Here is a 72,089-nt window from a genome sequence, read left to right on the forward strand (position 1 = left end):
TATGCATGTTAGTAGATTAACCCAAACAAAATTCAAGGTATAGTGAATTTCGTTGTGCAACTGTTTCATTAAGTGATTGCCATAGTTCTTTTAAACGAAATAAATTAAATAGATAGATCGACAAAATGAGGATAATAAGAGGTGCTTTTCAGCCATACTTCCACAATGTACCTGCGAACAACAAGTACTCGATATTACGGACAAAATTTTGAAAGACAAATGCTTACTAAGTGAAAATGTACCTCCAGGATAACCCGGTATTCTAAAATAGATCACCATCCAGTATTAACAGCATGAGATGTATGTTTCTTTTATACGAAATAAATTAAATAGATAGATAGACAAAATGAGGATAATAAGAGGGGCTTTTCAGCCATACTTCCACAAAGTACCTGCGAGCAACAACTACTCGATATTACTGACAAAATTTTGAAAGATCAATGCTTACTAAGTGAAAATGTACCTCCAGGATAACCCGGTATTCTAAAATAGATCACCATCCAGTATTAACAGCATGAGATGTATGTAGTAAATCATCTCAGAGGAACCTCGGATCTATGATAAACGAGAAGTCATTGTTCAAAATTTTAGGTGTGTAAATATGTATTCCTAACATCAACACTCGCACAGATACGTGTACTAGCATGACCTATTTTATTTTCTGTATATTTTTTTGGTGAATTTCGCAAGAACGTTTAGAGAGAAGTTCGTAAAATGAACGAACACCAGGGACACCTCTTACAATAGAACGTTGTCCTATTCAGTAGCGAAGGGAAAAGTTGCCAGGATTGACTCAAATTTGCCCAAACAATACCCGTGTATTCCTAACATCAACACTCGCACAGATAGTGTACTAGCATGACCTATTTTATTTTCAGTATATTTTTTTGGTGAATTTCGCAAGAACGTTTAGAGAGAAGTTCGTAAAATGAACGAACACCAGGGACACCTCTTACAATAGAACGTTGTCCTATTCAGTAGCGAAGGGAAAAGTTGCCAGGATTGACTCAAATTTGCCCAAACAATACCCACTCAGTATCTACCTACCTACCTACTGTCAGGAAGGAGGGGATTCCCTTCAAAAACACTAGTCAAAAATCCTGACGGGCAGGGAAAAACGTAACTCCGGAGGAAATTTTAAACACTTTTGGAGGAAATTTGAGGGAATGGTCAATGGTTTTGGAGGGAAATTTCAATAGTTTTGGACTTTTTGGAAGGGATTTGACGGACTGTCCTACCTACTGTCAGGAAGGAGGGGATTCCCTTCAAAAAACACTAGTCAAAAATCCTGACGGGCAGGGAAAAACGTAACTCCGGAGGAAATTTTAAATACTTTTGGAGGAAATTTGAGGGATTGTTCAATAGTTTTGGAGGAAATTTGAGGGATTGTTCAATAGTTTTGGAGGAAATTTGAGGGAATGGTCAATGGTTTTGGAGGCAAATTTCAATAGTTTTGGACTTTTTGGAAGGGATTTGACGGACTGTCCAATAGTCTTGGAGGGAATTTTGATTTTAGTTTCTTACATCACTGTCGCCACTAGATTCTCACCTTAACAAATGGACTATAAAGTTCCCGCGTTAAGACATATGCACTGGCTATTTTGCCATTAGCATATTCCCATTATGTTCATACGTTACACAGGTGCCAATATATGCAGATTATTGCTAGGTTGCTACTGTTTTATGTTAATTCAGTCAGTTGCGATAATGAGACACTTTCACGAGTGTTTTCAACTGATTCACAATTTCACACCGACTTGATAATTTGTTTCACAGGGGTTTTACGTCACTGTAGGTGTAACTGCCTTTTTGGTGATCATGGGTTGTAGCGGTGTAGCTGCACCGAAAGGGGTTGATGGTCTCTAGCCAAGATTACTTGGCTCGTCCCGAACCACAGTCAACCATCATGAAGACCTGTGCTTTTCCTTTGAAGCATAATAAACCGTTTAAAACCTCTATCTAGACACTGGTCTATTCCCTGTTGAAGGTCCCCCAGCCAGACCTGGGAATCGACTTTGAACTGTTTTACCTAACGCCAACATAACTCCTCTATTAAGATATTCAACACAACCAAAATTGGGCAAAAACGTGAGGTCATACGAATGCGACCTCAGTAGTTGAAAGGACTGACTCTAGATCTGAAACAGATACAGATTGATAGAAGGTTCCACCTTTCCGATAGAAGATCCCACCTTTCTGATGGAAGGTCTCACCTACAAGAAAATGCAAAACAATAGAGGAGACGGGGAACGCCCAAACCCTGTCCCGAGACTGCACACCATCACCTTCAAATCGGACAATAACCCTAACAACAAGGTATGTAGGTAATCATATTTCTGACAAGACAAGTTGAAAATATGAGATCTCGTAATGTCAGAGAATACACGGCAAAAGAGAATTATTGTTACAATATAGGTCGACTAGGTTTGGATAAGTCCTTCTATGGGCACAGACCGACCGACCGACCGACCGACAGACGACACCGAAGCGAATACAATAGTCCGTCCCTTATACCTTTTTTTATTACTATCGTAATAATAAAGGAAGGACGGACTAAAAATCAATTGTTCATGTTTGGAAAGAAACTTGGTCTTGATCTTGTGCCCTCTTTGAGCCAGCGGTCATAGCATTTTGAATGCACCAGTTATTAATGGATCAGTTAAGTTAAGCAATCTTACACGTGGTTGACATCCGGATGGGTGACCATCTGGGCAATCACGTGCTGCTGGCTTTTTCCGGCCCCACTCAGACTGGGTGAGGTTAATGTGAGGAGGCAGGTGACTTGTCACCGAATCAAGAGTAAAACCCCCGTCACTAAAAACCTTAAGGGTAGTTTTCACCGACTTTCTTTTTAGCCCTTAACAGCCAGTTAGCTTATTAGCTCTTTTAAGCCTATACAAAACAAATTAAACTTTACAGACTGTGAAGTTAACGAGTCTTCTAATGGCTGAAGAAGTACCTACTGGTGAAATCAAACCTTAACATTGTATTCCTCGCTCTGAAAACAATGTATTTTTCGATACGAGACTGATATTTCCATAAGACTCATAAACTCATAAGTAATAGGGTAACAAAACAAACACATTGGATACCATTGCCAGACCTGCTAGTGATATTATAGACCTAGCCTAGTGTAATGGATTTTTCTGTTTTGAAGAGGATAAATCATATCTCTGCACACGTTCGGTACGAGACTGATATTCCCATAAGACTCATAAACTCATAAGTAATAGGGTAACAAAACAAACACATTGGATACCATTGCCAGACCTGCTAGTAATATTATAGACCTAGCCTAGTGTAATGGATTTTTCTGTTTTGAAGAGGATAAATCATATCTCTGCACACCCTTGACTTCATCAGTAAGCACGTAAAGGGTGTAGCTAGGGACAGAAAACTGTACGTACATAGTTCAAATATCTATGAGCATAAATTTCCAAAGGTCATTTAATTATAAATTTCGGGTCTAAAGCCGTTTAAGGAGTACATTTCACTGCAATACCTTCTATCCAACCAACCACTATTAACTCTATTATTTCATCAAAAAAGCAATTCGTGTTGATTTATTATTGGATCTGATTGAGCCTTTCGACGGCCCTTTCTCCGAATGAGGTCTGTACCTTCTATTTTAAACACATGTCTTTGTAAACAAGTGATCTTTGCATTGCATTTAATGTGAAGAAAAGCAAGGTACGGGAAGCCCAACTGAGTGACTGGGTTGCTAAGATTAAATAAGCTTTATTGAATGAAATTGAAACTAGATAAATATTATAAATGAACTCCCCATCCGTGGCACAAGCTCTGCTATCTAATATGAGCATAAATTTCCAAAGGTCATTTAATTATAAATTTCGGGTCTAAAGCCGTTTAAGGAGTACATTTCACTGCAATACCTTCTATTTTAAACACATGTCTTTGTAAACAAGTGATCTTTGCATTGCATTTAATGTGAAGAAAAACAAGGTACGGGAAGCCCAACTGAGTGACTGGGTTCCGGAACTATGTACCTAATCAGGAAGCTAGGCAATTTAATATAGCATTCCAACACTTTACATCAGTTGCAGCGACCCAATAATAAAGTTCTTCCACCCCAAGTCACTTTACATCAGTTGCAGCAACCCAATAATAAAGTTCTTCCACCCCAAGTCTCCTAAAACTTGTGGCACCCTGTCACTCACTTTTCTCTCTGTTTAGAATTCACCCTGTACAATTATTTCCCATTCATTGGCACAATCATGTCAGATATGTTTCCATTGCGTAAAACCCCCCTATTTATTCTCTTTTCAATAAGAAATAAAGCTCGAGCAAGAGGAGATTACAAAAGTAACGCTCCAAACAAGCTAAACAACAAGGTAGGTAATCATATTTCTGACAAGACAAGTTGAAAATATGAGATCTCGTAATATCAGAGAATACACGGCAAAAGAGAATTATTATTACAAAAGAACTGTGGACACATACTGAGGTAAGAGTACCCAACGAAACTTGTTACCTTGTTGCTACATCATGGATAGGTCGGTGACCTGCAGAACTGACAGACATCTCGTCACTGAGGTAAGAGTACCCAACGAAACTTGTTACCTTGTTGCTACATCATGGATAGGTCGGTGACCTGCAGAACTGACAGACATCTCGTGAAAATTATAAAAACTTCAAGGACACTCCTTAAAAAAAAAAAAAAGCTTTGACGAAACTGTTAAAACCAAGCTCCGAGGTCTTATCGTCCTAAAATCGAAAAGAAGAAAACAGGATAGAAGAAAGCTAGTTATAGTTCCGAGAACGAACCTTATCTGTTTGGTTCGGCCCGGGCGGGAATCAAACCCTCGGCCTACGACTAACAAGCCAGAATCACTACCTTTTGGAAGGTGTCAAGTAATGTGCTTTTCGCTAGACACAAATCCAAGACATTAAAACTAGTCACGAGTCACAGTGACGTTAATCATGTACGTACGAATGATGGGCTATTAGGGCTAAGCAGTGTCAGGCAAACAAGAGACTGATGTGACTTCTTGCAGGAAGAATTAGCATGACTGTGCCACTGAAACCTGCCATACAGCTCCTTGCAGTCCTCTTGTTTGCGAATCTAGAAAACAATCCAGGATTCCGCCCTGTCTGATTTTTTTATAGCTTTGGCATTATAATGCGCGACTCAAGTCTGATCCGCGACTGCGCGAGTGTAATCTGATATGTAATGAGTGATGGGCTAAGGAGCGTATAACCATTGTGCTTGGGGGCGTCTCGTGCACCTATGAGTCTAGTTACTACTGTATAGTTACTTATCTAAAGTTGCGCGAAATATGCGTCTAGCGGCTTGTGCCCTAGAATTTTCAGTCCCTTGAGGCGAATGAGAAAGCGATCTACGTCTCCAACTTCTGGAGACGGAAGATGTGATGAGAGGGACGAGGACACGGAAAGTAAAGTAAGTCTCATTATAGCAGACATTCAGTTTGAAGTCCAGTGGATTGGAACACATCACATGCCTTCAGACACAGACAAATCAAGAGACAAACATACAGACAGACAAGAGCCAGCCTAGTTAGCTTGTTCCCTGATGAGCAGTTTGTGTGGTTCTTGCGACCAGGTTACCAAAACTCATCAGCTGGTTCTCAATGTCCAAAAGTTAAGCGACTATGAGCTCGGTTTACTAATGATAAATGAAGTTCTATCATATTATGACCTCATGATTTGCATATTCAAGTTGATGGTCAAGATTGAATAACGGTGTGTCCTAGGTTCGAGGCGCGGCGATGAGAAATTAAATTCTAATTTGTTAGAATGCCCGGAGTTTGCCAAGGTGATTCATAAACATTAGGCCTTACGCTTGGTAGAATCCGAAGCAATATCTAGGGTTTTAAAGGCACTTTGTTAGCTTGCTGCAACGTCCTAGGCTTGAAGAAGTCTTTGACAGCTTTGTACATGGTCTTCTGCGAGTTCTTCAATGTTAGTCATGTCTTGTTTACCAGGTACAAAATTGTAATTTGTTTTCAACCAGACTTTTTTTTTTACTTTTGAATGAAATTGTAGAATCTGAATTTTTCTCAGGGAAGTTGGAGTTGTGCATTCAATTACGCAGAGTTCTTTACCAGTTCAGTGAACCACATTGTTAATTAACGTCCTGGTCTAATCCGACTAGACGTAGGAGTACAAATATCACCGTAACATGCAGCACGCATAATTAGCAATTTGGGAGAGTTGGCAATTTGCACACACGGTCAACATTCTACTTTTGAATGAAATTGTAGAATCTGAATTTTTCTCAGGGAAGTTGGAGTTGTGCATTCAATTACGCAGAGTTCTTTACTTTCACCTTTTTCGAATAATTGGACAGGTCTCTCTCAGTTGCAAAGGTTTTTGAACTTTCATCTTCTTTTGAATTGTTTCGTTCCCAATATAGGAGTCGCTGGCTGCATTGTGTTGATTGTGAAACGAGTAAGTGTCGACTGTCGATCATTTGTTGGTAAGCCTAAGCTGTCGACTGAGACTGAGCTCTTGCTTCCTTGTAAGTTGTGAGGAGAAATCCAAATCTGATCCCTGAAATCAAGCTGCTTGTTGTAAATTCTGCTCAAGCTGTCTTCAGTTTGATTGTTATCTGGTTCAATATCTATCAACGTGATGTATGCACTTCGCCTCCTCTTGCAACTTTCAGTAGCTTGTTCCTTGTTCCCATTTTGAGTAAATTTATGTTAGGGCGTCGCCACACATTTCCTTCTTTTACCTAGAAATGGCTCATTTACACTTGTTTCTGATAAACCTAATCTCCCAGAATGGACTCTTAATAAAGTACCTATCTAATAAATCTGCAGGTATTGTGATTGGATTTTGCTGTTCAAAATAATTACCAGACCAAACATACACATACATACACTAAATAAGGCAGTGCAAGCATATTATGCTTGGCAGGCTTGTAACTTCAATTTACTCATATGGATCTAAAACCTAATACGGTTCGAAGGTGTTCTAACCGTAATGTGAAAGGTGACACAAGTGTATAATTGAAAACCCCAGCTGATCTGTTGTCCGAGCTCCAGTTAATTGCCCAGAAATGTCGGACTTTGATGAATTGGACTTGTACTCGCCCGACAGATACTCTTTGTTTAATGGTAAGTTGATAAGTTGCGCGATTAAAAGTACGTTGAAGTTCAGAACTATCTTTTCTATTTCTAGACTGATTTCAACATAAGTCCGAGCCAGTATCGGAGCATTATGGGAAATCAATCTTGTTCTAAACCGAGTCTAAAAAATGTTTCAATCCCCTGAAACTTTTTAGGTTTCAAAGAGGGGAGTGTAAAGTTGTTTCCACACATAGTCGATGGCCGTCGATGGATCATCGATCGACGGCCGTCGACTGTGTGGACACAGCTTGAGTCTTATTGTCTCGAACCGCGATCTAGCGCTTTCAAGGCAGGCGCGCTTCTCTCCAAACCTCCCCAGCTGATTTGCTGCCCGAGCTCCAGTTAATTGCCCAGAAATGTCGGATTTTGATGAACTGGACTTGTACTCGCCTGACAGATACTCTTTGTTTAATGGTAAGTTGATAAGTTGCGCGATTAAAAGTACGTTGTTCAGAACTATCTTTCCTATTTCTAGACTGATTTCAACATAAGACCGAGCCAGTATCGGAGCATTATGGGAAATCAATCTTGTTCCAAACCGAGTCTAAAAAATGTTTCATTCCCCTGAAACTTTTTAGGTTTCATAGAGGGGAGTGTAAAGCTGTGTCCACATAGTCGATGGCCGTCGACTGTGTGGACACAGCTTGAGTCTTATTGTCTCGAACCGCGATCTAGCGCTTTCAAGGCAGGCGCGCTTCTCTCCAAACCAACTTGAACCAGGCTGGCTTTACTTGAATTAATTCGTGTGCTAGCCAGGATGAGTATACGAGTACCTACCATATTGGATAACGGATATCCACGGCTAAATCTAGACAACTTCCTAGGTTTGGTAAGAACTTCCTCATTGTAATCCTGAAAAACAGGATCTGAGCCATCAAGATTCGAACCTAGTGGACGGTAAATTTTCTCAGCTCTATGTAAATCGAATCAGTTCTTGTACCGTGTTGGACCTAATAAGACGTTAATTAAAATCACGGTAATAACACTGTTGGCATATACTCTAGGTCTGGAAGACATACGTCACCATTTCCTTCATTAGAAATGGGTATATGAACCTGTTTTACAGATTACGTGAGTGGAAAGGGTCCTTGAATGATTTTTCTCGATATACAGTTTCATTTTTTGTGCCATTTCCGGATTTCCCTCTTCAACATTCGTTTTGACCATTTCAAAATTCAAAAACCATAGCATTTGGTTGACAGATAGAATATCCTGCCCGAATATAGGGACTGAAAAGGCCCTCTACAATATTTTCAGTATTTGGATATGTTTTTATCATAACGGTTCTGAACCTAAATGTTCCTTCACAGCGGATTATTTTGAATTGGGTCGTGCGAGCCGTATCTACTGCCTCACGTAAAATACATTATGGATTATTGTAGAATGTAGATATTTCATAGATCGAGACACTATGATTGTGTCACATAAAAAGAATGTGTCAGTCACATCTAGAAATTTGAAAGTTGTCACACAAGAGAATTTTTGAAAGTTAAAAACTCAATGATCATAGAGCCTGCGTCTGTACGACCAATTGAGCATGAAAGCCTATAATGATTTTTTGTGCACAATTATAATGTCTTGTTTACCAGGTACAAAATTGTAATTTGTTTTCAACCAGACTTTTTTTTTACTTTTGAATGAAATTGTAGAATCTGAATTTTTCTCAGGGAAGTTGGAGTTGTGCATTCAATTACGCAGAGTTCTTTACTTTCACCTTTTTCGAATAATTGGACAGGTCTCTCTCAGTTGCAAAGGTTTTTGAACTTTCATCTTCTTTTGAATTGTTTCGTTCCCAATATAGGAGTCGCTGGCTGCATTGTGTTGATTGTGAAACGAGTAAGTGTCGACTGTCGATCATTTGTTGGTAAGCCTAAGCTGTCGACTGAGACTGAGCTCTTGCTTCCTTGTAAGTTGTGAGGAGAAATCCAAATCTGATCCTTTAAATCAAGCTGCTTGTTGTAAATTCTGCTCAAGCTGTCTTCAGTTTGATTGTTATCTGGTTCAATATCTATCAACGTGATGTATGCACTTCGCCTCCTCTTGCAACTTTCAGTAGCTTGTTCCTTGTTCCCATTTTGAGTAAATTTATGTTAGGGCGTCGCCACACATTTCCTTCTTTTACCTAGAAATGGCTCATTTACACTTGTTTCTGATAAACCTAATCTTCCAGAATGGACTCTTAATGAAGTACCTATCTAATAAATCTGCAGGTATTGTGATTGGATTTTGCTGCTCAAAATAATTACCAGACCAAACATACACTAAATAAGGCAGTGCAAGCATATTATGCTTGGCAGGCTTGTAACTTCAATTTACTCATATGGATCTAAAACCTAATACGGTTCGAAGGTGTTCTAACCGTAATGTGAAAGGTGACACAAGTGTATAATTGAAATCCCCAGCTGATTTGCTGCCCGAGCTCCAGTTAATTGCCCAGAAATGTCGGACTTTGATGAACTGGACTTGTACTCGCCTGACAGATACTCTTTGTTTAATGGTAAGTTGATAAGTTGCGCGATTAAAAGTACGTTGTTCAGAACTATCTTTCCTATTTCTAGACTGATTTCAACATAAGACCGAGCCAGTATCGGAGCATTATGGGAAATCAATCTTGTTCCAAACCGAGTCTAAAAAATGTTTCATTCCCCTGAAACTTTTTAGGTTTCATAGAGGGGAGTGTAAAGCTGTGTCCACATAGTCGATGGCCGTCGACTGTGTGGACACAGCTTGAGTCTTATTGTCTCGAACCGCGATCTAGCGCTTTCAAGGCAGGCGCGCTTCTCTCCAAACCAACTTGAACCAGGCTGGCTTTACTTGAATTAATTCGTGTGCTAGCCAGGATGAGTATACGAGTACCTACCATATTGGATAACGGATATCCACGGCTAAATCTAGACAACTTCCTAGGTTTGGTAAGAACTTCCTCATTGTAATCCTGAAAAACAGGATCTGAGCCATCAAGATTCGAACCTAGTGGACGGTAAATTTTCTCAGCTCTATGTAAATCGAATCAGTTCTTGTACCGTGTTGGACCTAATAAGACGTTAATTAAAATCACGGTAATAACACTGTTGGCATATACTCTAGGTCTGGAAGACATACGTCACCATTTCCTTCATTAGAAATGGGTATATGAACCTGTTTTACAGATTACGTGAGTGGAAAGGGTCCTTGAATGATTTTTCTCGATATACAGTTTCATTTTTTGTGCCATTTCCGGATTTCCCTCTTCAAAATTCGTTTTGACCATTTCAAAATTCAAAAACCATAGCATTTGGTTGACAGATAGAATATCCTGCCCGAATATAGGGACTGAAAAGGCCCTCTACAATATTTTCAGTATTTGGATATGTTTTTATCATAACGGTTCTGAACCTAAATGTTCCTTCACAGCGGATTATTTTGAATTGGGTCGTGCTAAAAAGGCCCTCTACAATGTTTGGTTTTATATTTTCAGTATTTGGATATGTTTTTATCATAACGGTTCTGAACCTAAATGTTCCTTGACAGCGGATTATTTTGAATTGGGTCGTGCGAGCCGTATCTACTGCCTCACGTAAAATACATTATGGATTATTGTAGAATGTAGATATTTCATAGATCGAGACACTATGATTGTGTCACATAAAAAGAATGTGTCAGTCACATCTAGAAATTTGAAAGTTGTCACACAAGAGAATTTTTGAAAGTTAAAAACTCAATGATCATAGAGCCTGCGTCTGTACGACCAATTGAGCATGAAAGCCTATAATGATTTTTTGTGCACAATTATAGTAAAGTCTAATACAAACATCATACAATCGTTAATCAATCATGCTAAGGTGCTTGAACATGAACACCCTTTATCCATCACAAAATTGATGAAGTTTCTTTTATTGTTCAAAATTTAAAACCGATAAACCGCGAAATAACGGCTCAATTTGGAAGAATGGCTTCCTCTTTAAAATTAGATAAGGTTTCCCAATGGGTTGTGTTCTTTTTAGTACACCAATATGTTTAAGGCTATCAAGTTTACTAAAATTTGTACGTGATAACAGAATCCTTGCAAATTTTATGTTTATTCCATGCAAATTTATTTTTTTCCGTCTTGAACGCTTCATCTGACACGAATAAAGTTAAATCTAATCTAGCAAAGTTCATCGCGGATGTTCTTCTTGGAATATTTTTGATGCGTGTGTGCTTGATATTAAACTGAGATAATGGATTATCCTTTGTGTGTTGTGGTTTTTTGAATTTGTAAAGTATGTTAGTGTTTTATGATGATTGTTGTGCTAGTTGGGAATTGGGAAGGTTCCTATGGGACAAATAGTAACCGGTTTGGCGCAGTAAATGCAGGGAGATCTAGGAACAGTAGTCCTAAAAGCGAAGAACGAAGGTTCCACACTTTTGGTAGTCAAAGTTACGCGTTTGAAAATCACATTTCTTTACTGCACCTCAGCGGATGTCATGGGAGTTTTAGACTTATAAATAATAATGACGAATAAGACAGTCTGAACATTGCGCAATTCCTTCACAAATTACTCACTCGGTTAGAGACAAATCTAAAGCAGCTAAAGCTGTCTCTGACGTGACATTACGCCATGGTAGGTCCCGAGAAATAGATCGTACGTGAATGTGCAGAATGTTGACCGTGTGTGCAAATTGCCAACTCTCCCAAATTGCTAATTATGCGTGCTGCATGTTACGGTGATATTTGTACTCCTACGACTAGTCCGGATTAGACCAGGACGTTAATTAACAATGTGGTTCACTGAACTACAGACCTCATTCGGAGAAAGGGCCGTCGAAAGGCTCAATCAGATCCAATAATAAATCAACACGAATTGCTTTTTTGATGAAATAATAGCGTTATTAGTGGTTGGTTAAAAGAGCTCCTTCGGGAAAACCCTGCCCTTTTAAGCCAGAAAAATACCCACAGACTAGGTTTCACCAGTGTGCACTGCTCTGTGGCAAATTCATGTACGGGTTTCGTGAAACACGTTTCACGAAATCACAAAACGCGTTTCACTAGTATGCAGTGTGTCTTGGGGTCTAGGAAGTACAGTGCCAACTTCAAGTCCCCTTCTACGGTAAGTGTTGATTGTTGGCACATCAAAAATGTCATTAATCCTGTCCAAGATGTTACTTATTTGTCTGAGTGGGTGACCTATCTAGAATACCATGTAATATGTGATCTATAAGACATAGTTTGTTAGGTACTTTATTCTCAAATAAATTTTCATTTGGATGTAGGATTCGTAGAGTACTCGTAATGTATGATTTCTGGCTCTTTGTGTTTGGTTCGCCTGCTTGGGGGTCGTGACTAGTCTCGGTAACATGTTGTGTTCTTTACCTACATCTGGGTTCTTGTTCTCCATTTTATTGGTATTTATGTTTGCATTAAGTTCACGAGCTAGTTTTTGCTCGGAATTCCTCGGATTACAAGAGTTTTCATTGTGGCTTTTGACTCCATTGACAGTGTGTACATTGTTAAGTCTTGGGTCGTGGTTAGAGTGTGTGACATTGATAATGGAACTGGTGAACTATTTTCTCTATCACGTTTTTCAGTTGCTGTCCTTCTTGCTTCTTGTCTAGTGTTGTTATCAATAGAACAAACAACTGAAATGCAAGTAAACATGGGACTCTTTCGAAACGAATATTACTTCTTGTCAATATAACGAGGGACTCTTTTAAAACAAATAGTAAAGGAATAGAATTTTGTCAATCTGGCTGGGGGACTTTAAACAGGGAGTAGACCAGCTTAACCTGGCTGGGGACCTTTAGAGGTTACTTCTTGTCAATATAACGAGGGACTCTTTTAAAACGAATAGTAAAGGAATAGAATTTTGTAAATCTGGCTGGGGGACTTTAAACAGGGAGTAGACCAGCTTAACCTGGCTGGGGACCTTTAGAGGATATCAGCCTGAAATTTCTCTTGCAAAAGAAACTGATAGAGAGGCTGAAAAACGCCGACCCGTCTGAAAACGGAAAAAGGCGAGGAAGAAGAAGTATACATTTGTCAATGTAATATTATTAATTGGAACATCAATTAGTGAGTTTCTTATGTTGTTATTATGTAAACCTGATGACAGTCTTTGAGGAGGTCAGCTGGAGCTTTCTCAACTTTTACCTCGTGGTTCGAAATATGACGGAATCTCGTATATCAAGCCCGAGGGGCAATCTTAAGGAATAACTTAATGACAAGACATTAGTAAAACGTCATAAGAAGATGCAACGGAGCAAATTACCTACATAATGGCATTAGGTTTGCTCGTAAGTCATAGCATTTGTCTGGTTGGTTCCTTGATGATTGTCAGTTTAGATTGCAGATTGGAATCAATCAGCGGAGTTCCAGATGCTCCACAGGCCTACAGGCTACAGGGCATTATTCGTGGGGAACTTATTTAACCTCATAGTGATGAATTATCCCAGGAATCTTCGGAGTGTCTGAGATTCTAGGATAAGTTGTCCCATAAAGGCGGCATGGTTATCTCAGATGGAATGATGATATCCTCCTTGATGATTGTCAGTTTAGATTGCAGATTGCAATCAATCAGCGGAGTTCCAGATGCTCCACAGGCCTACAGGGCATTATTCGTGGGGAACTTATTTAAGCTCACAGTGATGAATTGTCCCAGGAATCTTCGGACTGTCTGGGATTCTAGGATAAGTTGTCCCATAAAGGCGGCATGGTTATCTCAGATGGAATGATGATATCCTTTCTTTTCGATGTGTCAATTCTTTTGTAGATGTTGCTTCGGATTCTACCAAGCGTAAGGCCTGCCGCAGTGCCGCATATTGGAAGCGTAGTCGCGAGACTTTCCAGTAGAGCGTAGTCTCCGGAAAACCCAAACCTATGGAAATCTATCAATCATTTTTATAGATTTGGTTTTTCAGGTGACTACGCACTACTGTAAGTCCCACGACTAATCTCCCTATGTGTGACGGAAGCATTATTTTTTGGAAGGATTTCACAAGATATTTCTTGTAAAACAATATGTTGAACGTTAAACCCGATGGCTGATGCAGACAGAGATTAGACGTAGGTGTTAAATAACAGCGATAATGGTCCATATGTAGGGAATAGGGATGTTTAAAAGACTCAAGAATATGAACGCCAGTGCACTAGACCTAGTTCCAGCTAGAATTAAGATACATAGTTACATAGTACCATATTTATGTATACTATTGAAAAATCTAGGGATAGGTACAATGTAAAAAGAATTGACACATCGAAAAGAAAGGATATCATCATTCCATCTGAGATAACCATGCCGCCTTTATGGGACAACTTATCCTAGAATCTCAGACACTCATTTTTTTGGAAGGTGTCAAGTAATGTGCTTTTCGCTAGACACAAATCCAAGACATTAAAACTAGTCACGAGTCACAGTGACGTTAATCACGCCAATTTGACGGATCTGATCCATTAGTCAATGTTTAATCATATAGTCATATCCGAAATATTTGTACATAGACAGTTAACATTACATCCTTCGACATATTATCTATACTGTCAAATACTTCCCTCTTTCGGGAGGTAATGAATTCACTCCCGTTGACCTTTTTCTACCCGAGTTTACTCCTCGGGAGTGAGGTCGGTGACGGCCCCCTCTTTCATATCTCCATTTTCATCTACATACTTCGATGCAATCTCAAAATTTGTGTAAACACATCTCCATTTTCTGAAAAGGAGTGTGAAACCCATCACTCAACTGGATTTCACTTCGCGATCAGACGGCGAAACCCTTAAACATTTCCCGACCAGAAAAATCGGAGATCTGAGCTTCTAGAAACAAAGAATCAAACACTCGGGTATTGAAGAATCCACTCAAGACACTTTAAGCTTCGCGATCAGACGGCGAAACCCTTAAACATTTCCCGACCAGAAAAATCGGAGGTCTGAGCTTCTAGAAACAAAGAATCAAACATTCGGGTATTGAAGAATCCTCTCAAAACACTTCCAACTCATGACACTTTAAAGCTTTAAAACTTGAAACCCTTTAACATTTCGCGATCAGAAAAAACATGTCTGAACGTCCTATACAAATAATCAAACACTCGGGCATTGAAGAATCCACTCAAAAGACAAGAGTCTCCAGACAGAACATCGCAACACTTCCAACTCAAGACACTTTAAAGCGTTAAAACTTGAAACCCTTCAACATTTCGCAATCAGAAAAGACATGTCTGAACGTCCTATACAAATAATCAAACACTCGGGCATTGAAGAATCCACTCAAAAGACAAGAGTCTCCAGACAGAACATCGCGACACTTTAAAGCTTTAAAACTTAAAACCCTTCAACATTTCACGATCAGAAAAGTCATGTCTGAACGTCCTGTACAAATAATCAAACACTCGGGCATTGAAGAATCCACTCAAAAGACAAGAGTCTCCAGACAGAACATCGCCATGTAAACAAAAGTGACACAGAGGTGAACGCTGGTGACTCTCCAAGTAGCCGATGATGACCATCCAATCACCTTCCGAGTGTCAAAACGTGCTTTACCACCGAGGTGCATAATGAAGTGAGAATTCTAACAAATCAGCAATCAAATGCACAAGTTACGAAGATGACTTGACCACGATCAAGCTGGTCATGAGGATCATAGACACTCTGAGATTATTCTAAGAATTCTAAGATTATGATCAAAAGTGACACAGAGGTGAACGCTGGTGACTCTCCAAGTAGCCGATGATGACCATCCAATCACCTTCCGAGTGTCAAAACGTGCTTTACCACCGAGGTGCATAATGAAGTGAGAATTCTAACAAATCAGCAATCAAATGCATAAATTACGAAGATGACTTGACCACGATCAAGCTGGTCATGAGGATCATAGACACTCTGAGATTATTCTAAGAATTCTAAGATTATGATGATGATGACTTGACTAGAATGGTCGACAGTGAAGACAAGATTCTGATAACAATGAAGGTGCCAGTACACTGAAGGCTTTTTCGCTAGACTTGATCTCGCGAGAACACTCTTACGAAGCCTACCAAGTTTGTAGAGTAGTGTACACAGACACAGGTGATAGAGCGCTCTACCGAGAGTATAGAGCAGGGGTTTCCAACTTCCATTATGAAGGTGCCAGTACACTGAAGGCTTTTTCGCTAGACTTGATCTCGCGAGAACACTCTTACGGAGCCTACCAAGTTTGTAGAGTAGTGTACACAGACACAGGTGATAGAGCGCTCTACCGAGAGTATAGAGCAGGGGTTTCCAACTTCCATGTGCATGCGGGCCACATACACAGGGGAGAAGGCCAGGGAGTGTGTGGAATTGTGGATGCTCCACATTTTCGGTGTCCACCCTCATAGTAAAAGAGCGAACATAAAGCCCGATGGGACCCACGCAAAAAGCTTCGCAGGCCACAAAAATGGTCTGGCGGGCCGCATGTGGCCCGCGGCCCGCTAGTTGAAAATCCCTGGTATAGAGCGCTCTATGAACAGTGTACACTACTCTAGGAACTTGGTAGACTCGTGAAAAAGCCTACAGTGTATTGGCACTTTGGCAGACTGGCACCTTAAGAATACTATAAGGATTGTAGACAAATTATTACGATGCGCCTATAAACCCAACAGGTTTCTAGCCAGGTACAAAATTCCGTGGAGTCTTGTCACAGCAACATGGACAGTTTCTGCCTCCCGGCACACTTGATCCAGCATAAGGTTCGCTACACAGAGGAGTCAGGCATCCAGAGCTCTCGTACATCTGTCTGAGCAGCGTGCCCAAGATATGATCTACATGGTAGAGATTAGCGAGACATGTTCTAACTCAGTACACTTCTAACGCCGCTGGTCATGTGATGTACTAGTACTAGCAGAAATAGCTTTAGGACCATGATGAGTTTTGCAAAACAATGCGTTCCAAAACAAAGAAACCGGAGATGCTGCAGTAATGACAATGTAGAAACGAGTGAAATTTTGCCATTGGGAAAACTATTTTCAACAATACTAGGACCATGATGAGTTTTGCAAAACAATGCGCTCCAAAACAAAGAAACCGGAGATGCTGCAGTAATGACAATGTAGAAACGCCTCTATTTCTTCCTTAATTTTCTCCTCCTCTTCGGATTTAATCATTCAGTAAATGAGTAAATAATATGCGTGCAGCGCTCATCATCTAGTTCAGCTGATTAGCTCACTGATATACTGATCAGTGGTGAAATGGTCTGATCAATGGTCTGAAATCTGAATGTCTGATTTTAATTGGACTTCCTCAGGAGGAGATTGATTGGTGACTTGAATCTCGTGATCTGACTGTCTCGTGCTGTCTCTCCCGTGTGCTTGATGTCTAACATGATGGATTTATCAACTTAAGAGCTACTTAGCAGATTTGTCGTTATGGGAAGAAAAGTGCCTATCAACCAATTATAATAAATAAATACGATTTATCAACTTAAGAGCTACTTAGCAGATTTGTCGTTATGGGAAGAAAAGTGCCTATCAACCAATTATAATAAATAAATACTTAGACAGATAGGTATTGCAACTCAAGAAACGATAGACAGCCTGTAGAGAAGTAAATTAATTGGAAAAAATGGACGGAATCCAAAATGGACAAAAAGCAAACAGGAACCAAAAAATTGGCTAATTCCCAAATGCATGGAAAAGGTTTTGAACAGATTTTTTCCTTGTCTAAATTTGGCTTATCTGAGAAATAGCCGGGCCCACAATCAGAATTTAATTAATTAATTAAAGAGGTAAAAATAAACTCGATTTAAAGTTCTCTTGATGGCTTATATTATGGCAGATTGGCAGGTACAACAAACACTAACACCAACAGGCAGGTACATCTTATAATTATTAGGTAAGGGAATACTTAGACAGATAGGTATTGCAACTCAGGAAACGATAGACAGCCTGTAGAGAAGTAAATTAATTGGAAAAAATGGACGGAATCCAAAATGGACAAAAAGCAAACAGGAACCAAAAAGGTAAACAAATAGAGTTAAACGCGAGAAGATACAGATTTAAAAGGTAATTATGTTTAATCTAATTATAGTTAAGACAAGAAAGGTTTTATTGAACTGTCGGAAATTCAATTGGGATACTGGGCATCTGAAAATGCAGTAGATTTAATCTAATTATAGTTAAGACAAGAAAGGTTTTATTGAACTGTCGGAAATTCAATTGGGATACTGGGCATCTGAAAATGCAGTAGATTTGTAGACTTATTTTCAAAAATGGAAAAGAGAGACAAAGGAAAGTAAGAAAAATAAATAAATAAATAAAAAATAAAGGTGATAAGCAATTTCGTTTCTCAAGGGACGAGATCGCTTATTCTTACCTAGGAAATGAACAGTTTTTGCATTTACTTCTTTGAATACTATTCAATGAATAGGTATAAAAGTGAAGTAAAAATTCACCTGCTATTTCCTATGCAAGAAGTTTTGCATTCTGAAAACTTTCTACCCACTCTAATGGTATAAAAGTGAAGTAAAAATTCACCTGCTATTTCCTATGCAAGAAGTTTTGCATTCTGAAAACTTTCTACCCACTCTAATTGAAATGTACATTGATATAAAGCTCATTAAGGATCGATTGTTAGCCGGATGGATAGACTTTTAAAGAGGTTTATGAGAAAAAAAAAAGACTTAATGGCTTCTTACTTAAAGAGATTATTAGAAAAAAGCTTTAGTAATCTGTAATCCATCATAAGCTTGGAGATTTTTGCAATAGAAAAGACCCATTACGCTTAGAATTTGAAAACTACGTAACCCTTTTGGCCTTTTACTATGTGTAGTGAATTCGTGTTGTGTTGTGTTGTGAAGTTTAGTAAACATTATTGTTTTTAGATGTGATTTTAGTTCAATCTACAACACTTTTCGTGTTGGTCTTGTTTTTGAGTATACGTTAATAGAGTCAGTTACGTTTCTGTGTATGCTCTTTATTGCTCACAGTATGTCTTTAATGCACTAAGTGAATTCGTGTTGTGTTGTGTTGTGAAGTTTAGTAAACATTATTGTTTTTAGATGTGATTTTAGTTCAATTTACAACACTTTTCGTTTTGGTCTTGTTTTTGAGTATACGTTAATAGAGTCAGTTACGTTTCTGTGTATGCTCTTTATTGTTCACAGTATGTCTTTAATGCACTATTTCGCTATCATCTGTTCTGAGTCCTCTTTTTAGTAGGTGTATACTAGACATAAGACAACACAAAATGCTGTTCCCTAATTAGTGATAGCAAAAATAATGTTGGTAATTAATAGAAAACACTGGAATCTGTAGATCTAGATATAGCTCTAGGACCATGATGAGTTTTGCAAAACAATGCGCTCCAAAACAAAGAAACCGGAGATGCTGCAGTAATGACAATGTAGAAACGAGTGAAATTTTGCCATTGGGAAAACTATTTTCAACAATAGACACCCGTTTAATAAGAACACGGGTTTTCCAAACAAACGTTGATGAATGTGGGCCACTAATGCCACTATCTATGTAGATTCTAGAGGGCTCATTATTCAAAGATACGTATTAGGATAAATAGGAACTTAGGAAGTCATAGTTTCAGTATAGGCAAAATTGTTTTCAGATAACGAGAATTTAACATCCCATTGAAGGGTATTCGTTTAATATTAATGCTTTATTTAGAATTTTAGACTGTCTGGGCACTCGTTTAAAAGACATTTTATTTTAATGATCAGATATTCAGATTTGTGATTAATTATGTACTTTGGAATCCACTTTTATGTGACAAAAAAACTTCAAAAACTTTATTATAAATTTATTTATCAACATTTACCATCTCCAGATCTTCACAAAAGCGGTCAAAAACTTTATTCCGGGTGCAAATTAGGAAGCTGAAACACTTAATTTTTTAGGAGAAATAAAAATTTAATTACTGCACTATAAAATTAAAATGCATAAAATTCCGGGCTAATGGATGAAATAACGATAACGAGCACAAAAATCACAGGAAATAAAATACGAACTATTTTGAATCAAAAACGTAACGGCGCGGAAACACTGAAAACGGACACTGAAAACAAAGGGACCGAGGGAAATGGAATAACCGAAAACGCTGAGTACAGAACTGCGCAAGCACACAAAACCGTCAAGTCATCACCCGAGATAAGACGATGCCAAAGGTTCACAGACACGAGAAAAACCTCTACAAAAACCTCACCAGCGACCACATATGGCAATTACTGACCACAGCAGCTGAGCCATAGACGTAAGACGTAGGCACTGTACTGACTACAACTAGTCAGTTTAGACAAGAGGCAGTGACATTGAGATTATTAATTTCCACAATGTCAGGCGTGGTGTCAGTAAAATCACCCTGGGGCTAGAATCGTTTAGTAGTTTAGTATGACACAAGTGATGAGGAAGGAATTTGTCGGGTAGGCCAGGGAGTTGTGACAGGGCAAATATCCTGACAGACGGATCAAAACAACTGACGGATAAAGCAGGAATTCTGACGAGTAGATAGAAATTCTGACCGTTAAAGCAGAAATCTTGTCGTATAGAGAAGAAATCCTCACAGATAGACACAAATATCCTGACAGACGGATCAAAACAACTGACGGGTAAAGCAGGAATTCTGACGAGTAGATAGAAATTCTGATGACCGTTAAAGCAGAAATCTTGTCGTATAGAGAAGAAATCCTCACAGATAGACCAGAAATCCTGAAAGGCAGAGCAGAAATCTTGACGGAAGGAGCAGAAATCTTGACAGATAAGGCCAAAAACAGAGTGGAGCGGAGAGCAAATTCGGTTTGAATTCGTCTCTTCCCTCTACGTGCTTGATGCTCTACAGCTTCTACATTTCTACAACTCCGACACACTCTGTTTTAACAGAATTCCTGTCGGATGGATCAGGAACACAAATCCTGAGAGGTTGGAAAAAACGGGTAACACATTAGAAAAGATAAAAAAGCATGTAAACATTTCCCGATGAAGAACAGCTTCTACAATTCCGATCCACTCTGTTCTAACAGAATTCCTGTCGGATAGATCAGGAACACAAATCCTGAGAGGTTGGAAAAAAACGGGTAACACATTAGAAAAGATAAAAAAGCATGTAAACATTTCCCGATGAAGATAACCAACCTGGTTTTGCAACTTCTATCTTCGAACGCAAAGATACTATTGGAAACCACTTCCTGCTCCCAACAAGTTTTACAGTAACAGAGACCAGAAATCACAAGTTAAGACAGTATCTTGTACTTATAGGACACATTGATAGATGAAAAATTAGAAAACTTCAAGGAAGGTTTAAAAGATTGAAAGCTAGAGACGAATTTCTTCCTGTAAAATATTAACTTCCCCTAATACCTGTAAAAGCTACACCCTACACCAACTAATGGTTATATGAGGTAGACTTGAACTGTTTGTACTGCCAGAATGAGACTGAAAAGTCCCTTTACTCCCGCAGTCTAATTTTAACAATGTCTTGCGTATCATTTGGTAGGTGCTTTTCTCATATCTGTGATCCTTGGCCCTGAATTTCAGCGATACGCGCCTAGAAAGAGGGGGCAAATGCGTTACACCTTCTGTTCCAGCACCTAGCAACACTTACGGAAACGGTGTCAAGTTTCTGGAAATGGATACTTTTCATGCTCATCATGCTCAGTCTAACAAGTTTTACAGTAAACCGAGACCAGAAATCACAAGTTAAGACAGTATCTTGTACTTATAGGACACATTGATAAATGAAAAATTAGAAAACTTCAAGGAAGGTTTAAAAGATTGAAAGCTAGAGACGAATTTCTTCCTGTAAAATATTAACTTCCCCTAATACCTGTAAAAGCTACACCCTACACCAACTAATGGTTATATGAGGTAGACTTGCACTGTTTGAACTGCCAGAATGAGACTGAAAAGTCCCTTTACTCCCGCAGTCTAATTTAAACAATGTCTTGCGTATTATTTGGTAGGTGCTTTTCTCATATCTGTGATCCTTGGCCCTGAATTTCAGCGATACGCGCCTAGAAAGAGGGGGCATATGCGTTGCACCTTCTGTTCCAGCACCTAGCAACACTTACGGAAACGGTGTCAAGTTTCTGGAAATGGATACTTTTCATGCTCATCATGCTCAGTCATGTGTTGATCTAGAATAGTATACTTTGTATCAAGATCTACTTCTTGGCACCTAATATTATGAATAGGGGTAGAATAGCTGCTTTTCGGCCTCTAATTTACTGAAGAGGGGTAGGTTCTTTTGTGAAGTGGGGAGTCCCAGAGTCCCTATTTCAGAAAACCTTAAGGCTAAATGGGAAGTGTGATATATTCCTCCCAAATAGTCAGGACCAAAGTGTCTAATAGTCAAGATCTACTTCTTGGCAACTAATTATGAATAGGGGTAGAATAGCTGCTTTTCGGTCTCTAATTTACTGAAGAGGGGTAGGTTCTTTTGTGAAGTGGGGAATCCCAGAGTCCCTATTTCAGAAAACCTTAAGGCTAAATGGGAAGTGTGATATATTCCTCCCAAATAGTCAGGACCAAAGTGTCTAATATGGTTCTTTTGTGAAGTGGGGAGTCCCTATTTCAGAAAACCTTAAGGCTAAATGGGAAGTGTGATATATTCCTCCCAAATAGTCAGGACCAAAGTGTCTAATATCCTCAATTTATTTTATAATTTTGAGTGTTTCTGACGGGTGTAGCAAGAGACTGCGCAAGTGTAATCTGATATGTACATTGTACAATAAAATTGTACGTATGAGTGATGGGCTAAGCAGTGTCAGGCAAACAAGAGACTGATGTGACTTCTTGCAGGAAGAATTAGCATGACTGTGCCACTGAAACCTGCCATACAGCTCGTTGCAGTCCTCTTGTTTGCGAATCTAGAAAACAATCCAGGATTCCGCCCTGTCTGATTTTTTTATAGCTTTGGCATTATAATGCGCGACTCAAGTCTGATCCGCGACTGCGCGAGTGTAATGGCAGACTGGCACCTTAAGAATACTATAAGGATTATAGCATTATAGACAGATTATTATGATGCGCCTATAAACCCAACAGGTTTCTAGCCAGGTACAAAATTCCGTGGAGTCTTTTCACAGCAACATGGACAGTTTCTGCCACCCGGCACGCTTGATCCAGCATAAGGTTGATAGAGTCAGGCTAAGAGCCGCTGGTACATTTGTCTGAGCAGCGTGCCCAAGATATGATCTGCATGGTAGAGATTAGCGAGACATGTTCTAACTCAGTACACTTCTAACGCCGCTGGTCATGTGATGTACTAGCAGAACTAGCTTTAGGACCATGATGAGTTTTGCAAAACAATGCACTCCAAAACAAAGAAACCGGAGATGCTGCAGTCATGACAATGTAGAAACGAGTGAAATTTTGCCATTGGGAAAACTATTTTCAACAATAGACACCCGTTTAATAAGAACACGGGTTTTCCAAACATTAACGCATCATAATTTGCATTAAAAATTACCTAAGTATTACTCGAACTACGATATAATGCAACCTCCGTGGCCAAGAGGGCATCATAGCTTGCACAGAACTGTAACTGCTAAGGTCTTATCGTCCCGAAAGCGAACAGAGAAGGAAGGATAGGAGAAGGCCCGCCGTTCCGAGAACGAACCTTATCTGTCCAGGAGGAAAATCCGCCCCGGGCGGGAATTGAACTCGCGGCCTAGTGCTTACAAGGCAGACGGGCTACCAACCAAGCTAACTAGGCTGACTAAGCTATAGCAGCAGTTGCTAAAGTCCTCAAGATAGCTATAGCAACTGTAGCAACAGATGGCTACAGTGATCAAGATGCTGTAATCACTCTGCAAACCGATATCACTGGGAATAATCTGATTTCTGATAGTAGTCAGCCAATGTGTGGAGCTCTTGAGATAAATCAAGCTGGTAAAAGTTAACCCATTTGTGTTCTGTGAGAGTACAGAGTCGGTGAGAATTCGGAATCAACCCTAGATGCACTGATAATTACGGGACCCAATGAATTATATGGTCTGGGGGACCCAATAATATTACGGGTATCAACAGATGGCTACAGTGATCAAGATGCTGTAATCACTCCGCAAACCGATATCACTGGGAATAATCTGATTTCTGATAGTAGTTAGCCAATGTGTGGAGCTCTTGAGATAAATCACGCTGGTAAAAGTTAACCCATTTGTGTTCTGTGAGAGTACAGAGTAGGTGAGAATTCGGAATCAACCCTAGATGCACTGATAATTACGGGACCCAATGAATTATATGGTCTGGGGGACCCAATAATATTACGGGACCCAATGACATGAAAAAAAGGTCAACGGGATCCAGTGAGTTTCTTTCCCTTGTCACCGAATGGAGGGTTAAAGTTCCGCCCGTGTTCGATCCCCGGCCCGAGGTGGATTTTATCCTAAACAGATAAGGTTCGTTCTCGGAACGGCTGGCCTTCTCCTATCCTTCCTTCTCTCTTCGCCTTCGGGACGATAAGACCTAAGCAGTTACAAATAATAATAATCATGGTTTTATATTTATTTCTCGCACAAGATTGGGTTAACGGAGTGTTGTAGCGTCCCAAACACCTTCAAGGTGTTTGGGACGCTAAATACAGAAAGTGGTTGAACTTTGACCACCTCTTTCCGCACCATATAATGGCAATGGTGATTCATCCGCGACTTGTTCGCGGTATCCGCGGTTTGTTCGCGGTATCCGCGACTTGTTCGCGGTATCCGCGACTTGTTCGCGGTATTCGCGGCTTGTTCGCGGTATTCGCGGCTTGTTCGCGGTATTCGCGATTTGTTCGCGGTATTCTTGGTTTTTTCACGGTTTCTTCGGACCTATTTTTGTCAGAGCTCATTCTCTCTTCTGCTTTCAGATTGGACCGCGAACAAATTACGGACACCGCGAACGAACTGCGAATACTGCGAACAAGTCGCGGATACCACGAACAAATCGCGAATACCACGAACAAGTCGCGACTACCGCGAAAAAATCATGAATACCGCGAACGAGTCGCGAGTACCGCGAACAAATCGCGAATACCGCGAACAAGTCGCGAATACCGCGAACAAGTCGCGGATACCGCGAACAAACCGCGGATACCGCAAACAAATCGAAACAACTGTAAAAGACAAGGTATCAATGTAATTTTTATCTTAATAACCACAGAAGAATCTCCAAACCCATGTTTAAGATGTAGGAGAAACCTAACCTCAACCCCCTACATTTCCCCTAATCCCCTACTCTAGTTTTGGTAGTAGGGGGTCAAGGGGAGGTTTCTTCGGACCTAGATTTTTGTCAGAGCTCATTCTCTCTTCTGCTTTCAGACTGGAAGGTCTCTCATTCTCTGCTCTCTCTCTCTCTCTGTGATATCTCCCTATTTCAATCTGGTTTTTCGGAAAACAAGAGTTTCCAGTAGAGTATTTAAGATTACCAAGGTGTTAGATTGGAAGGTTCTCTCATTCTCTGCTCTCTCTCTCTGTGATATCTCCCTATTTCAATCTGGTTTTTCGGAAAACAATATTTGAGTAGTGATATCTCCCTATTTCAATCTGGTTTTTCGGAAAACAAGAGTTTCCAGTAGAGTATTTAAGATTACCAAGGTGTCTGGTGATTCATTTTAATTTGTTTTACTAAACACTTCCTGATTACCAGGATCAGCTGGTCCTCAGAGACCAGACAGTAGGACGCGATGACCGGGTAAGATAAAGATTTTTTTTAAATATCATATATTATTCATTCACATTACCTATAAATATATATATTTTTTTTTTGGGGGGGGTTTTACCCTGTTACATTAATTTACTTTTTTTCACTCTCCAGAAGCCTTCAAGGTGTTTGGGACGCTAAATACAGAAAGTGGTTGAACTTTGACCACCTCTTTCCGCACCATATAATGGCAATGGTGATTCATTTTAATTTGTTTTACTAAACACTTCCTGATTACCAGGATCAGCTGGTCCTCAGAGACCAGACAGTAGGACGCGATGACCGGGTAAGATAAAGATTTTTTTTAAATATCATATATTATTCATTCACATTACCTATAAATATATATATTTTTTTTTTGGGGGGGGGGGTAGGGACCTACTGTTTTTTTTTTTTTTTTTTTTTGGGGGCCATTTTTTATTTTTTCTTTGATGCATCTTTTCTCTATTTCTTCCTTAATTTTCTCCTCCTCTTCGGATTTAATCATTCAGTAAATAATATGCGTGCAGCGCTCATCATCTAGTTCAGCTGATTAGCTCACTGATATACTGATCAGTGGTGAAATGGTCTGATCAATGGTCTGAAATCTGAATGTCTGATTTTAATTGGACTTCCTCAGGAGGAGATTGATTGGTGACTTGAATCTCGTGATCTGACTGTCTCGTGCTGTCTCTCCCGTGTGCTTGATGGATTTATCAACTTAAGAGCTACTTAGCAGATTTGTCGTTATGGGAAGAAAAGTGCCTATCAACCAATTATAATAAATAAATACTTAGACAGATAGGTATTGCAACTCAAGAAACGATAGACAGCCTGTAGAGAAGTAAATTAATTGGAAAAAATGGACGGAATCCAAAATGGACAAAAAGCAAACAGGAACCAAAAAGGTAAACAAATAGAGTTAAACGCGAGAAGATACAGATTTAAAAGGTAATTAAATCTAATTATAGTTAAGACAAGAAAGGTTTTATTGAACTGTCGGAAATTCAATTGGGATACTGGGCATCTGAAAATGCAGTAGATTTGTAGACTTATTTTCAAAAATGGAAAAGAGAGACAAAGGAAAGTAAGAAGAAAAAAAAAAATAAAGGTAATAAGCAATTTCGTTTCTCAAGGGACGAGATCGCTTATTCTTACCTAGGAAATGAACAGTTTTTGCATTTACTTCTTTGAATAGGTATAAAAGTGAAGTAAAAATTCACCTGCTATTTCCTATGCAAGAAGTTTTGCATTCTGAAAACTTTCTACCCACTCTAATTGAAATGTACATTGATATAAAGCTCATTAAGGATCGATTGTTAGCCGGATGGATAGACTTTTAAAGAGGTTTATGAGAAAAAAAAAAGACTTAATGGCTTCTTACTTAAAGAGATTATTAGAAAAAAGCTTTAGTAATCTGTAATCCATCATAAGCTTGGAGATTTTTGCAATAGAAAAGACCCATTACGCTTAGAATTTGAAAACTATACGTAACCCTTTTGGCCTTTTACTATGTGTAGTGAATTCGTGTTGTGTTGTGAAGTTTAGTAAACATTATTGTTTTTAGATGTGATTTTAGTTCAAATTACAACACTTTTCGTTTTGGTCTTGTTTTTGAGTATACGTTAATAGAGTCAGTTACGTTTCTGTGTATGCTCTTTATTGTTCACAGTTGTGAATTCGTGTTGTGTTGTGAAGTTTAGTAAACATTATTGTTTTTAGATGTGATTTTAGTTCAATTTACATCACTTTTCGTTTTGGTCTTGTTTTTGAGTATACGTTAATAGAGTCAGTTACGTTTCTGTGTATGCTCTTTATTGCTCACAGTATGTCTTTAATGCACTATTTCGCTATCATCTGTTCTGAGTCCTCTTTTTAGTAGGTGTGTACTAGACATATGACAACACAAAATGCTGTTCCCTAATTAGTGATAGCAAAAATAATGTTGGTAATTAATAGAAAACACTGGAATCTGTAGATCTAGATAGAGACAACACAAAATGCTGTTCCCTAATTAGTGATAGCAATAATAATGTTGGTAATTAATAGAAAACACTGGAATCTGTAGATCTAGATATTATTCTTCATACTCGTACTTCTCAAGATCTCATGTCGAAGACAACACAAAATGCTGTTCCCTAATTAGTGACAGCAAAAATAATGTTGGAAATTAATAGAAAACACTGGAATCTGTAGATCTAGATATTATTCTTCATACTCGTACTTCTCAAGATCTCATGTCGATTATTGTAGATAGTTTGGCATAAATGTTTTATTAGAAAGCCATGCAATCTAGAACAAAGAAGAAACAAAAACTAATATAAAGAGCTAAACTAAATGAAGTGCGAACAAGAAACGTGTGTATGGAAATTACATATTGATGAGAATGAAGCCATTTGTACAACAGCTTGCGGGTCTGTTGAGTAGAAATTTATTGTTTCTTGGATGTTTTATTATTTATTTGAGATGAGGTTCCAACAACTTATTTTATTTCGACATTATGTGCCTCTGCCTCCATAGTTAGATTCTTTGCCCCATATTGTCACATACCTACGAATGTTTTGATATGTTCGTCCATTTTTTGATGTTCTTGGAGGTATGTCCTTCACTGCCTTCCTCAATCATTTTTCTCTTGACTTTTCCTTAAGTTACCAAAAGCGAATTGAACAAATGTTAGTAATGAGCTCCTATGTTGCGTTTTTGCAATGGAATAATTTCGAATGTATGATTTAACAATATCGCGGGAACGGTATAAGCTAGAGACTCGAAATTTGGTATGTAGTTCACAAATGTGACAAAGATGCAACACAAAACGTTTGGTTGAGATGGTTGCTGCGCTTGGCGGTATTTTGACCGCTTTTGGACAGATTTCGACCGATTTTTGTCGGTTTTCAGCTATGGCGACAAAACGGTTAGAGATATTAGGGAGATTTCGCATCCTTCCCATAATAATCCCTATATGTGTGGACACAGCTGTAGAAGGAACTGTAACAAAGGAGAACTTATCGTCTCGAAATCGAAGAGAGGAGGGCAGGATAGAAAAAATCCAGACGTTCCGAGAACAGACCCCTCGTCACTAATCAAGAGTTGATATGTACACCAATCGATTCCTCGTGAAAAATTATATATGGAAGACACCTTGGTAATCTTAAATACTCTACTAGAAACTCTTGTTTTCCGAAAAACCAGATTGAAATAGGGAGATATCACAGAGAGGGAGCAGAGAATGAACAAGAAACGTGTGTATGAAAATTACATATGGATGAGAATGAAGTCATTTGTACAACAGCTTGCGGGTCTGTTGAAAAGAAATTTATTGTTTCTTGGATGTTTTATTATTTATTTGAGATGAGGTTCCAACAACTTATTTCGACATTATGTCCCTCTGCCAGCTGCCTCCATAGTTAGATTCTTTGCCCCATATTGTCACATACCTACATATGAGTGTTTTGATATGTTCGTCCATTTTTTGATGTTCTTGGAGGTATGTCCTTCACTGCCTTCCTCAATCATTTTTCTCTTGACTTTTCCTTATGAAGAACATAGAGACACAAGACACTACCAGACAAGAAAGAAATAATTGGTTATGTCACACACCTTGGTTCTACACTACTACCTATACTAGGAATAGAAATTGTCAGGTGTAAAGGGAGTGGCCGATTAGAAATACTCGATAAACACATTGGAGACAAGTTTAGAAAATAAGGCCAGCCACTCACTATATCAGGTATGATCAGGTTCACCACTTTTCCTTCCATGATCTTGTAGCATTTTGGGGCAGCCTTTACAGACTTTGGTGTTGGGATTTGTAGGTTCGATTTTTTTTTCTTTTTTTTTCTATATTTGCTCATCTACTCGTAGGAAACTGAGCCAATTTGGCCTTCAAAGTTTCCAGTGTACAACTGGCCCCAATTCCTCTCAGGAAGTCGAAATTCCTCTCATGTAACAAACACTAACTGGAGAAACATATTGCAGATGTCTATAAGAAGATCTAGGAATATGCTAAAATGTGATCATTGTATGGATGTGTCAGACGACTTCAGGGTCGTTCTTAAGCCGAATTTTTTTTTAATATTTCGAGATTTTTTGGTGCGTGAGCACAGGATGGATTAGTTCTTGTTTGGCCATTTTATGTGCAGCAATTTCCAAAGATCATTGTATGGATGTGTCAGACGACTTCAGGGTCGTTCTTAAGCCGAATTTTTTTTTAATATTTCGAGATTTTTTGGTGCGTGAGCACAGGATGGATTAGTTCTTGTTTGGCCATTTTATGTGCAGCAATTTCCAAACTTGAAATGAATTTACAGAACTATTTAAAAAATTTGAAATGCTTTGTTTATTTTTCGGTGTAGTTTAACAATATCGCGGGAACGGTATAAGCTAGAGACTTGAAATTTGGTATGTAGTTCACAAATGTGACAAAGATGCAACACAAAACGTTTGGTTGAGATGGAATCATTGTATGGATGTGTCAGACGACTTCAGGGTCGTTCTTAAGCCGATTTTTTTTTTAATATTTCGAGATTTTTTGGTGCGTGAGCACAGGATGGATTAGTTCTTGTTTGGCCATTTTATGTGCAGCAATTTCCAATAATGGATTTCGGAGTTCCAAGTGTCAATTTAGAAATGCAACAAACATATGGCATAATTTCAAAGAAGTTTCAACATGCTACAATTACTACAGCGATCAAAACGGTGCCAAAAAATCCAAAGCTTTTTCTGGCGAAGCCAATCATATACGGTAACAGCCCAAACAGTAACCACAAATTAAACTTCGGTCTCAACGGAACTTAGGTGGTATTGCCATTGAATCAAAAACTCAAAAACTTCAATTTCGGAAACAACAGTTCTGGAAAGTAACGGGAAACTAATTGACGCAGACAGACCCTACCTCAATATTATTCAAAATAGAACACCCAAAATTCTTTGAAGTTGTACTTTAATAGTCCAACATGTACGGATAAAACCCAAAATTCTCTGAAGAAGCACTCTAATAGGATATTATACGTCAATATGTACGGTTATTATACGTTTACCTTGCTCTGATTGTCAGACTCAATTTCGGAAACAACAGTTCTGGAAAGTAACGGGAAACTAATTGACGCAGACAGACCCTACCTCAATATTATTCAAAATAGAACACCCAAAATTCTTTGAAGTTGTACTTTAATAGTCCAACATGTACGGATAAAATCCAAAATTCTCTGAAGAAGTACTCTAATAGGATATTATACGTCAATATGTACGGTTATTATACGTTTACCTTGCTCTGATTGTCAGACATTTTTCAAACTATATTCAAAATCATTTCACTAAAAATTTCTACTTCTAGAAATATTTTCAAACAGCTTTGAAGACATTCTGATTGCAGCATAAAACAATTAGGGAACCATTCAACCTTGTACAGCCCATTTCACCTCAATACCACGAAAACCGTTCTCCCATTTTCATTGAAAACACTACTTACAGAAGCAAGGAAAAATACAGATAAAATCAAGACATCCTTTCAATCGTGGATGAAATATGGGTAAATAATGAATGCATATTCACAAACAGCCTGCAGGCATTTTATTGAAAACACTACTTACAGAAGCAAGGAAAAAATACAGATAAAATCAAGACATCCTTTCAATCGTGGATGAAATATGGGTAAATAATGAATGCATATTCACAAACAGCCTGCAGGCTTGCACATTGAGCATAAAATGATCGATAATAGACCATTAGATGATGTCTGAATTACAGAAATCGTTTATTGAACAGGCTCTACTTGGAATACTTACATGTGCGTCTGAAAAAATAATTGATTGTGCATCACAAGACATGTGATAAAACATCCTGATAATGAATCAATATATCTTCGTGGGCCTACTTGGAATACTTACATGTGCATCTGAAAAAATAATTGATTGTGCATCACAAGACATGTGATAAAACATCCTGATAATGAATCAATATATCTTCGTGGGCCTACTTGGAACATTTACATGCGCATCTGAAAAAATAATTGATTGTGCATCACAAAACATGTGATAAAACATCCTGATAATGAATCAATATATCTTCGTGGGCAGTTAAGTTCATATACTGGATGTCTGAGTCCATTCACAAGCTAATGAGCACCATTCAATAGGATAAGGAAAGTCGTGTGATGTTCATACCAGATTTTTTTTTCTGTTAGGCGCTTTAAGTATGTGTTAAAACATGTCGTTCGCCCAATTTCTCTTTTTAAGTGTCTATAAAGACGATCTCGATCTCGGGTAATCCTTTTCTCATGCTCTCATATTCTTCTTTGTCTTCTCTGAAATCGCCCCTGATATGAATGATGTCTAATTAACAGGTAATCCTTTTCTCATGCTCTCATATTCTTCTTTGTCTTCTCTGAAATCGCCCCTGATATGAATGATGTCTAATTAACAGCTCATTGTTTGGGAATTACAAATTAAATGGGATTGTGGATCGTATAGCTTCTGGTATTGTTGTGAGTGTTATTCAGCTGCGTAGTTATGTGTTTGTTTTATTCTTCACTTGTACTGATGATCAGCTCCCATGGCGTAGTGGTCACTACACTCGCCTTGCACGCGGGAGACCCGGGTTCGATTCCCGGCGGGGTCAAGAAATTTGTATCAGGCAAATGATTGACTCCGTGACTGGCTGTTGCGGGGCCCACTCAGCCTCGTGAGGAAAATGAGTAGCTATGACATATAAATGCGCATAGGGGCAAATGATTGACTCCGTGACTGGCTGTTGCAGGGCCCACTCAGCCTCGTGAGGAAAATGAGTAACTATGACATATAAATACGCATAGCGACCGGTGCCAGCATGATAGGTAAACATTGGATGTTAGGATTATTGAGATATTGGGAAAATACTACAATGCTGCAGTAAGCACCAAAGTTGTGATATAATAACACAATTAAGAAACTGCATTTGTACTGATGGTTCTGCATCCGAGTTCCGAGTGTTTGCTTTGTCCAATAACAACTAGGTCGCGGGTTCAATTCCCGCTCGGGGCTGTATCCTAAATAAATAAGATTATTCTCAGAAAAGCTAACTTTCTTCTGTCCCATCTTCCTTCTCTCATGGGAAAATCCTACAATGCTGCAGTAAGCACCAAAGTTGTGATATAATAACACAATTAAGAAACTGCATTTGTACTGATGGTTCTGTGTCCGAGTTCCGAGTGTTTGGTTTGTCCAATAACAACTAGGTCGCAGGTTCAATTCCCGCTCGGGGCTGTATCCTAAATAAATAAGATTATTCTCAGAAAAGCTAACTTTCTTCTGTCCCATCTTCCTTCTCTCTTCGATTTCGGGGACGATGAGAGATCCGTTGTTGGACTTCCTTCCATTAAACCTCTTTTATTTGAAAAAAAAAAGTTACCAAAAGCGAATTGAACAAATGTTAGTAATGAGCTCCTATGTCGCGTTTTTGCAATGGAATAATTTCGAATGTATGCAAAGCTAATGCCATTCTTTGTTTTGATTAGTTATTTTAACACTTCCCCAATAAGACACATGTCACTTTGACATGCCACACGTCGTTTTGTCACATCGGGTATTCCATCGCATACATAATACAAGATAGTGAGATTCTACAGTATGTGATTATTACAATGATACTAATGATCAATTTAATGCAGATTTTGTATTTTGTATGTACCTATCTAAATTAAAATCAATAGTATGTAGTATGATTGGTTGTTTGCGCCCTTAATTTAAATTCGCATCACCTCAATTTAAATTCCCGCCAGTTCTGAACACCATTTTGAAATTTTGAAAAATATAAAATCGATAATGATTTTGAAATATCACCTCAATAAGTCTGCTGAGTTCAACGTGGGTAATTGTTCAATCAGTTGATGGAATAGGTTGATGAGGTCTCCAATTGAATTCTCTGCTTGATTTGATTTGTTAGGATCTTCATTTGATTTCTTGAGGATCTGATCATCCAACAGGTTATTGAGGTCTCTGGATTCAATTTACTGAATGTCTCGGGTTGATTTTCTTTTTATATCACTGATGCTAAGTATTGCTACGAGTACATTATGCGTTAAGAGTTTCTATGTCTGTTGTGTGGTTTTCAGCATCCAGACATGTTTTAATTTAAATCATAATAAATAGGTAATCGTTCGATAATCTTTACAAAGTCCATATAACTATGGAGTAACAGTGTTTTTTTTATGCACTTTACAACATGTACAGCAGGTTTATAAATGAGTTCTTTTTATTTTTTTTATCAATCACTGAATCAGTTTATCGATTGGTAATTTCTCAACTAAAATAACCTAGAGGTCGGGACACAAAAAAAGGTGGTTTTAACTATGGAGTAACAGTGTTTTTTTTATGCACTTTACAACATGTACAGCAGGTTTATGAATGAGTTCTTTTTATTTTATTTTTTTTTATCAATCACTGAATCAGTTTATCGATTGGTAATTTCTCAACTAAAATAACCTAGAGGTCGGGACACAAAAAAAGGTGGTTCAATTTTAGGTGACAGATTTAGGCAATCCGCGAATATCGATTTAAAAACTGTTCTAAGATGAATTGGCAATTATGTATGTTGCCTGATATGACCTTAGTAGTTGAAAGAATTGAACCTTACAATATTAGGTACATAAGTATTACTTATGGATCTTATGATGTATGTTGCCTGATATGACCTTAGTAGTTGAAAGAATTGAACCTTACAATATTAGGTACATAAGTATTACTTATGGATCTTATGATTATTCTTATTTTATTTAGATGTTTACATTTCTTTTCTCCCCTTTTTTGTTTCTCGTGAGACCTGCAAAGAAGAAGCATGTTTCATGTTGATATTACCCATGTTATAAACTGTAAAACTGCATTTAAATATTTCATTATGCATCCAATAATACTATATTCACAATAGCCGAACTCGCTAGTACTTTCTTAACAGTGCATCAGTAACTGCAACATTCACTGATTCACATCATATGCAATTTATTAATAGTGCAAATTAATAAATTGTAATAAACAGAGTGCCTATTGCCACAACAGACATAGAAACTCTTAACGCATAATGTACTCGTAGCAATACTTAGCATCATCAGTGAAATAAAAAGAAAATCAACCCGAGACATTCAGTAAATTGAATCCAGAGACCTCAATAACCTATTGGATGATCAGATCCTCAAGAAATCAAATGAAGATCCTAACAAATCAAATCAAGCAGAGAATTCAATTGGAGACCTCATCAACCTATTCCATCAACTGATTGAACAATTACCCACGTTGAACTCAGCAGACTTATTGAGGTGATATTTCAAAATCATTATCGATCGATTCCCAACCTAATTCGTATTGGATTCCCTAACCTATCAGGGATTCAACCATCACTATCCAGTTAAACAGAGTAGCCAAAGCGATCGGCCCACGTCTAGTACCGATTTCTGGAGCGAATAACACCGATTCCAACCCGGACTGTCTCCTTGACAAGCGCGAAGTGTCAGTGATTAACAAAAAGCAGTAAAATGCCGCCAACCGTTGCACCGGTCTTAACCAAAAGTTTCGTGACGCATCCTTGTCACATTTGTCGACAACATAGATTCACCTCGTCGGACGACCATCGATCGACTATGTGTGGACACAGCTGTAGAAGGAACTGTAACAACTTAGCATTCTGGATTTGACTAGTTTTATGAGGACTTTTCTGTGGGTTCGAATAATGGTAAAACCAGCGTTTTACGCTCTCTTGTTAACAAGGCTCGGTCTTAGCATACTAGATTTGACTAGTTTTACCAGGACTTTTCTGTGGGTTCGAATAATGGTAAAGCCAGCGTTTTACGCTCTCTTGTTAACAAGGCTCGGTCTGAAATCGAAGAGAGGAGGGCAGGATAGGAAAAATCCAGACGTTCCGAGAACAGACCCCACGTCACTAATCAAGAGTTGAGCGCGAAGTGTCAGTGATTTCGACGTAAGCCTCAGTCAAGTTCCAAATTGAGTGTTTCCAAACTCGATTCCCTACGAATTCTTTCACCATACTGGTGGTCTTCAAGTGTTTCCAACCTTCAACCAGATCTTCGTCAATTCCTAGATCCTCATCAGCTACTTTTACGATTTCTAAATCCATCAGATACTTTAAGTAACAATTTCTAGAGCTTCTTCAAAAACTTCAACAATTCCCCGATCGCCATCCAACAGATGGCATACTAGATTAAATTGACTAGGTAGTTAAGTTTTACCAGGACTTTTCTGTGGGTTCGAATCCTGGTGAGGTTCAGATTAAAATTTCAACTAGACTAAGTTTTATTGATAGAACGAGGTGATTTCTCAGTTTTAGTGGGTTCGATTTCCGCCGGGGGCGGATTTTAAACAGATAAGGTTCGTTCTTGGGACGGCTGGCTTTTTCCTATTCTGTCCCCTCTCTTCGATTTCGGGATGGTATGACCTTAGCAGTTACAGTTCCTTCTATCAAACAGATTGGGGGGAAAGGCTGGCCTTCTCCTATTCTGTCCCCTCTTCGATTTTGGCAACATCCGTTGTTACAGTTCCCTCTATTTGACAGTCTGTCACCCAGCTCACCCTAGTGGCACTAATGTTATAAATACAATTACGTATAGTGTCATAACTGTCTCATACATACTTCAATAATAAAACACAGCTCTGCTTTTCTTACAAACGACGTAAGCCTCAGTCAAGTTCCAAATTGAGTGTTTCCAAACTCGATTCCCTACGAATTCTTTGACCATACTGAAGGTCTTCAAGTGTTTCCAACCTTCAACCAGATCTTCGTCAATTCCTAGATCCTCATCAGCTACTTTAACGATTTCTAAATCCATCAGATACTTTAAGTAACAATTTCTAGAGCTTCTTCAAAAACTTCAACAATTCCCCGATCGCCATCCAACAGGATCCATCAGATACTTTAAGTAACAATTTCTAGAGCTTCTTCAAAAACTTCAACAATTCCCCGATCGCCATCCAACAGTTCAATCGGTTTCAGCATTAACGTTCCATCGATTTCAAGCTCGGTTACGATGCAGATCTAGGTGCCCGAACCTTGCCCGAAGAAAATCGCCATGGCCAGCTACAACGATTTGCACCGGGATTGGTCAACGCTCTGCATGGAATGTACACAATGCTGGACATCTTCAGGTAAGTGTCTGCAGGTGATTCATTATCAATTATGTTTCTCTATCCATTTATATCAGTTATGTTTTTTTCTATATTATTATCCCGACTCATACTCCCGAGGTATGTATGTACAGTGTACATACATGTACACCTTGTGTGAAATGTACTTGAAGAAGATTCATGTACATACTGGGTGATTAGACAACGTCACTAGACAAGACAGGGCTTTGTCTCGTCTGGTTTTAAACACTAGTTTTTTTTTCGATCTTTCATTTATATCAGTTATGTTTTTTTCTATGTTATTATCCCGACTCATACTCCCGAGGTATGTATGTACACCTTGTGTGAAATGTACTTGAAGAAGATTCATGTACATACTGGGTGATTAGACGTCACTAGACAAGACAGGGCTTTGTCTCGTCTGGTTTTAAACACTAGTTTTTTTTTCGATCTTACCACTGAAAGCTAACACAGTCTCAAGGGTTTTCTTTGACGTCACCCATTTGATTTGCACAGGCCAGGAATTTCTTTTTTTTTTTTTTTTTTTTTTAAAGGCAGGACTTTTCTGTGGGTTCGAATCCTGGTGAGGTTCAGATTAAAATTTCAACTAGACCAAGTTTTATTGATAGAACGAGGTGATTTCTCAGTTTTAGTGGGTTCGATTCCCGCCGGGGGCGGATTTTAAACAGATAAGGTTCGTTCTTGGGACGGCTGGCTTTTTCCTATCCTGTCCCCTCTCTTCGATTTCGGGATGGTATGACCTTAGCAGTTACAGTTCCTTCTAATCAAACAGATTGGGAGGAAAGGCTGGCCTTCTCCTATTCTGTCCCCTCTTCGATTTTGGCACGATAATTAAGACATCCGTTGTTACAGTTCCCTCTATTTTACAGTCTGTCACCCAGCTCACCCTAGTGGTACTAATGTTATAAATACAATTACGTATAGTGTCATAACTGTCTCATACATACTTCAATAATAAAACACAGCTCTGCTTTTCTTACACTTGTAGTTTTCTACGCGTTTTTTTAACTATTTATTTCCCTTGGCATATTTTTTTTCGTGTTTATTGGACTGTTATTTTAAAACTTGATCAGTTTTAACTCCCGTACTTACTTGGTTCGTTTTGTGTTAGTGTCGTGTGTTTGTGTGAACTTTTCGAGGAAATTGTATAATTAGGACAACAAAAATTCCCATCACGTAAGCAACGACCTCTTTGTATGATACTCGAATATTGATGTGACTGTTTGATGAACAGCTCACCCTAGTGGTATTAATGTTATAAATACAATTACGTATAGTGTCATAACTGTCTCATACATACTTCAATAATAAAACACAGCTCTGCTTTTCTTACAAATACGACTTACCATGTTTCATCTTACCGGTATAGCAGTACAGCACAGAGATGGTTCTTACCCGTATAATATCTTACCCATAACTCTTTGCCAAGCCGACATGACGGCAATCACGCTGATAGTAATATCAAATGATGATTCACTGGTAATGTCTTCAGCAATAGTCGTAAAATTTCATGTTTATTACAATTTCGAAATGGGATATATTGGTATTAACGTTGTTTTCATATGGGCATTATTAGTTGTAATAGACACTTAGAACTAACTCTTAGGAGAGAGAGAATTTTTTAACCTCTATGCACCCCTTGAGAGTTATTTGCTAGCAAAAGTTTCTCGCGTGATAGCTAGATTTGCAGAAGCTTAACTCGATCTTTAGGGCTGTTTTGCCCCTACTCCTAAGCTTTGCCTTTTTACTTTTTTGAACAGTATTACGAACATTTTGGGATCTTCACACTGAAATACATTCAAAAGCAATTAAAGGAAGGAGTGCTCTTTTGTTCATAAACTCCCGGAAATTTTCAAGTATGTAAGGAGTAGATGCATATCTATGACTATCTATGGTTTTAATGGTTTTAAGAGAAGGGGATCTTCACACTGAAATACATTCAAAAGCAATTTAAAGGAAGGAGTGCTCCTTTGTTCATAAACTCCCGGAAATTTTCAAGTATGTAAGGAGTAGATGCATATCTATGACTATCTATGGTTTTAATGGTTTTAAGAGAATAGAATATACTTTATTTATTGTTTATACTGACGAAATGAGACTAAAAAGTCCCTTTACTGTTTACTCCCGCAGTCTAATCAAGGCCTTATGCATTTGGTACAGAATAAATTGGTACACAAATAAAAGCTGTTTTGAAATAATAATCAGTCAGTGGATAGTTTCTCAAAATTGAAATCATCCTTGAGGGCGAAGTCCTAATGGGAAAAGCACTCATGTCCTCAGCGCTCATGCTATACTTGTGCTTATTTAGGGGAGGTTTTCTCGTTATTGAGCTCAAAAATGGTAAAATTTACGGAAATCTATAATAAGTTTGGGCACAAACCTTCAACCTCTGGATCCTAAAACTCGAGTCCAAAATCGAAAAAACTTTGATCCGGCCGGGAAGTGAACACGGAACATCCTTGAACACGTGTGATGATCACTACAGTTCCTCATTATAAGTTGCCTACAAAGAACATCAACAACGAACATCACTTTGAGATTATGAAGAGGTTGGTTCTAATTAGTCCAAATCCTCACAGAATTTCAAGTCTCTCAATCAGCACCAATTTAAATACAATGTGATTTCCAACTCCTCGTTCAGATATAGCTCTGCGCGTATGTGAAATACAAGAACGCGTAATTTGCGCACAAAGGTGAGACGTAATTTGCGCACATCACTATGAGATAGGCCTGACAGGTACGGCTGAAAAGATCCATCTGTCAGGTCTACCTGATACCTGATGGGCACACACACTATCACGTAGACCTGATCAGGTGTAACTGTCGTCAGGTCTACCTGATAGTGAGTGGCTGGCCTAAGGAATGATCGTAAAATTAATGACATGATGACAGAGGTATTGGACACGTTTGGAAAGACAATATGTGCATTTCTAATGAGCCCATACACTAAATGCCGAACATAACGGTGTAGCTTATCATAAAACGTGTTGACAAGATGTACATACCTTGAGTTACAAAAGTACAAGATAACGGGTACAAATTCATAAACTTATGACAGTCATTCTGTTCTAAGTCAACTTATGACAGACAAAAGATTGTCAGGAAATGTTATGATCAGAAATGAGGAAAATAGACCACAAAATTTCCGAAAGTTCTGCAGATAATTTGCGCACATATTATTTGCGCAAAAATACACACATACCCGCAACCATCGAAAAAAAAACTCGACCAACTAACAAGTCTGGTATAAATTAAGTCTAGAAGAATTATTAGAATCATGTTTTGGTGAGTTGCATAAGAGCAAATGGACTTCAAAACTAATGATGTATAGATAATTTGCGCACATATTATTTGCGCAAAAATACACACATACCCGCAACCATCGAAAAAAAAAACTCGACCAACTAACAAGTCTGGTATAAATTAAGTCTACCTAGAAGAATTATTAGAATCATGTTTTGGTGAGTTGCATAAGAGCAAATGGACTTCAAAACTAATGAATGAAATACAAGATGATGTGTGAGTCTAGAAGAATTATTAGAATCATGTTTTGGTGAGTTGCATAAGAGCAAATGGACTTCAAAACTAATGAATGAAATACAAGATGATGTGTCTAAGTCAATAACCTGTAAACTTAGTACTCATTAATGTGTAAATTGGAGAGATAATGGTATGCCAACGTACGATTCACCTGTTATAATGTAAGGATTCAGAAATGTAAATTTACCTATTGATAACAACGCAATGGGGAGATTATATATATTTCATTTGAGATCATAAGAAAGTAATGAAATGTGTAGAAGGTATCCAAAAGGACTTAACATCTCTTTTCCAGGCGAAAACCAGGAAAACTAGCCTTAAGGATTCAGGTCTGTAAATTACATCAGGACTGATTATTATTTCAAAACAGCTTTTATTTGTGTACCAATTTATTCTGTACCAACCAAATGCATAAGGCCTTGATTAGACTGCGGGAGTAAAGGGACTTTTTAGTCTCATTTCGTCAGTATAAACAATAAATAAAGTATATTCTATTCTCTTAAAACCATTAAAACCATAGATAGTCATAGATATACATCTACTCCTTACATACTTAAAAATTTCCGGGAGTTTATGAACAAAGGAGCACTCCTTCCTTTAATTGCTTTTGAATGTATTTCAGTGTGAAGATCCCAAAATGTTCGTAATACTGTTCAAAAAAGTAAAAAGGCAAAGCTTAGGAGTAGGGGCAAAACAGCCCTAAAGATCGAGTTAAGCTTCTGCAAATCTAGCTATCACGCGAGAAACTTTTGCTAGCAAATAACTCTCAAGGGGTGCATAGAGGTTAAAAAATTCTCTCTCTCCTAATAGTTAGTTCTAAGTGTCTATTACAACTAATAATGCCCATATGAAAACAACGTTAATACCAATATATCCCATTTCGAAATTGTAATAAACATGAAATTTTACGACTATTGCTGAACACATTACCAGTGAATCATCATTTGATATTACTATCAGCGTGATTGCCGTCATGTCGGCTTGGTAAAGAGTTATGGGTAAGATATTATACGGGTAAGAACCATCTCTGTGCTGTACTGCTATACCGGTAACCGGTAAGATGAAACATGGTAAGTCGTATTTGTAAGAAAAGCAGAGCTGTGTTTTATTATTGAAGTATGTATGAGACAGTTATGACAATTCACAAGCTCTCATACACGTGAAAAAAGAATTAGAATTACTCTATGCTGTCTGTTAGGTAGTTCTTTACACACATGGTTGATAAGTAAGTAAGTAAGTAATAGCCTTTACTTATTTGTACATTAAAATATTGACACATATCTTAAAATAATAACTAAATAGTCAGTGGCGTAGCGTCCATATAAGGCGTGTATGGCGGCCATACACTCGAAATTTCACTCAAATACCCTTAAATATTGACTTTATAATGTCCAAATTATTACCGTACACAGGGCGTTCACATTACCGTCCAAATTATTACCGTACACAGGGCGTTCACATCGCTCATGCTAAACTTGTGCTTATTTAGGGGAAGTTTTCTCGTTATTGAGCTCAAAAATGGTAAAATTTACGGAAATCTATAATAAGTTTGGGCACAAACCATCAACCTCTGGATCCTAAAACTCGAGTCCAAAATCGAAAAAACTTTGATCCGGCCGGGAAGTGAACACGGAACATCCTTGAACACGTGTGATGATCACTACAGTTCCTCATTATCTACAAAGAACATCAACAACGAACATCACTTTGAGATTATGAAGAGGTTGGTTCTAATTAGTCCAAATCCTCACAGAATTTCAAGTCTCACCAGTACACCACCGAGGCAGGAATAAATGTTTATCCCCATCTTATACAACACCTTGATAAATTTGACTTGAACCCGAATTATCAATATTTCATGACTCGGCAGGATAGGAGAAAGCCAGCCGTTCCGAGAACGAACATTATCCGTTCAGGATAAAATTCGCCCCAGGCGGGAATCAAACCCGCGGCCTAGCGCTTACAAGGCAGACGCGCTACCAAGCTAACTAGGCTGGCGCACTTTCATTGGAAGAAAGGGAAAAACCAAGTCCTTATTTCACAAAAAATACCGCACCGTGCATTCCATTGCATAATTGCCTGATTAGAATATTCTAATAGCAATACGTCTAATTAACAACTCTGTACGATACGAATCTCGGTATTCCATGTATCGGAGTAGCATGCAACGATTATTATATCGGAGTGATTAATGTTATCGGTAAGTTGGTCGAGTAAGTATGGAACCCAATAAAGCAGAGATATTTAGGAAATCTTTGATTATAGCATGCAACGATAATTATATCGGAGTGATTAGTGCTATCGGTAAGTTGGTCGAGTAAGTATGGAACCCAATAAAGCAGAGATATTTAGGAAATCTTTGATTCCAAAGAGAGATATAGAGAGGAATGTCTTGTATTAAATGAGTAAGTAATCATTTGGAGTATCGAGAGGAATGTCTATCATGTATCAAATGAGTAAGTAATCATTTGGAGTATCTATCACTTTTTTATGCCCTGATTTGGGATTGGCAGACCCTGGAAGTAGAAGAGCGATGGGTTCGTAGATTCGTAATATAAGCTTGAGCCATCTTTTGAGGCTGTTTGCCCCTACACATAAGCCTCAGAGTGGGCATTTTGTATATGGAGTGAGCATTGGGTTAGGCTCCATATTGCTGTATATTGGACACCCCTCTAATCATTTGGAGTATCTATCACTTTTTTATGCCCTGGTTTGGAATTGGCAGACCTTGGAAGTAGAAGAGCGATGGGTTCGTAGATTCGTATAAGCTTGAGCTATCTTTTCAGGCTGTTCGCCCCTACACATAAGCCTCAGAGTGGGCATTTTGTATATGGAGTGAGCATTGGGTTAGGCTCCATATTGCTGTATATTGGACACCCCTTTGGCTTAGAGGTAAGTCTCGGCTTCAGAGGGATTGCTATTCAAATCTCCGCAACGACGGGTTATTTCCAACACTAAATTCAAACAAGCACTTAGATTATCAATTCTTTCAACTAATAAGGTCATATCACTCCATTCAAACTCAATATTAAAACATGAACAAGTTGCTTAGAAACGTATTGACTATAGGCAGATATAATTATGAGATTAAGTCATATCAAGCTTTATCGACTATAGTGTGTCCCAGATCAATGTGACAGCAAAAAAATAGGCATTGTTGCCAAACATGTCACATGTGCAATGGTAGAGAATCTTTAAAGGTCATATCAAGCTTTATCGACTATAGTGTGTCCCAGATCAATGTGACAGCAAAAATATAGGCATTGTTGCCAAACATGTCACATGTGCAATGGTAGAGAATCTTTAAAAGGGGAAGGTATATTGCACAGTGCTTCCTCCGACAGTGAAACAAAGTCAGGTAAGGCGATATCCACCTTACCTGTTCTGGAATCCAACCTCTGAACTTAGAGCTACCTCTGCATTTTAGAAGAGAGAGTTTATCAAAAATAGACCTTTACCTGAATTGCAACAATGTAAGGATTTCCTGCAATCTGATTGGTTCCTTCATTTTGGGTTGATGACTCATTGCTGTCACATTGATCTGGATGAACCATAGATACTGTTTCTGCTCAAGGATTTTTTGGTTGTAAACCCCAACGGAAAGTAAGAACGATTTTGAAAGTAAAGTATCAATTTCGTTCAAGTGTCGAACCCACAACCTCTTACCTTGAGAACCGTACGGTTCGTTGACCGCCAGTATATGCGGGGTTAGTCGGAACGGCATCAACTCGGGTATGGGGAGCAACTGAGTAGCCACGCCAAATGAGTAGCCAAAGTCTATTCCTACACATCTTCCCGTCTTGGTACACACTAGAGTGTTCTCTAAATGTCGGTCCCCTATACCTGTGGGAACAGAGTATAAGTAGTGTTTTATTCAGTTTAGAACAAGCTGTTCCATAATATCAATTGAGAATGGGGATGGCCTTTCAAATAATGAGAAACAGAGAGCTTTGATAGAGGGAACTGTAACAACGGAGGTCTTATCATCCCGAAATCAAAGAGAGAAGGAAGACAGGATAGGAGAAAGCCAGCCGTTCCGAGAACGAACCTTATCTGTTTAGGATAAAGTTCGCCCCGGGCGGGAATCGAATTTGAATTTCCTCGAAAAGTGCACACAAACACACGACACTAACACAAAACCAACCAAGTACGGGAGTTAAAACTGATCAAGTTTTAAAATAACAGTCCAATAAACACGAAAAAAAAAAATATGCCAAGGGAAATAAATAGTTAAAAAACGCGTAGAAAACTAAAAGAGGACAATTAAAAAAGTAAAAAAAATACCACGGAAAAATTCGAACTCACGAACAGATAGGACGAAAGTTATGTTCCGGAAAAATGCCGACAAAAAATAGTCCACTAATTGGCGGAATCGGTCCGATAATTTTTCCCAGAGTTTAAAATGGTCTCTTTTCTGGCGATTTTCCCAAGGGTTTCGTTAAAATAAAATAAAAAAGACAAGACCGAAAGTACCGAAACTTTCCGACCTAAATTAAAGTTGGTAAATTGGTATCGAAATAAAATACAGAAATTGGTACCGAAATAAAAATAACAAAAATTGGTTTCGGAATAAAATACTGGTTGAAATTCGGTGTGTTCCCGGTTGGCCGGTTCAAGAGAAGGCGCAAGATACACTGAGTTCTAAACTTGTTTCTTGCATTCGGTTCATCGTGTTATCAGAGGGAATGGCTTTGGTATGCTTAGGTTCACTTTGGTTTGCTTTGGGTACTGATAGAGCTTGGGTCTCTCCAGGTACCTTGGGAGCAACGAACAGCCTCTCCCCTTCCTTATCTCTTTCTACCTGTTCGGTGGTATGGTACACAATAGGGCTGCCCGGAAGCTGATAAGAAACGCCGACCCTATACTATTAGTGCTTATGTATACTGCTCGCATAGGACTGAAAAGTCCCTTTACTCCAGCAGTAGCCCCCGACCCTATTTAAATAATAATAGTGCTTATATGTATATGTATAGTGCTCGCATAGGACTGAAAAGTCCCTTTACTCTAGCAGTAGTCTCCGACCCTATTTAAATAAAAATAGTGCTTATATGTATATGTATACTGCTCGCATAGGACTGGAAAGTCCCTTTACCCTTTACTCCAGCAGTAGCCTCCGACCCTATTTAAATAATAATAGTGCTTATTTAAACTGCTCGCATAGGACTGTACTCCAGCAGTAGACTACTATTATTCATTGTGGTCAAATTCTCAAATTATTTTGAGGATAAAATTTCATACCTCGGCTGAGATTGAACCCACGCCCTCCTGTTTACCAGGCGACCACTACACCACCACTGATAGAGGGAACTGTAACTCCTAACATCTTATCATCCCGAAAGCGAAGAGAGAAGGAAGACAGGATAGGAGAAAGACAGCCATTCCGAAAACGAACCTTATGCGTTCAGGATAAAATCCGCCCCGCGCGGGAATCGACCTGGCGCTTACAAGGCAGACACGCTACCATTCAAGCTACATAAATAGGCTGGCTGGGTGAGGTGCGGTCAGAAGCTTGTCATCGAATGACAACTCTATCAAACAAAAGTTCAACCATTTTCAAACAAAGTGTTTTAAGTTTTAAGAACTAGCAGGACTGAAGATGAAGGTTGAGATTTCAGTCACATTCAGTTATCCGTTCCGAAAAAGCCAGCCGTTCCGAGGAAGAATATTTCCATCTGGATAAAATCCGCCCCGCGCGGGAATCGACCTGGCGCTTACAAGGCAGACACGCTACCATCCAAGCTACATAAATAGGCTGGCTGGGTGAGGTGCGGCCAGAAGCTTGTCATCGAATGACAACTCTATCAAACAAATGTTCAACCATTTTCAAACAAAGTGTTTTAAGTTTTAAGAACTAGCAGGACTGAAGATGAAGGTTGAGATTTCAGTCACATTCAGTTATAGTTCAACCATTTTCAAACAAATTGTTTTAAGTTTTAAGAACTAGCAGGACTGAAGATGAAGGTTGAGATTTCAGTCACATTCAGTTATTGGTATTATGTTATTTTAGTACCGACTTATACGTTAGGTGTTTAGTATGTACAATGAATGCCTTTGATTAAGCTATGCCCTCAATATAAAAGGAAAATTCCAGGGGCTTATTCCTGAAAAACACTATGGTGGTACTTACAGATAGCTGAGGACAGACCAAAATTTTTCAGATGGGTTCACTCTTACCTGAAATCAAAAAGGAGGGGAAAATTCTGATGAGAAACACTACATTACTTGCAAACCTTAGGGCTCTTTTATGTGGTTAAATTTTCAAATAAGTGTGGATAAAATTCCATGCCTCTGCTGGGATTGAACCCACGCCCTCCTGTTTACCAGACGAGCGCCTTGATCACTACACTACCGAGGCACACAAATTCTTTAGATTCTGTTTTATTTCTCGGTCTCAAAATGGTATATGTAGGACCAGTCCTATGTTTAAGATCCGTCCATTAATACGTAAAAGTTTGAAATTACATCCAATCCTTTAAACCTGAGTACATAGCCTGTGGACTTGTAAGTAACAGGTACCATTATCACACAGGTATAATAATTCCTTATAATTCTCAGTTAACAAAGGTCTCTTATACAAACGATCTAACATTACCACGCGCAATAATTACTATTGTCCATTCAAACACATGTAACATCTCAATACTAATAAACAGTTTACCGATAAATCTTCAGGAACAATGCAGAAACAAGTGAAATGATAATTATTCCGCTTTATGTACCTCGAGCTATCTGTAAGCCAAGTCCACAAGTATATTGTAAGATAGCGTCGATATTTGACCAATCGAAGTAAGATTTTTTTTTTACAATTTCTTTTCTTTTAAAAGATTTGATAGAAGGAACAGTCTGTAACTGCTAAGGTTTTACCGTCCCGAAAGCGAAGAGAGAAGGAAGATGGGATACGTAGAAGAAAGTCAGTCATTCTGTGAGATGGAACCTCATCTGTTCAGGATAAATTCCGCCCCGGGCGGGAATCGAACCCAACACCTAGCGCTTACAAGGCAGATGCACTACCCTTTAACATAACTAGACTGAGGTTGGTCAGTACTACTAGTTACTAGTTATACTCAGAGCAGATCAGTATTCTTGGGACCTTCAACAGACAATCTCCCAGATACTGCTCATGTTGTGGACCAAGGCATTCAACCTATCAGATCTTCTAAAGTTCTAACAATCTAAACATGGACTTACTACTTAGGGAGACTTATAGGAGTTGTAGGTAAAGACGCTGTTATGAAAGAAGATCTAAATGCCAACCACCATGTCTTGGTCCTAGCTTTTACTTTCACACTATCAATATGGCTATCGGAGCACAATATGGTGTGCTGATTTACGGAAAGAGTTCTGTTTTGTTTGATGAAGGTTTAACGTCACCTAATAACTGCAAAAGATAGGTCCAGAAAGAAGGGAAGATCAAGGCAGAGATGGATTGACGGCGTAAGAAGATGGTTAAGGCAGTTTCTCTTAAGGCAGTCTCTTCCTGATCCCTTATGTGCCGCGTCCATTTTAGTTTAGGACTATTGCACTACTGACGCAAGAAGATGGTAAACCAAATAAGTAACCCCCCACAGAGACTGAATAGAGATTACCCAGGATAGAGAGGAGTGGAAAACCCTGTTTTCTGGAGGTTCGGCGCGGCCGTAAGTTAAGTAATAGGTAGGTAACTGCTAAAAAGGTTCCGAGCCACTGAAACTTGTTTCTTTGCAGAGAGGTTTCTTTTAGAATGAAGAACAAAAATCTCCCAGGGCCGAAGTTCGAGAAATGTACGGTTCGGCCGCTATTTGGCCTATTCAGAGAACAAGCTTAAAAAAGCCCTACAAGAGTTCATGCTCCTCAGGAATCAAGTTTTCGACCCAAGCTTCTGAAATTTTCAAGAGAGCTTCCTTATAAAATGTGCAACAAAAGTCTCCTAGGGCCGAAGTTTGAGAAATGTACGGTTCGGTCGCTGTTCCTATTCGGCCTCAAATTTGAGCTAAACAGACCACAAGCTTAACAGGTCCCATGTGTAGTTTGAAACATTGTCCAATTGTCCACTCCATTCAAACTCAATATCGAAAAATGTACGGTTCGGTCGCTGTTCCTATTCGGCCTCCAATTTGAGCTAAACAGACCACAAGCTTAACAGGTCCCATGTGTAGTTTGAAACATTGTCCAATTGTCCACTCCATTCAAACTCAATATTAAAACATGAACAAGTTGCTTAGAAACGTATTGACTATAGGCAGATATAATTATGAGATTAAATCAAATGCATTTGTGCATACAGGGTCACCAAGTCGTAGGTTGTTGACTTTGACTTAACTCTTACCTTATTGCGTATTGGAACTTTCTATGTATTGACCTTCCATGGAAAAAAACACACACAATTTTACAACATGGCTTGTAAGTTATTGCTTTGTATTGGTAGGTAATTCATTCTTTATAAGTTAAGTAAGTTCAGTTATTGATTCGTAAATTAGGTACCTACATAAGTAGGTAGGTATTCTTTCACCAGGCAAAGTGCAAGTTTAACCAAGCCAAATCCAGAGCATTTTTTTCCCCCTATTTATTTTATTTATTTATTACCGGGTTCAATTCACGTCAGAATGCTTTACTGTGTGGAATATTCTGGGAAGGGAATTTCCAAACCTGGCTATGGCTATTGGCCTTTCACCAGGCAAAGTGCAAGTTTAACCAAGCCAAATCCAGAGCATTTTTTTCCCCCTATTTATTTTATTTATTTATTACCGGGCTGGATGAACTATAAGTCTACCCTAAAATGTCCCGAAAAAAAGGACTCTTCCACTGTTTAGGTTAAGACCATTAAGGTGTGTCTAAACATGGTCGACCGGCCGTCGACCGACATCGATCACCAAGGTGAATCTATCTATGTATTCTATGTTGTCGAGGGAGTGTGGACGGTTCAGTCGATATCGGATCGAGTTGTAGACTGTAGGTACATAATCAGTAAAACCACCCTGTAGATATTAAATAATAAACCTACCTGTACCATGTGTAAAATAAGGCAAACCTACCCAATCAAACAGCAAATATAGAAACCTACCCAATCAAATAACAAACATAGCTATTCAAACAGCACCAGATGCCATTTAAGTAAAGTGAAGTAGTAAAGGTACCTACTTGAGTAAATATGCATAAGACTATAAGTAAACAAGTAGTATACTGAGTACTTGACATCGATCACCAAGGTGAATCTATCTATGTATTCTATGTTGTCGAGGGAGTGTGGACGGTTCAGTCGATATCGGATCGATGGCCGGTTGAGTATGTGTGGACACACCTCAAGAAAAGTACTTTTCGGCTTTCGGTAATTATGCAGAAGTCACGTCCGTGAAAAAGAAAGCTCCTTTTTGTATTTAACCTAACCCTATAATAACACTAATCACTGCTCTAATTGTGAAAACTCCTTTTTGCGTTTAACCTAACCCTATAATAACACTGGTCACTGCTCGCTTGTGCCAGTTCCTTTGGTAGCAATATTCCGCGGACGTGACTTCTGCACAAGTATCTACCCGGCTTTCCACTTTCCATGTGGATGTCTGTCAACCTAAAATTGAACGGGGAAGTTCACCAAACTCTATTGTCAAGAGAACTTCGTAACCTAATCATTTAGGATAGGTTAAGTTATGCCAATAGTGCCCAAACACTTCATCAAACAGTCACATCAATATTCGAGTATCATACAAAGAGGTCGTTGCTTACGTGATGAGAATTTTTGTTGTCCTAATTATACAAATTTCCTCGAAAAGTTCACACAAACACACGACACTAACACAAAACGAACCAAGTACGGGAGTTAAAACTGATCAAGTTTTAAAATAACAGTCCAATAAAGACGAAAAAAAATATGCCAAGGGAAATAAATAGTTAAAAAACGCGTAGAAAACTACAAGAGAGGACAATTAAAAAAGTAAAAAAAATAACACGGAAAAATTCGAACTCACGAACAGATAAGGACGAAAGTTATGTTCCGGAAAAATGCCGACAAAAAATAGTCCACTAATTGGCGGAATCGGTCCGATAATTTTTCCCAGAGTTTAAAAAGTTCAGGGGTCGTCAGAATGTAAACTTGAACATTGTCAACAAAGAATAGGTACCCAGAAGGTAGGTAGATAAATAAATATCTAAGCTATTGGCCCTTTAAAAACAGTACACACTGTAGGACATGTAGACTGTAGGTACATAATCAGTAAAACCACCCTGTAGATATTAAATAATAAACCTACCTGTACCATGTGTAAAATAAGGCAAACCTACCCAATCAAACAGCAAACATAGAAACCTACCCAATCAAACAACAAACATAGCTATTCAAACAGCACCAGATCCCATTTAAGTAAAGTGAAGTAGTAAAGGTACCTACTTGAGTAAGTAAATATGCATAAGACTATAAGTAAACAAGTAGTATACTGAGTACTTGAGTACATATGCATGGGATTATAAAGTTCAGGGGTCGTCAGAATGTAAACTTGAACATTGTCAACAAAGAATAGGTACCCAGAAGGTAGATAGATAAATTGATTTCCTGGCGAACAAAACCATCAAGATAACCCCAGAACGCGTGGACCAAATCCGCACCGTTCTGATCCAAAACAAAAACGCTCTCAACTTAAACGACGAAGAGCGAGCCAGTCTTCTTGAGTTCCTTACCATTGTCAGCGCCAAAGATCGTGCCATCAACTATACTGGTCCCATAGGGGGTCGGAAGAGTTACTTCATCATAAATTTGGAGTTCTCAAGATCCCTGATAAATACCTACTTACCCAATTAAATGTCAATTTTTATAGATCAAAATTTTAGTGCTTATAACCTTCACAGTCCTACAGCGTTAGTAATATTTTCCTAAATTCTTTACTTGTGAAGGAAGGTACGATACTTCCAAAAATTGGACAAGATAAGTAAGTAATATTTTAATACTCTTAGCTACTCAAATAAGAGATTGACAGCCTCGTTAGCTTGGTTGGTAGCACATCTGAATTATAAGCACTAGACCATGGGTTCAAATACCGGAATGAATTTTTATTTGATAGGTAATCAATTAATCATTGACAACTAAGAACATAGGATAGATAAATAAATACCTACCCAAATAAATGTCAATTTTTATAGATCAAAATTTTAGTACTTAAGTATAACCTGCACAGTCCTACAGCGTTAGTAATATTTTCCTACATTCTTTACGTGTGAAAGAAGGTACAGTACTTCCAAAAAATTGGACAAGATAAGTAATATTTTAATACTCTTAGCTACTCAAATAAGAGATTGACAGTCTAGTTAGCTTGGTTGGTAGCACATCTGCCTTATAAGCACTAGACCGCACAGTCCTACAGCGTTAGTAATATTTTCCTACATTCTTTGCGTGTGAAGGAAGGTACAGTACTTCCAAAAAATTGGACAAGATAAGTGATATTTTAATACTCTTAGCTACTCAAATAAGAGATTGACAGTCTAGTTAGCTTGGTTGGTAGCACATCTGCCTTATAAGCACTAGACCATGGGTTCAAATACCGGAATGAATTTTTATTTGATAGGTAATCAATTAATCATTGACAACTAAGAACCTAGGTCAGTCTTAAAACTCTTAAATGTTAAGAACCACTAGCTCCCCAATCACATGACAGGGTTGTGGGGACATTGTTAATTAAAATATAAATAATTGCCTATAACAACTCATAGACTACAAGCTAAGGACATAAATATTAGGCTAAAACTCTTAAATGTTAAGAACCACTAGCTCCCCAATCACACGACAGGGTTGTGGGGACATTGTTAATTAAAATATAAATAATTGCCTATAACAACTCATAGACTACAAGCTAAGGACATAAATATTAGGTCTAGTTTGAGTCATATGGATACTTGATTAAGTTCCTAGATAATATGTAGGTAGGTACTCATACATAGTTCAGCAAAAGAAACAAGCTTATTATGTAAAACAATTAAAAACTTTTTAATTTTTACCTTGGTAGGTACATAGTTCTAACAGGTAAGTACACAAACATGTTCCTACATACATCAGTTAGGTAGATAGATAAGTAAGTACCTTTCTTCTCCTTTAACAGAGTTATGGCAAGACCCACAATCTGAGTTCGAACTTGGTTTAATTTTACCTCCTGGATTAAGCAAATGATTGGTTGATTTTAAACATTTTAGCTAATCAAATTGCTTAATTTTAGCAGGGCGGGAATCGAACCCGCGGCCTAGCGACAAGGCAGACGCGCCACCAACCAAGTTAATTAGGCTGGTCTATAGGTATGTACGTAAAAAGGCATTTAGCCAGCTGAGATTAGCATTATATGCCCGATCTTACCACAGAAGGTTTTCAGTTAATCCAGAGTTCAACGCCCAGGGCGGATTTTATCCTGAACGGATAAGGTTCAGTCCTTCAAGGGACTAAAAAAATATCGATGAAATCTACTGTTAGGGCTAGCTAAGAATCCTAACTTATCTTTCTGTTTCCATGTACAAGATCGCGGATTGAAAAACAAAACCAAAGAAGATCGCCACAAGAGACAGAAAGAAGAGCACACTGAAAATGAAGTTTGAGCAGTTCATAAGAAATGATATTTGTTTTGTTTTAAATAATTAACCGCAATAAAAAAAAAACAATATTCACAAAGTCTTATACAAGAAATATTAGTTTTAAAAAAGCTCTTTGGAGGCCCTTTTTCCGTTCACTGGCCTTTTTTGTATAGGACATGTAGACTGTAGGTACATAATCAGTAAAACCACCCTGTAGATATTAAATAATAAACCTACCTGTACCAACTGTACCATGTGTAAAATAAGGCAAACCTACCCAATCAAACAGCAAACCTACCCAATCAAACAACAAACATAGCTATTCAAACAGCACCAGATCCCATTTAAGTAAAGTGAAGTAGTAAAGGTACACTTGAGTAAATATGCATAAGACTATAAGTAAACAAGTAGTATACTGAGTACTTGAGTACATATGCATGGGATTATAAAGTTCAGGGGTGTTGGTGAGATAGCAAACAACACAATATCCGAAGATGATGTAGACTTGAGAAGAAATATGAAGGAATCTGATACTGACAAAAAATTCCAAAGGGGTACGAAATTTACGGCTAAAACTACCACCATCCCTGACAATGCCACTTTCCCTGACACCTTTGCCGACAAGAACGGTATGCCCAACAAAAGTTCCCAAGAAACATGGCTAAACATTGAAAACAACGGTCTCGCTAAATTCATCTTCCATAACAGTACACCAACTACTGCCACCGCGCCAAATGATTTCAAATTTGGTTTGACTGAACACACAATCTGGATGGAATCCAAGTTTTCATGACGCGAAGAAAGAGGTCAGGAGAAGAAAAAGAAACTGATTATGTTGATGATGAAGAAGTTGGTGAGATAGCAAACAACACAATATCCGAAGATGTAGACTTGAGAAGAGGCATGGACGGATCTGATACTAACAAAAGCACCAAAAGGGGGACGAAATTTACGGCGAAAACTACCACCATCCCTGACAATGCCACTTTTCCTGACACCTTTGCCGACAAGAACGGTATGCCCAACAGCAGTTCCCAAGAAACATGGCTAAACATTGAAAACGACGGTCTCGCTAAATTCATCTTCCATAACAGTACACCAACTACTGCCACCGCGCCAAATGATTTCAAATTTGGTTTGACTGAACACACAGAATGAGCGACAGTATTCAAGAAACATTGAATAACATTCAAAACAACGGTCTCGCTGAATCCCACTTCGATAACAGTACACCAACTACTGCCACCGCGCCAAATGATTTCAAATTTGGTTTGACTGAACACACCAAAGTCTTGGAGAAACGGCAACAAAAATTAGACGAGGTTCCACAACTGAATTTAGACCAGGTTCCACAACTACCTACCTCTCTACAACCTCCTAACAGTCCTAACCAACCAGATAATGGAGAAGTACTCTGAACACACCAAGGTCTTGGAGAAACGGCAACAAAAATTAGACGAGGTTACACAACTGAATTTAGACCAGGTTCCACAACTACCTACCTCTCTACAACCTCCTAACAGTCCTAACCAACCAGATAATGGAGAAGTACTCAAAGAGGATGACAGGGGCACACCGGAAGCTAAGGATACACTGAAAGCTACCGAAAAACCTGTCGATCTCACCGAAGTTATCACATTCTTTGACGATTTCCTGGCGAACAAAACCATCAAGATAACCCCAGAACGGGTGGACCAAATCCGCACCGTTCTGATCCAAAACAAAAACGCTCTCAACTTAAACGACGAAGAGCGAGCCAGTCTGCTTGAATTCCTTACCATCGTCAGCGCCAAAGATCGTGCCATCAACTATACTGGTCCTATAGGGGGTCGGAAGAGTTACTTTATCATAAATTTGGAATTCTCAAGATCCTTGATCGAGAATCTCAAGTTTCGGAATGTGCTCACCAAAATCCACCGAGATGGGCTGGTCAGACACGAAACGGTAGGTTCTGGCAGGGATTTACATGTGAGATTTCAAGCGAATACAACAATGGACAATAGGAATGGCACAGAAGATAAACCCTTACAAGAATCTCCTGATAGAATCACTATCAACGACACTGCTGCCGTCAGTTTTCGTCCGGTTCGTCCGACAAGCAAAGACACCAATGCCGTCAGTCGACAGTCCAACAGAGGGTCTCTCCCCAAACACGTCCACAACATTCACGTACGAGACAAGCCGAACTCTACTGTCCCTTCATGCAGAAAATCCTAGGTTCAATAATCAATTAATGAGTCTAATGTAGCAGTTGATTCATTGCTACAAAATAAAAACAGGAGTGAAACACTCATCTTTGTTATTATTATTATTTTTAACTTTTTGAACATGATGGGATTTTTTTGTCAACTCTGGGAATCAAACCTGGGGCCTTCAGCAGGGCAAGCAAGTGCATTACAACTGTTCTAAACATGCTCCCAGGGAAATTCTAACATCAGCAGAGGTTGACAAACACTTAAATGTTAAAACACTTTAATATAGGATAGTTAACTCGGCACTTTAATATCTAAGGGTACCTAGTTAACTCAGGGTGATTAAGTATTGGCTGTCTCTGCGGTGTTATAGTGGTTATGGTTAGCTCCATTAACTTTGGTTCTGGAGGTTGGAGGTTTGAGTCCAATACAAATAGGCTTACCAGACATCTGCTTTTTGGTGGACCTCCATCCACCTGCCTATTTAAAATAAAGCAAAATGTCCGCCTTTTTGAAGTTTTGGCCTCAAAACCCTAATTTTACTCAGGGTGATTAAGTATTGGCTGTCTCTGCGGTGTTATAGTGGTTATGGTTAGCTCCATCAACTTTGGTTCTGGAGGTTGGAGGTTTGAGTCCAATACAAATAGGCTTACCAGACATCCGCTTTTTGGTGGTCCTCCATCCACCTGCCTATTTAAAATAAAGCAAAATGTCCGCCTTTTTGAAGTTTTGGCCTCAAAACCCTAATTTACATATTGTATCATTTTCCGTTGAGAAGAGGACGTCAGGACTCAAACTTTTAAAAACCATAAATTTAATTTTTGTGCAATCAAGTCCATGTACATTGTACAATGTACATTGTACAATGTACGATGTACAATGTAGGTATGTACACGTACATTCAGTAGGTATATAAATAGGTGATAGGTACCTATGTACTGTCAGGACTCAAACTTTTAAAAACCATAAATTTAATTTTTGTGCAATCAAGTCCATGTACATTGTACAATGTACGATGTACAATGTAGGTATGTACACGTACATTCAGTAGGTATATAAATAGGTGATAGGTACCTATGTACCTAGGTACACTGTAGGTACATAGATTGGAAAATAAAAAAAAAAAACATGTTACTTATTATACTGGTGGTTTTTGTGTTGATTATTTTCTGTGTCCTCTTTTTGGTTGAAATGTCTACACTTTTTTAGCCAAAACGTCCTCCTTTTGAAATTTCTTGTCTGGTAACCCTAAATTAATACAAGTCATAAAATTTAACACAGCATTTATGTTTACCAGAATCTTTGGCATGCCTAGAAATCCACAGAAGTGTTACTGTGTAGCATAAGGCCATTGGGCACACTATTTCCATTGTTCACTGACCCCCGCACCTGTCACATACCTACAACTTACCTTTCTCATAGCTCGTATTGCAATGGGAACACGTAAACCCATCTTCATTTCCAGTGTAGGACACTTGGAAATCCTCTTCCTCGGGTTGTGTCAGGAAGTACGTTGAGAAATCCTTATTGAATGCCATGTTTTGGGGAAAAACACTCCACACGAGAAACTAAACACGAAAAACACTGAACTTAAAAAATACAAGGTGCTTGTGCTTGGACGAAGCAAATAAATAGAACAGAAAAGGGACCGAATAAATAAAAATTTACATATTTTACAAACGGAAAAACTATTGGGAAAATCACTTCCTTGTTGGGAAATTCATTTCGCCAAATTCTTGTTTTTGTTTATTTTCATAGAAGAATTTTTGGCAAAAAGTGTCGAATAAATAAAAATTTACATTATTTTACAAACGGAAAAACCATTGGGAAAATCACTTCCTTGTTGGGAAATTCATTTCGCCAAATTCTTGTTTTTGTTTATTTTCATAGAAGAATTTTTGGCAAAAAGTATGTACAATGAATGCCTTTGATTAAGCTATGCCCTCAATATAAAAGGAAAATTCCAGGGGCTTATTCCTGAAAAAGACTATGGTGGTACTTACAGATAGCTGAGGACAGACCAAAATTTTTCAGATGGGTTCACTCTTACCTGAAATCAAAAAGGAGGGGAAAATTCTGATGAGAAACACTACATTACTTGCAAACCTTAGGGCTCTTTTATGTGGTTAAATTTTCAAATAAGTGTGGATAAAATTCCATGCCTCTGCTGGGATTGAACCCACGCCCTCCTGTTTACCAGACGAGCGCCTTGATCACTACACTACCGAGGCACACAAATTCTTTAGATTCTGTTTTATTTCTCGGTCTCAAAATGGTATATGTAGGACCAGTCCTATATTTAAGATCCGTCCATTAATACGTAAAAGTTTGAAATTACATCCAATCCTTTAAACCTGAGTACATAGCCTGTGGACTTGTAAGTAACATCAATGCACTTGTTCTGAAAGTGCTGAAAATGGTAACTGTGCTGCGCTCTGTTGGATTTTCGGAGAACTTTTTACAATCATTTCCAACAGTGAAATGTGGTACTTGTGCTGCTGCTGCTGCTGCTGCTACCTAACGGATAATGAACTTTTGCAAATTTAATGATTGTAATAGCTTGGTTGGTACCGCTTCTGCCTTGTAAAAGCGCTAGGCCAAGGGTTCGATTCCCACCCAGGGCGAATTTTATCCAGATGGAAATATTCTTCCTCGGAACGGCTGGCTTTTTCTTATCCTGTCTTCCTTCTATCTTCGATTTCGGGACGATAAGACCTTAGCAGTTACAGTTCCCTCTGTCAAACCTCTAAAGAAAAAAAAAGACTAAGCATTTTTTAGCTAACATCGTTATGTTCCTGAGTACAGCTCGCACATTGCTTGCGCATCATAAAGTCAACGCCACGATATTGAAGACCGGGGGAAGCAAAAAACACGTGCAGACTGAGAATGAAAGGTAACAAAAAGGCGCTAGGTCGCGGGTTCGATTCCCACCCGGGGCAAACATTATGACATAGAGCCAACGTACGTTCTAGGAAGGGCTCGCTTTCTCCTATCCCCTCTTCGCTTTAGGGGCGATAAGATCTCAGCCGTTACATTTCCCTCTATCAAAGCTAATCGATCGTGTTCGATAGAGGGAGCTGTAACAATAGAGGTATGAAAGTAAACATTAAAATCCGGCCCGGGCGGGAATCAAACCCGCTGCCTAGCGCTTATAAGGCAGACGAGCTACCAACCAATAGAACTAGGCTGGCATTCAGAGTTTGTTTCTCAAGTTCCCGGTTTTGGACAAGTTCCCGGATCTGGCCAAGTTCTCGGATTATTATTCCCGGCTTTGTTTCCCTTTTCTAGGCATGTCGATCTCGATGGGCTTTCTCATCATCACGTTCATCGTCTACGCCATGATCTCCGAGTTGCGCAACCTGCACGGGTGTTGCCTCATGTGCCATATCTTCAGCATGTTCATGGCCTATGGGTTTCTGGTGGTCACACAAGTGGTGGTCACTCACTATGAGGAGTATGTACCGGCCAAGTACTGCGTCGTGATTGGTGAGTTCGGCATTATTCGGTTTTTTTCCGAACGGAACTTCGGGGTTTTTCGATCTAAAGGTGTGTCCACACATAGTCGACCGACCATCGAACGACGTCAATCCACATCGATTCACATTATTCAACGGCCCTCGACTATGTACACACCTTTAGATAGGAAAACCAAATTTATCCTTACCAAGTATAGGTAGCTATTTTTATGAAAATTTATCCTTATTAATTAGGTGAAGCGACGTCAATCCACATCGATTCACATTATTCAACGGCCCTCGACTATGTGGAGTTGTGGACACACCTTTAGATAGGAAAACCAAATTTATCCTTACCAAGTATAGGTAGCTATTTTTATGAAAATTTATCCTTATTAATTAGGTGAATAACTTAATTATCTACTGCATGATAATGACTTTATACGTCATGAGACCCCCAGCAACGGAGCTTTCACCCCAAGAGAAATTTTACTAATGACCCAAGAGTACAACGGAGCTTTCACCCCAAGAGAAATTTTACTAATGACCCAAGGGTAATATACCTACCCTAATAGGTAATACCTACACTTAATATAAAACATGCTACATAATTATATGCTACTCCTACGAGCAGGTAATTAGGTAGGTAATTAGTAGGGCTGATGATACCCGGGTAAAAGGTACCCCAACGTTCCTAGGAAGGCAGTAGGTAAATCTATAATATATAAAAATGAATGGGTGTGTGTGTGTGTGTTCGAACTTTATGCCTGGCCAAACCGCTCATCCGATTGCTATGAAACTTTGTCAACTTATTGCTTGCACTCCCGTGAAGGTTATAGGCTATTTTCCGGTTCGTTTTTGTTAAGCTACGCCGAGCAAGACCACTAAATGGATGAGTGACATGAACGGCCATGCCTTAAGGATTTACTAGCAGAAATCCGGAGAGCGAAGCGACGGTTTTCGGCTAGTATCATAATAAATTGAAGATCTCTGCACGTAGGTAGCGTAGTCTACTGTTCTAGAGATGAGAGAAGTATGGTCTATTGCTATTGTTCTAGAGATGAGAGAAGTGTAGAGAACCCAAACAAATCAGATTACACTCCTGGCCTGTTTCTAACTTTTGTTTCTTTGTGAGTGTGACACCACTGGAACTAACACCTAGTACGTGTAGGTAGCCCTAGTTAACGGCAGAAGAAAGAAAGAGAGAGAGAGAGATCTGAGAAATAAATAGACAGAGAGAGAGAGAGAGAGAGAGAGAGAGAGAGAGAGAGAGAGAGACTAGATGATGATGATGCAAGAAAGAGAACTGAAGAGGGGGAGGGGTATAGTGGTATACCCGTATGCCGAGAGTTTCCGAACGAAAACCCGAATATCAGCGACTCGCTCGCCTACTCGACTCTCGAGTGAGAAATCGGCACGGTGTAATTTCCAGGAATAAATATTCAACTCGATTAATTTCCACTCGAGTTACAACTCGAGTTGGAAAATAATCGAGTAGAAAATAATCGAGTTGAAAAATCTCACTCGAGTCCCATCACTAAACTGTTTCAAAGGCTTTTAAAATTTTCCATTCAAGCCTTACAACAAGAGAAGAGAGCAGCTTCAGCTTTGTTTCAAAGTTATGAATTTTAACTCCGTACGAACTTAAAGTACAAAGTTTTCGGGCGGATTTAGATAACACAATTGAGGAGCAGAATGGAAAAAGGGCCCTTGGGACAAATCGTTGTTTTGAGATATAGGGCTTTAAAGTTTTTGAACCGAAATAACAAATTTGGCTGTGAAAATGAAGTTTGAGCAGTTCATAAGAAATGATATTTGTTTTGTTTTAAATAATTTAACGCAATAAAAAAACAATATTCACAAAGTCTTATACAAGAAATATTAGTTTTAAAAAAGCTCTTTGGAGGCCCTTTTTCCGTTCACTGGCCTTTTTTCCATTCTCGAGGTCCTTTTCCCTTATATAATACTGATAAGTTCTTATCAGATAGATATGGGCAAGCAATCATCACTGTCAGTAGATTCTGAATGTTCTTCCACTACAAAATCACTTAGTTCTGATGGCAGCATTATAAGGTGTAAAATGATACAAGTAGATGAAAATTAACAGTAAAGGAAGCATTTAGTAATGCTGTGATACCCACTAATTTGTGAAGAAGCTCTCTGCTTTATCACGAAGTTTCAAGATTTGATTGATTAGTTTTTAATAAGAAGTGTTTCGCCGCCAATTTTCTTAACATCTTTGTAGGTATCATTTATTATTATTACCTAATTATTTATTAATGTTTTCCAGGATTCCTGATTCAGTTCTTCTTCCTGGCCACCTTCTTTTGGCTCAATGTGATGTGTTTTGACATCTGGTGGACTTTCAGGTCAGTAAAAATATCACTGAAGGTAAGCCACGTTGAGAGTGGTTAGTATCTTATCTCGATGGCTGACCACCTGGGAAATTGCGCGCTGCTAGCTTTTGCCGGTCCCACTCAGGCTGGGTGAGGTTAATGTGAGTAGGCGGACAGCTTGTCACCGAATGAAGGGTAAAGCCCTCGTCATTAAAAACCTTAGCAGTTATACAGGGACGTTAAACCTTAGGATCACAAAGTTGAAAACAGATAGTACCTATAGAAGTATACGTACCTACATACATAGGAGAATCCAAGGGAGAAGAATAGATTACAATGCCACGGCTAAGGTACCTACCTGCTAAGGCAGTTCCCAAACGTTTCTTCTATGCGGCCTCCTTTTTAAATTGTACAAGCTCCGCGGCCCCTTTACTTTATCATACATACGTATGTGATCATATCCGCGGGACAGAGAACAAAAGGTCATCATTTGGCATGTGGAGTAGGAGTGTTGTTTCTGGAATTAGTCACTAGTCTTTGTATTGTTGATTGATTGATATGTTTAACAAGCTATTTATTGGCTGGATTTAATAAAGACTCAAAATAACAGAGTTTATGCTTGTCTACTTGCTCAAAATTTTAATTTAGTTTGTTTTGGGCACTACTTCAGGTTGTCTTTGTTTCGTTGTTGTCATTCTGTTTGTTTGATATGTTTAACGAGCTATTTAATGACTTGATTTTTAGCTCAAAGTCATTCTTGTTTTATTTGTTTCAATGGAGGGTAAAAGTCCCGTCACTAAAAACCTTAGCAGTTACACAGTGAGGTTAAACCTTAGGATCACAAAGTTGAAAACAGATAGTACCTAAGTATACGTACCTACATACATAGGAGAATAGAATTGTGAATTTCCAAGGGAGAAGAATAGATTACAATGCCACGACTAAGGTACCTACCTGCTAAGGCAGTTCCCAAAGGTTTCTTCTATGCGGCCTCCTTTTTAAATTGTACAAGCTCCGCGGCCCCTTTACTTTATCATACATACGTATGTGATCATATCCGCGGGTCTGAAAGTCCTTCGGGGGCCCTAGACGCAAGTTTGGGAACTACTGTACTTAGGTTTACACTATACAATGTGCGAGAGATGGCGTAAGAGAAGAACAGGAGTTTTGTAATCTCAGATTCAAACCATCATGTAAAAAATTGTGTCATCAGGTGGCATAGCTGCGATTTTTCTCATCAAGGTGACTAGAAAGAGCGATCAGTAAAATTGTTTTCAATGCAATGACAAAGCCATGAGTAGGTACAAGATGAGTTGTTTTTATTTTTTATTTTAGAGGATTGATAGCGGAAACTGCTGTAACAATTTGTAAATTTTCTTTGTACGGTACGGTTTCCCGAAGATACGGTTCGGGAAAAAGCTCAAAAGGAACTAGCGCTTCTCACGACTTTCCCTTTAGCCACAGGTCGCTCAAATTTTGCAGACAGCTTCCATAATTAATGATGATCAAAAGTGTCCGCGGGTCGGACAAATTGTGTCATCGGGTGGCATAGCTGCGATTTTTCTCATCAAGGTGACTAGAAAGAGCGATCAGTAAAATTGTTTTCAATGGAATGACAAAGCCACAAGTAGGTACAAGATGAGTTATTTTTATTATTATTTTTTATTTTAGAAGATTGATAGCGGAAACAGCTGTAGGTAACAATTTGTCAATTTTCTTTGTACGGTACGGTTTCCCGAAGGTACGGTTCGGCCGTTATTCCAGATCAAAGTTCCGCTATTTAGGCCTATACAGGGAAAAAGCTCAAAAGGAACTAGCGCTTCTCACGACTTTCCCTTTAGCCACAGGTCGCTTAAATTTTGCAGACAGCTTCCATAATTAATGATGATCAAAAGTGTCCGCGACCCGGACCTCGAGAAATGTACGGTTTGGCCGCAATTTAACGCCAAATCCTTGAAAAGCCCAAAAAGAGTTCGCAGTGGACCTCGAGAAAAAAAATGTACGGTTATGTTTATTGATTTCCATTTGTTCTGTGTGTTTCTTTCTATAAGTCCTATTTTTTACTTGGCGTGTTTGCAGCTCCACCGTGCGTCCCATCCACGGAACCATATCTCATCAGGAGAACACCAAGTTCCTGTTCTATTCCCTGTACGCCTGGTTATGTCCTGTCACTCTAGTGGGTATCACTATAGCCATGGACCTCCTACCAGAAATCTCTTGGATTATTAAGCCCGGGTTTGGTGAGAAAAAATAAATAAATAAAATAGTGATAAGGGTGCCACAAGTTTATGAAACTTAGAGCGGAAGAATTTTATCATTGAGTTACTTTTACTTCCCATTATTTAGGTTGTCGAGCTTCCTGATAAAGAGTTCAATATTAGAGTGGCGGCACCCAGTCACTCGGTTAGGCTTCCGGCACCCTAGATTTCCTCCCCGTGTGCCTACTCGGGAAAGGAAAATTTGTCCAGAAAAGCTCCGCCTTTTACTGCCTTAAACAGACTTTTTACTAAAAAAATAATAATAATAAAAAAAAATCGTGAGATCCCCCTCAAAAACCCAAATGTGAAAATATCGCCAAGTTCCTATTCTCTTCACAGCGGATCTGGGCATGCTTATCTACTTCTACGGACCAGTGGGCTGTTTAGTGATCGCCAACATCGTTATGTTCCTGAGTACAGCTCGCACATTGCTTGCGCATCATAAAGTCAACGCCACGATATTGAAGACCGGGGGAAGCAAAAAACACGTGCAGACTGAGAATGAAAGGTAACAAAAAGGCGCTAGGTCGCGGGTTCGATTCCCACCCGGGGCAAACATTATGACATAGAGCCAACGTACGTTCTAGGAAGGGCTCGCTTTCTCCTATCCCCTCTTCGCTTTAGGGGCGATAAGATCTCAGCCGTTACATTTCCCTCTATCAAAGCTAATCGATCGTGTTCGATAGAGGGAGCTGTAACAATAGAGGTATGAAAGAAGACAGGCTTCGCGCCGGGTGGTCATAGAACCCGCGACATAGCGCTTACAAGGTAGACGGGTTACCTTAAAAGCTACTAACTAGGCTGGTACATAAATTTCTTGGCTAAGTGGGAAGATTGAAAGGGGAATTTGCTTTCTTTTTGTTTAACAAGGCATATAATTGCTGGATTTTGAGCTCAGTTTGCTTCGTTGTTTCAGGTTCAGATTATATCTGAAACTATTTGCTGTGATGGGAGTCAACTGGATTATGGAAGTCGTGTCTTGGGCTTGTGGTGGAGAGCAATATTTTTGGTAGGATACCAATAAATCAATATCTATCAGATTAGTAGAAGCTTAACCCATCCTTGTGGTCTCTTTAGCCCCTACACCTAAGCCTCAGATTGGCCTTTTTGTGTATCTTGATTATTAATTTATCTATCAGACAGCTTGATCTAGGTTTTCACTATACAATTTATAAATACCGTTTTCCATTTTCCAATCTCTCTAAGACTGGGTGAGGTTATTGTGAAGAGAGGCTGGCTTTCACCTATCCTGTCTTCCTTCTCTCTTCGCTTTCAGGACGATAAGATTTTAGCCGTTACAGTTCCCTCTATCAAAACTCTTAACAGAATAGAATATTCCTTGTTTATCCTGCTGGGATAGGACTGAAAGGGACCTTTACCCCCGCAGTCTAAACAAGGCCTTATATATATATTATTACACAATTGGATCAAACTTTATTTACAGATGGTAACAAAATGTATCTACATATAAATACAAAATAAAGTTTGATCAAGGGTACGGTATAGGTACGTATACGCGGTAGGAGTAGGTAGTGCTTTATTTATACTGTCAGCTTGGAACAAGTTGTCCCATTATACTAACAGTCCCTAATGAAAAATTGACCTGAATGACCTCAGTATGTTCCTGTATATTAGGCATCTACCTACGACAAGTACCTATTACCTATACGTATTAGGTACCTACTGCCTTTATCTAGGATCTGTAACTTCTGTAAGGTAATTAATGGTGTGCTTTATTTATACTGTCAGCTTGGAACAAGTTGTCCCATTATGCTAACAGTCCCTAATGAAAAATTGACCTGAATGACCTCAGTATGTTCCTGTATATTAGGCATCTACCTACGACAAGTACCTATTACCTCACCTTGTTTATCCTGCTGGGATAGGACTGAAGAGTCCCTTTACCCCCGCAGTCTAACCAAGGTCTTATATATTTTGACATATTATGGGGAACACATATGTAATTATTACAATTAGAGTAAATGAACATTAATAATAATAAAACCACTCTCATTTCAGGTACGTTTCAGATCTCACTAACGCCCTACAGGGGGTGTTCATCTTCCTCATTTTCGTCTGCAAGCGTCGCATCCTCACCCTCCTAGTCCTCAAGGTGTATCCGAAATGTCGATGGCAGTGTCTCCCTTAAGACAGGATAATGAGCATTGTTCTAATATCTTCATGTTAACAGTGCGGCACACGTCATCAAGCTTTCATGTTGACATTTAGAAACTAACTTTATTAAATTACGATGGCAGTACTTTACGGACAGCAAAACCTCCGGGGGCTCCAGTGGTACTACTGCCCGCAGTGTGTTGAGCTTACAAAGCATACAGACCAGAGTGAAAGGAGTTATGGAAGGAGATGATGAAGGGGATTGTGAAACTGAACAGACCACCCAGAAGACAGTGGAATGAGGACTAAACAGTCCCGAAAGCGAAGGAAGACAGAATATGAGAGATTCTGCCGTTCCGAGAACGAACGTCGGTTTAGGATAAAATCCGCCCCGGAGGGAATCGAACCCGCGACCTGGCGCTTACAAGGCAGACGCGCTACCCTTCAAGCTAACTAGGCTTATTATATAAATATAAAGCTTATTACAAGCTTGAATTTGCTTTTTCTTTTGATGCTTACAAACTTCATCTTAAGTTTTCATTTTGATAGAAATTTGCATCCCTTTCAAATCACAATTAGATTTTTGTCCCTGGAATATTTCCTTTCAGCAAGAATTTGAATTTGAAGAATAGTAACTGCATATGAAATAAAAAAAAATAAAACAAACAAATAAAAAAGGGGCCCAAATGAAAGAAAAGATAATTTAAATGCAAATGATTCAAGAACATGCAATTGAGTATATTTCGATATTTTGAACTGGAACATCTAAATAGGTGGGGTTAGCATGAACTAATACTAAATGAGAACTTTATATTTTGTCATACCTCATGATAGGGTGTAAAAATAATTTCAAATGTAGGTGAGCCCAAATGAAAGAAAAGATAATTTAAATGCAAATGATTCAAGAACATGCAATTGAGTATATTTTGATATTTTGAACTGGAACATCTAAATAGGTGGGGGTTAGCATGAACTAATACTAAATGAGAACTTTATATTTTGTCATACCTCATGATAGGGTGTAAAAATAATTTCAAATGTAGGTGATTTAAATTAAAGCTTTAACAGCAATACTTTACATTACTCAAATCCTCTTTGAGCAAAATATATTTGAACTGCAAGGAACGCCACCTTTCTTCCACTTTGCCATCTAGGTGGTGTGGTCAAGGTACTCGCCTTGTAATCAGAAGCGTATGGGTTCAATCCCAAACCCAACTCAGGTATGAAACTTTATCATTCTTGTTACTACATATTCTCTAATGTAGTTTTCCCACAAACATTTAACACATTATTACATGGATGACAATTATTTCTTTTTTAAATACCTATTTTTAGATTAAAAGTTACAAGACATACCTATAAAGAGATGACAGGAGTAGAAGGTACAGTACTTTGTATAGTCCAAAGCAACATCATGATGCAACATTGGGGTAATGGCATGGTAAGTATATTACACTTAGTAAATTCTGCAGCTTTTTAACACCAGCTTTACTCTTCCGATTTTGGTACTCTGTAATTTCTGCAGCCTTTTAACAGCTTCCTCATAAACACTGTCAGCAAGGGTCTACAACTTTACAACAACAGATTCCTTGTAAAAATGTTCGTAGATGGGAGAGATCTATTGACTGGTGAACTTCTGAATTTCTGACAGAAGATTGATGTACGAGGCATGTTCGTAACCAGTGGACAAGTTGCTCAGCTTGTCAACAAACTCGTTGGAAATGCCCTTCTCTTCCAAATAGTTCATGAGGAGATCATACAGGGGCTGGAAAAGTAGAAAAGTGTAGAGATGGTGGTAGATGGGAGAGATCTATTGACTGGTGAACTTCTGAATCTCTGACAGAAGATTGATGTACGAGGCATGTTCATAACCGGTGGACAAGTTGCTCAGCTTGTCGACAAACTCGTTGGAAATGCCCTTCTCTTCCAAATAGTTCATGAGGAGATCATACAGGGGCTGGAAAAGTAGAAAAGTGTAGAGATGGTAGGTAACTTTTTTTTTACTCCACTAGCTTATTTTATGTTGGACAGAGAACAAAAGATCATCATTTGGCAATACTTTTGGCATGTGGAGTAGGAGTGTTGTTTCTGGAACTAGTCACTAGTCTTTGTATTGTTGATTGATTGATACATTTAACAAGCTATTTATTGGCTTGATTTAATAAAGGCTCAAAATAACAGAGTTTATGCTTGTCTATTTGCTCAGAATTTTAATTTAATTTGTATTGGGCACTTCAGGTTGTCTTTGTTTTGTTGTTGTTATTCTGTTTGTTTGATATGTTTAACAAGCTATTTAATGACTTGATTTTTAACTCAAAGTCATTATTGTTTTATTTGTTTGTTTTGTTTTTTTTTTTTTTAAATAAAATAAAATAAAATAATAATATAAATAATAAATAAAAAATCCAACTAGAAATGAAATAGGTACACAACCCAAGTACTTGTTCAGTACAGGTATAAAAAATGAGAACTTGGCTAAAAAACCGACTTACCCCATCCAGAACCTCTTCCACTGACGGCATGCAATAGTGGTTGTCTTTCCATTCTCCCTTTCATAGGTGTCCACTTCATCAATTGAGAATAGATCATCTGAAAACCACAGAACAAGATGCCATAAAATAAAATCACAGGTACACGTGCTAACAAAGAAAGGTTAGCCTACTAATAAAAATTGAATATTCTAGAAGCCTAAATTAACTTTACGTACATAATATATGTAGGAAACTTTAGTGGCTAAGTGCAAAACTCTCCATTTTCTACCATAATGCTTACTTAGGTAGGTAATTGAAAATGGAAGTTTAACAATGTCCTAGATGTCTCGTGCCTAGTCGGCGATCTATTTAATAATAAAAAATAAATAATAATAATGAAAAAATTAAATAAATAAAAAAAAATAAATGAAAAATAAATATAATAATTATTCATATATTTTTTTTTTTTTACTTACTGTATCCATCCTCAGAGGGTTCACTCTCAGGAGGAATAAACGAGCATGTGAAACCCAATGTCTTGTTGCCCTTGATGAAGTTCACTTCAAATGATGGCTTGGATTTCATTTCAATTTCTGGCTCATCCATGTTTGGGTCTATTTGTGGCTCTGCATCAGCATCTACAGAGTGGTTCACATTGAAGTGGATTTCTATCTTCTCGGACCCAACTGTTTTTTCTAGTGAGACTTCTGGACCATCAAGTTTCACTTGGAATCCATCAATTTCCGAAGGAATGCTTTTGGACTTTTGAATTTTCTTTTCAGCTTGAATTTCTTCTGACAGAAATTCAAACAGTTCTTTCTCAGCTGAAACAAAAAGAAATAAGCTGAATTAGCCTTTTCTCAGATGACACTCACTTTGAAAGGTTTGATATCAATCAAGGCACACTATATTTTTATGAAGGAATGCTTTTGGACTTTTGAATTTTCTTTTCAGCTTGAATTTCTTCTGATAAAAATTCAAAGAGTTCTTTCTCAGCTGAAACAAAAAGAAATAATCTGAATTAACCTTTTCTCAGATGACACTCACTTTGAAAGGTTTGATATCAATCAAGGCACACTATATTTTTATCCCTGCTCAAGAATTTGAAAATAGCATATTTTTATCCCTGCTCAAAAATTTGAAAATAGGTAGGTATTACATCATATTGCTTCAGAAGATATTTGTTGTGGACATCACTTGAATATTTCAAACATAGCATTGCTTTGATGGGAGTAATTTAAACCATACATTTGATAGGAAAAGCCCTGAATTTCCCATTGAAAATAGGTAGATATTACATCATATTGCTTCAGAAGATATTTGTTGTAGACATCACTTGAATATTTCAAACATAGCATTGCTTTGATGGGAGTAATTTAAACCATAGATTTGATAGGAAAAGCCCTGAATTTCCCAGTGTTGAACAGAAGTTACCTAGCTACTGAATCATCAGACCCCCGAGCAAGTCTGACCAATAAAGTGTCCTCCATGGTTAGGTATATAAGAGAACTTGAAAGTTACTTACCTACAGCAGGCTTACCTTTGCCATGGGCAAATCTGCATTGGCACCAGTTACTGTTAATTTTATTAGAAGCTACGCTCATTTGCAGAAGAGATCTTGTGGACACTGTACGAGCTGGGTGTAGGGCAGAACTTGAAATGTTGCGGAGAGAAGCAAGCCCGAGGGCAGATTTGAAAAGTTTGTTCATATTGTGAGGTGAAGGTACTGTAATATAACTGGAAAACGCTTTATTTGACTGGGAAACTCGCTTTTCCGTCGGAAAAAAGTTCAAGATTCAAGTTCAAATCGCCGGAAGTCGAAATCGAAACGTGAAATTTTTGGTTTCTAACCTCAAAATTTTAGGTTTTTTTTTATCACAACTTTCAGTTCTGATCGAGATAGAAAATATTGCGGGATAAAAAAAATCCCTCAATTTTAAAATATGCCTTTTACATTTTGAACTTTGCATCTTTACAAGTTTGCATAACCTCTGATTTTCCTCAGATTTTTCAGATTCGTGTTCGTGACTTCATATCTGATTTTTGTGCAATATAAAAGATTAAACTATATAGAAATTACCAACGATTCCTACCAACGAAACTACAAATTCGTCAGGGTGTGACAAAAGACGATGGAGCAATGTTTTTGAAAAAAATCCCTTTTTTTCCCACCCTAAAAAATCCCCAGAAAATTTACCTTTTTAAAATTAGGGATGAAAAATACTTAAAAGGTATTTTTGAATTTTGTGATAAGAGATAACGGACAGTCTTGATCTTGAATATTGATAAGGATAAGGATTCCAAGGTGTTCTCCAAAACCTGAATGTAAGTTATAGCTTATAGTGTTAAGGACACTTTGAAAAAAGCAGAAAAAGCTGAAAAGCTCAAAAAGTGAAAAGCAGGCAAGAGATGTCTCAACTCAACCATCAAACCATTTATGTAAGTTTATGTCAAAGTCCAGTGCAATGGTAAACCCTGCCTAATAGTTCTAAAAAACTGCTTTATGAAGAGAAAATTTGGTGAAATACAAGTTTCTTTCATTCACTGAAGAGTGGAATGGGATATCAGCTTACAAGCAAGCCCAGTGCAATAAGTATTATTTTTTGTCCACAGATTTTAGACCATGACAACTAGTGAGGACAGTGAAATGAAAGATGAGCTGTCTGGAATAGCCATAGAAGTACACAGCATTGGACCTGATGGCTTGGATTTACCAATGGAAAAGCCCTCTGAATGCTCAGGTATATTTTCATCCATAAAAGCTAAATGTGTTGCTTGATATCTACCTACAGGAAAAAACAGCTTACTAAGATAACAATCTCTATTACAGGTATCTATCATACATCCAACTTTTTTCTTTTTTTAAGTATTATTTTATTATAGTTTTTATTAGGATAATAGATAGGTAGGTAAGTAAGCACCTATTCAGATCTGTACTTGGATGATATATAGGGTGGCCCATTTATATTCACCAAATGTAATTTTTTCCCCACAGGATGCCTTCAAGTTCACCAGGAAATCCAATCAATATCAGCAGACGTTGAAAGTATAAAAGGTCACATAGCCTCACTACAACAAAGCGTTGACAGTCTAGACAACAAAATAGCCAAATCTACATCAGTTAATATTGAGATATTAAAGTATTTGAAACAAATGGAATCAAAATTCAGTTCCTTCACCAAAGAAAAAACAAAGAAAGACTCTTCTCTACATTTTGTTGACAAAACTCTTCCTGTGAAGAGTGTAGAAGATTTTTGGACTTTCAATGAAAAGATCAAAACAGACAAGGAGCTTAAAGAAAACTTTGTAAGTTAAAAAAAAAGTGCCATTATTGACTAGCAAAATGAAACAGAAAATGCTACATTAGACTCTCATGGTCTGTGTCATAGCATGTCCATCCCATACTTAATTTATCAGCCCATAAGAGACTTACACTACTTTCCATTTAGGTGCTGGGTCAACCCAAGAACACCAGAAAGTAATGCATTGAAATATGTAGGTTTTTAGAAAATTGCAATCTAGATACTTACCTAATAATGTTTATTTATTTTTTTTTCTAACTCTGGGAATCAAACTCATCACCTTCTTCATAGCATACAAATTTGTTTGGTCTAACCATGTCGTTATTGGGTTTTATCATTTCCTCCCCAGATTGTTCGAGTCCTCAGTCTTGCCGCAGAAAATCAATCCAGTCGTAACTTTGTGTTCAAATTGGTGAAGTATGTCATGTCAGATTTTGTGGCTAGCAGCTTCTCTCTGACGGGGAAAGGAGTGAACATAAATATAAACGAAACTGATGTCTACCATGTTCTACTGAGTAAGTAATAAAAAATCTGGTGTAAACATCACATGACTTTCCTCATCCTATTGAATGGTGCTTATAGTGGGTGGCCTAACGTCACAATTTTGGCCAAAAGCTGCATTTCTTCAGGAAAGCACCAAATTTGGTATGGACCTTCATTGGGGAAATTCCTCAGTGTTTGGATAATGGACGTTTCAATCAATATACAACTTGCTTACAGAATGATTTTAGTGTCTCTGACGTAGCTACCTACCTATACAAAGTAATATGGCCAAATGGCCATAGATATACAATTAATATTGATATACAATGAATTAATATGGCATATGGCGCCAATATTGTAATATGTGGTGGCAATTTTATCAAACAGTCTTTTGTGTTTGGAGCCTGTTCCATGAACGACTGCACTCTCCACTTTTTACTCCACGTGCAGATTTTATTTATATTTAAACAGTTTCAAAGTGTAGCAACCTAGCAACCTCCATGGCCGGGCGGGTATCACACTAGGCTTGCACGCTAGAGATCTCGGGTTCTGTTCCCGGCGGGGTCGAAGTTTTTTCGGCTCTATACTTGGAGCAGCGACCAGTGGCAGCATT

General features: G+C 38.4%; 4 protein-coding genes and 2 long non-coding RNA genes across 8 annotated transcripts in view; 3 read left to right on the forward strand and 3 right to left on the reverse strand.

Annotated features, from left to right (window-relative positions):
- The first annotated feature begins 15,489 nt into the window (after positions 1-15,489).
- LOC113468125 lies at positions 15,490-16,533 on the forward strand. The gene is made up of 3 exons (XR_003391976.1): positions 15,490-15,529; positions 15,761-16,032; positions 16,186-16,533. It is a non-coding gene; the product is annotated as an uncharacterized LOC113468125 (long non-coding RNA).
- A 17,547-nt stretch (positions 16,534-34,080) lies between these two features.
- Positions 34,081-50,366, reverse strand: LOC113468124. Its single transcript, XR_003391975.1, has 2 exons — positions 50,045-50,366; positions 34,081-34,138 (listed from the first exon to the last, which is right to left on the reverse strand). It is a non-coding gene; the product is annotated as an uncharacterized LOC113468124 (long non-coding RNA).
- Positions 34,707-35,845, reverse strand: LOC108252602. Its single transcript, XM_017444760.2, has 2 exons — positions 35,608-35,845; positions 34,707-35,153 (listed from the first exon to the last, which is right to left on the reverse strand). The coding sequence occupies exons 1-2, from the start codon at positions 35,778-35,780 to the stop codon at positions 35,021-35,023; spliced, it is 306 nt and encodes a 101-aa protein (XP_017300249.1). The 5' UTR covers positions 35,781-35,845; the 3' UTR covers positions 34,707-35,020.
- Positions 50,367-57,845: 7,479 nt separating the features above from the next.
- On the forward strand, positions 57,846-66,986 carry LOC103510850 (G-protein coupled receptor Mth2-like). The gene is made up of 9 exons (XM_026824799.1): positions 57,846-57,949; positions 58,256-58,542; positions 60,802-60,880; positions 62,927-63,087; positions 63,415-63,613; positions 64,022-64,114; positions 65,125-65,243; positions 65,365-66,079; positions 66,264-66,986. Exons 1-8 carry the CDS (start codon positions 57,846-57,848, stop codon positions 65,520-65,522), a joined length of 1,200 nt encoding a protein of 399 aa, XP_026680600.1. The 3' UTR covers positions 65,523-66,079; positions 66,264-66,986.
- A 24-nt stretch (positions 66,987-67,010) lies between these two features.
- LOC103510846 (complement component 1 Q subcomponent-binding protein, mitochondrial) lies at positions 67,011-69,550 on the reverse strand. The gene is given in 5 exon segments (XM_008475545.3): positions 67,011-67,177; positions 67,713-67,769; positions 67,772-67,809; positions 68,168-68,515; positions 69,217-69,550. Coding segments are annotated over 5 exon segments (774 nt in total). The 5' UTR covers positions 69,401-69,550; the 3' UTR covers positions 67,011-67,030.
- A 358-nt stretch (positions 69,551-69,908) lies between these two features.
- Positions 69,909-72,089, forward strand: part of LOC103510847 (YTH domain-containing protein 1) — an 11,467-nt gene continuing 9,286 nt past the window's right edge. For 2 of the 3 annotated variants that reach the window (XM_008475548.3, XM_017444758.2), the window contains exons 1-4: positions 69,909-70,016; positions 70,305-70,432; positions 70,687-70,997; positions 71,343-71,508. In XM_008475548.3, the coding sequence (XP_008473770.2) occupies positions 70,315-70,432; positions 70,687-70,997; positions 71,343-71,508 (595 nt within the window). In that variant the 5' untranslated portion in view covers positions 69,909-70,016; positions 70,305-70,314. The other variant, XM_017444757.2, reaches the window with a different exon arrangement.

This window comes from Diaphorina citri, unplaced genomic scaffold (genome assembly GCF_000475195.1).
Source record: "Diaphorina citri unplaced genomic scaffold, Diaci psyllid genome assembly version 1.1 scaffold650, whole genome shotgun sequence".
Classification (NCBI taxonomy): Eukaryota; Metazoa; Arthropoda; class Insecta; order Hemiptera; family Psyllidae; genus Diaphorina; species Diaphorina citri.

What these genes read in the sequence shown, in the direction of transcription:
- LOC108252602 (XM_017444760.2), bottom strand. Translation starts at nt 35,780, where the DNA reads ATGGATTTAGAAATCGTAAAAGTAGCTGATGAGGATCTAGGAATTGAC. An exon ending in TACGTCGAAATCACTGACAC is followed by an intron (nt 35,154 to 35,607) that starts TTCGCGCTCAAC and finishes AATCACTGACAC; the next exon opens with TTCGCGCTTGTCAAGGAGAC.
- LOC103510850 (XM_026824799.1), top strand. Translation starts at nt 57,846, where the DNA reads ATGTTCCTGAGTACAGCTCGCACATTGCTTGCGCATCATAAAGTCAAC. An exon ending in GATTATTAAGCCCGGGTTTG is followed by an intron (nt 63,088 to 63,414) that starts GTGAGAAAAAAT and finishes CCCAAATGTGAA; the next exon opens with AATATCGCCAAGTTCCTATT. An exon ending in GTGCAGACTGAGAATGAAAG is followed by an intron (nt 63,614 to 64,021) that starts GTAACAAAAAGG and finishes TCGTTGTTTCAG; the next exon opens with GTTCAGATTATATCTGAAAC.